Source organism: Melanostigma gelatinosum, assembly GCF_949748355.1.
Source record: "Melanostigma gelatinosum genome assembly, chromosome: 9".
NCBI classification, from domain to species: Eukaryota; Metazoa; Chordata; class Actinopteri; order Perciformes; family Zoarcidae; genus Melanostigma; species Melanostigma gelatinosum.
Window position 1 is genome coordinate 6,407,540 of NC_136642.1, and position 70,526 is coordinate 6,478,065.

Below are 70,526 nucleotides of genomic sequence, written 5' to 3' on the forward strand. Positions count from 1 at the left end.
TTACATACCACACTGTCATCTGTCTAATAAAGGGTGAATAAAGCCACAAAAAAATCTTTAAAAAAATGTCCGTCCTTCAGAGCTCTCGAGAGCCATCTGATCTGATGCAGCTTAGGATGTGGTGTAATGTGGCCCCCCAGCAGCACCTCTGGGAGCCAATCGGCCCGATCCAGACGGGCACTCACTAGTAAACCTAAAGCAGAATATACACTACATTGATCAATATGTTGAGCATAAGGATTTTTTTGTGCATGTGAGAATTATTTTCCAATTGTATAGTGAGGGACCAAGTGGAACAGCATAGTCACAGATGTGATATATAACTTGTAAAGTTACAGTAAAGACAGAAACTGTTAAGCTCATTTGTTTTTATTTGGCTTAAAAATAAAAATACTTTACAGGCATGGCTTGTATTTATTATGAATAAATAAAGTTACAAAATGACAGAAATTTAAGGTGCAGATTATGAAGGAAAGTGATACAAATATCCATCTCTACTCAAACAAATTTATGACACAATCCTTATTTCGGTTCAAATAATACAAATACAGAAAACTCTCATATATTGACATAAAACTTAAAAATATAGCATGCTATACAAAGTTAATATATATATACACATCACAGCAAATGTTTGGAGTTCAGACAGTTGTAGCAGTTCTGACAGGCGGAGGAGGGACAAAAGCTGGAAGAGCCACTGATCTTTCAGAGGGAGTCTGAAAAAGAAAAGAAGCCAAATAAGATATTATAAATCCGCAAAAGAAACAATGTTCCACTTAGACGTGTTTTAGTAGAAAGAGGACCTGCAGTAATCCGTTGTAATCAGGTGGTGACTTCAGCCCTCCTGTCAGCAGGTTATGAGGAGTCATTTCTGTTGGGGTTGTTACTGCCTGTGAGCGACAAGAAAGAAGCTGAAACAACCAGCGAAACGCAGAGTTCATCGTGCAACATGTTCATGAATGAAAACACACTGTATCTGATGCATGACATGCACAGTATGGGATATATTGTATACTCTTCTAGCTCCTCCTAAACTGTAACTATCAAATGATGTGTTGTTGTGCGACGTGATTCTAACCTTCTCAACTGCTCTGGATTTTGGATATCTTGCCTGCCGACTTTTGTTCTTGTTAAAGTAGACACAGAAGTAGATGAAGCCACCCAGCAGGACTAGGAAGAGAAGGCCGCAGGGGATTCCAGCTGCAAGGCCGGCGATGGCTGATCCACTCAGCCCTTCACCTAGTGTGACCAGGACAAACAGCGATTTGACTTCCGTAGCACCACGCGTGACAATGTGATAAGAAATGCAACGCTTTAGACACACAATCTAACATCTTGCCATACCTGGACCGATTTTCTGGACCTCAGACGGCTGTCCTTCAGTCATGCGGGCTTTGGGGATGACCCGGAAACTGTACCTCAACTTGGGATCGAGGTTAAAGATGTCGGCACTCCTGGCGGCGCCAGGTTTCTGCTGAATGGTGTGAAATCTGTTTGAGCTGCCTCTGGTTTGGGTACCGTTACGATTCCTGCTCAGGCTTTGCGGTCCTTTCATTTGGATGTCAAACCCTTTGCAAAAGCACATGCAGTTGTTTTGTATGATACTAAAGCATCAACGTTGATCAATCGCAAAAGCATATAGTGTTACCACATGGCAGGATTTCACTTGCACGTCTTACAAGCCTGTTTGATTAGGAACATCTTATATTATGGACATAGAGAATAAGACATAACGCACTACTTTTCTCCTCAACATACAGTATATTTTTTTCCAAAACACAGCGCTGCTCAGCTGGAGGATTAGCACAATATTTACACCCCTATCCTCGATGTGGAGTTTCTGTTTTCAACACTGGTGAGTTCTGCTGAGATGTACAGATTCAAAACAAGCCGGTTAGGTTTGTGTGTGATGTTTAAAGATCTGCCCTCTTCGAGTTAATTACTGCTTTACCTGTAACGATGGAGGTGGGCGGGACCTCCCAGGTCAATGTGACGATGGTTCCATTGTGATTGGCGAACAAACTGGAATCTGAGATCGACGGCCCTGGAAAGAGGGATTGTGAGCTGGAGGGAGCTCAAGAGAGGGGGAGAGAGGGAGACCAAGACTGGAGAGCTTTGTTTAAAAAGGGAAAGAGCAATCTCAGGTTTTACTTAGCTCTCTATATAAAAGGCCCGTTGTTTCCTTTTACTCTGGTAATGCTAGAAGTCAAAATTAAAAGCTGAAGGCAACAGAAACCTTAAAGTATTTAAAAATGACACATATAAATCACTGTAATAGTCTGTAACCATCAATACCATCAAAATAGGCTAATTAGACATGACAAGTATTATAGAATATCCAAAGTAAGTGGAGTAAAGTGGGGTTGCAGCAAACAGATATTTCCATTCTCTATTAATCAGCTGATCTTTCTGATTCAAAGTTTGGTCTTCAAAATGTCAACAAGTAGTGAAGAATGCCCATCTCAGCTATCTAAATTATCAGGTGACATTTTCAAATGGCATCTTATGCTCGACAGTTCAGAGCCCAAACATGTATAAAATACCATCATATGCTACACAGAGAGAGGGATGCCTTACAAATGAGAAATTTAAACAAGGGAATTTTTTGGTTATTTTCAATTAAAAAATTTTTTTTTTTATTATCAGAATAGTTGATTAATTTTCTGTCACTCTACTAACAGATTTACTTTTTTATTTCAGCCCTTTTTTGTAGAATAGCTCTTCAGATTGTCAAATTACTGATTCATTCATTTATAAGCAGCTGGTTCATGTGCGGCTAAATGTATGTCGTTTAGCCTAGTATTTAAATGTCTCACTGTAGGTCATCTTATACACATGAAATGTAGTAGATGCATACAAGTAAAAGTACAAAACTGTATTCAACAACAATTAATACTTGGTACTTGAGTATCTGGTTATTTTCCACCCCTAATAATGTTACAACCAACAACAGCAATACTGTACCTCTCAACTGAATTTCCCTTCTCTGGCTGCCAAGTGAGTTGCGACAGATACAAGTGTAGTTCTGGAGGAGAAAGTTGCTGACGTTGTAGTCGCGTATCTCGAGCTGTGTGGTGTCCCTGCTGATCTGGTACGGTGTCGTGCTGGCGACAGCCTCGCTGCCGTTGTACCATGACACCACGGCCTGAGGCGAGGCCTCACTGACGCAGCGGATGGTCACCACTATTTTGCCATCAGAGTCAACTGTGGTTCTCACAGCTGGCAGGAACATCCTTGGACTACCTGAGGAAGATAAGGTTCTTGTTTGGGGCCGGCTACTAAAGTCACTGATGCGTACAACAGATTGTTGGCTTGATAATCCGTGAGAAATCTCCAACTTACCTGCAGTAATACTGCAGTTATTGAGTTCGACAGGATGGTCCGCCATGCAGGTGACAGTTTTCCCGTCGAGGTTATGTGAGGCGGTGACGGTCAGGCTGAGGTTCCCTGCTCCACTGCTGGTGTTGCTCAGAGCTGGGAAAGAAAGCTGGGCATGTGGGGATCCCAAAGACCACCGACAGAGGTACTGCAGGTCAACGCTATTCACCGACTGCACAGAGCACGTCGGGTCGCCCGACGGCCTCTCTGTCCAAAGAGAAAATGAAATCAGACATTATTAAACTGAACCATGCATTCATTCATGTTTTGGTCTGTGGTTCCTAATTGTAGTATGTTAATACAAAAAAAAAGTCTTTAAACAGTAGGTGTAGAAGGCTGTAATCCCATAGCTCTACTGAATATAAAACATTACCGCAAACTACATGGAACAATGTGTAAATACAAAACGGAATTTTGTCGTTCCTGGAGAAACCAAATCATAATATTCCTTGAAACCTGCAGGAACAATTAAGACAAATTACTAGCAAAACACCAAATCCTATCACACGCACACCAAAGAGGTAAAACTCACCATAAACATTTATAACGATGCTCTTTTGACTATTTTCACTCGTCTCCGCATTGAGCAGCTTGCAGGTATAAACGCCTCCTTGACTGGTCTGTACATTTGTTAGATTTAAGACTCCTTCGGGGAAATTAGAAAGGGTCCGACTGCCAAAGACCCACTCGACAGTCGGCGGTGGGAACCCGTCAGCCTGCCAGGAGACGCTCAGAGAGTCCCCTTTTACATAGAAAGGCCGAGCTGGACGGGCCTCAAGTATGGGCTCGTCTGGTCCGTCTACAAAACACACCACAAAGGATGGATGGAGAGGCGAGTTAGAAGAAGAGGGGTCACAAACAGACAGAGGTGTAAAGAGACATTTACTAATTAATCTTACACAGCACGGTGACGTTTGTGTCAGCTGTCACACTGCTGAAGGGGTTCGTCAGTAACACCGTGTACCGGCCTGTGTCGCTTCGGTTTAGACTGAGGATCACAAGGCCCCTTTCCTCCACCAGGTAGTGCGAGTTGGATTTTATCTCCGTGCCACCGAAGGACCACGTCTGACGCTCGACCACTCCTTGCGGCATGCTGTACTGCAGGGCGAACCGGTCACTTCCCTCCAGGGCAGAACCAGACTGTGCCTTCAGGATCACATCCCGGATCATATCTGTGGATGAAATGGTGAAGGAACAGGTGGATCTTGCATGATTTTTTTTTCAGGGTAGTCCACCTTCAACTGGAAACAGGAGATCTACTGAAGATCCAAATGTTGCCAAATCCAGCAACTTTTCTATTTCTGTAATATACAGCAAGACAAACTGTAGGACAAACTGATACAAAATATGTCGGCCTATCAAATGTTTTAAAAACCCCATTACAAAATCAGAGTACTCACCAAATACTTTCAGAGTGAAAGTGGTGGAGGATGTTCCCAGTCCAGACTTGGTCATTTCAATGGTGTAGTTACTGGTATATTCAAGAGTCACGTTTACAAAGCTAAGGGATCCATCCGTCTCGATCCTCAGCACCTTCTCTCTGCTGGCGGCTATGTCAGGGGCAGCGCCGGAGTTAATGGCCCACGTGACTACAGGTAAACCTGCCATGGACCAGGTAACCGCCGGGTCAGTGGCACCGCTGAAGGACACAGCCAGAGTCACATTGCGGCCAGCTAAAGCGTTCACCAGCGTAGGACCAGCAGGGGAAACCACCAGTTCACAGTATGCACCTGTCAGAGAGATAAGCCATCCGTTTACAGAGGAATATTCATCTCCCAGTTCTCTAAATCCTTGTTACAGTTCAATAAATGATGGAGGGAAGTGGACATGCAAGGCATGTGCTGTGTGCCCGTTATACAAGCACAAATACATATTAGTGGTTCAACGTGAACTAGAAAAGAAAAATGAACAATATTAGCAACAGGAACATAATTTAAAGCCTTTTCTTACTTTGTTCCAGGCTTTTCTCTGTAAATTGTCAAGGAACAAACCAAGCAGAGCAAGTATTTAATTCACATCTTACCTTGAAAAGTGAAGCGGAGTAAAATGGCCAGAAAAACTGTGCTTAATCTCCCAAATGCATCCGGCCAGGTCATTTTTGTTAAAACAGGACCGGCAGCAGAGTTGCTCACCAATTCACCCGAGATAACTTATTGTTTAGCTGATTATGAAGTTAAAATCCCAGCACAAAAAACCCCAAACGAAGAAATGTCCTTGGTGTCTTGGACAGAAGTGACTGGATCCGCCTGTGTGTCCTCCTGTCAGCAGGGCGCGCGAGTGGCTCACCTGTGCTGAGTCAAAGCCTTGATTGTGCATGTCAGGCCACGCCCCTTATCAAATTTCACATAACAGTGCCGACTTTATATTTGTTTCAACTCCAATATTATTTCATTTGAATGCGTGTCCGTTAGCTTACATAAGGCACATGTTGATTTAAATGATATATTCAATCTATTAATCAATCTGCTCCCTAAATACAGGGATGGGTCAAATGCAGAGACAAATTTCCCCCTTAACGGGATCAATATAGTATAATTAAATTAAATTTAAAAAAAATTAAAATGATTATATATATTATATATTGTTATATTATATATTATACAAAACTGAACATTCTAATCTTCATGAAATTAGGAGTTACTGCAGGATTTTTGTATTGGAGTCGATTAGGTTCAGCTAGGTGTACCCAATAAAGCAGATATTTATAAGTTTTGCTGCTTTATTCAACATAACATAGCGCATAAATATGTTACTGGCCAATGGTGATACAGCGTGTTAACTGGTGTTAAGGCCACAACTTCTGGTCACAGGGAGAAATCTTCAGAAAGAAACTTAAAAGAAAGAAAAAAAAAAAGGAGAAAACTTAAAACCCTCACACTGGTAAGAACACGGCTTCAGACATAATACTATAAAACCACCAGTGTGAAACACTTGATCCGATAAATCCCCCGGTCTCACCACCACTCTTGACGAATATCCACCACAATAAGAGTAGTTAACAATGTCAAGTTCAAACCAAAGGAACATTCTGAGGCGTTTTGAGATATGAAAAAGACTGGCTGCTTTATTGTCATGGTAATGTTCTGTACAATCAACAGAGAATTGAGGCGCTTACGGTAAAGGTTTGATCATCTTCCCTCGCTCATACTGAGAGACACCGTCTGAAACCCGGTTACAATTACACAAACTATACAATCACCAGCGGACATGACACTCATCATCTCAACATGTTCGGGTCTTTATCTACATAATTTACAAAAACTGCGCCACATAACATGTACAGCAGAGTCATGTAACGGTTGGTGAAATGCATCGTCCTGGTATTGTACAGTGTAAAACAAACAGCAGCATGAATGATAGTGATAGAAGTCTGGGTTTCAATTGTTGCATAAAGACTGCTTGTCTGAAGTCAGATTAATAGCCTATGACACAGATGAATGCAAGTTAAAATGCACATAAAAGACAAGATGATCCTTTTGGGCTCGTCTGCTGCAGGACAGTGTTTCTCAGCACCTCCCTGCATATCCTCAGGAGTCGCAGTCTCAAAAACAGAGGGATTAGACCGAAACATAAGCTAGTCCTCCGGGTGCGCTTGCGCAACACAGTCCAGTTATTCATTAGAGAGGCCTGCAAGGAGAGACGAGAATGCAGATATGTAATCCAAGACAAGAGTTACAATTACATTCTTTAATTAGCTTTGTTTCCGTCACCACGAGATACTCAGAGATGGTGACTCGAAAGGATGTAACATTAATATTCCAAACAGATAAATCCTCACAAGTGGTAACCTCGCTGCACGTATACGCAAGATGAAAATTGAAAAAGATTTATCAATAATGCATTTCTTTGGTACGCAATGTTTTTCTTACCAGTTGTTCAGCAATGATTTACTTTACTGCCCACTTTCCTAGAAAAGTAATATAAAGTAAAACTTGGCCTTTTGCCCACCCACAAACATATACTTTGAAGGAGCAATATATCCGACATTCTGAGCATTAATATAGCAGCAAACAACTACTGGCTGGCTGATGGCCGTCGCTCTGCACTGCGCACTAACCGGGCTGGGCATTCACAGGAGAGCGGTGATCGTACGGCAGTTACCGCTTATATCGCCGCGGAAGCCCGGTCGCTCCGGTTGAGTGTGACCCAACCTTCGTTACCACAGTTAGCTCCTTCAGCACTGTTGACATTGTTAGCAATGTTCCTACTGTTAGCTGCCATTTTGACTCAGCCACCTGTTTTCTTGTGACGTCAGCGGCGCAGGCAATCCTGGCCCAGACTTTGAATTTCAACATTGAATTTAGGAAAGAAGCAATACCTTTATACGTTAGCAAACGTTTAAAAAATGCCGATGAGGGAAAATAATTCGATAGACCAGAATAGGATAATTAAGATGTAAACACTCACCCTTCTGCCAAGTCCTGTGCTCCCCTGCTCATGAAGCCTCTATAGCACCCCTTGCTCCCTCAGTTTGGCCACCAGGTCCTCAACCGTCTCCACCTTCACTCCCGCCAGTCTCTGTGGGGGCTCATCCACTCTCACCACCTCCAACCGAGATGTCATGTCCAGCCCCAAGTCTGCAGGATTCACTTTAGTGATCTTCTTCTTCTTGGCTTTCTGAAGGTAAGAAAACACCAGAGAAGGCTAAAGCACAGATTCTGTTCTACTTGTTCTAAAACACGATCCGTCAATCCAACATATATTAAAAGGGATTGCTGTATGGAATGCACATTTTGTATAGATTTACATAACTGGGCTTTCTGAATACAGCATTTCATTTTCCCCTGCTACCTACCATGATATTAGGCAGGGTGGCATATCTCGGGGTGTTGAGTCGAAGGTCTGCGGTGAGCACTGCTGGTGTGTTGATCCTAATAGTTTCCAGGCCACCATCAATTTCTCTCACCACTTTCACCTTGTCTCCTTCCAATGACACCTCTGATGCGAAGGTACCCTGCGATATTAACATACGGTACAAAGTCATGAGATGTAATCCACAAACAAAACATTGCTAACTTTGCACTGGCAGCCAAAAATGATGCGAGGTTACTTGAGTTCATGACACAATGAATGTGCTGCTTCTGATTGGTTCGACAGTAACTACACTTTGATTGAATGGTTACAGATGTAAACAACACATTTTAAAACATTGGAACTTTGAAGTTAGCTGCAAGGTGTCGGGATTTACATTGTAGTCAGTGCCCCACACTGTCTCTATACACAGTGAGATTACATGTCAACAAAAGTGCTCCACCTACTGGTCAGCTAGTGGAACTTCACCTCAACCATCTGATAAACCAGCACAGAGGCTCAGCCTGATATCAGCACTGTTATGTCAACCTCACATATCTGACACTTGTTAAGACAAAGTGGAAAAATAGAAACTGGGTAATCCAATTTACAGTAATCACGTAGGAGTTGGACCATTTTCAGATCATAACGTAATTTGAGACAGGTCGGCAAACTCCTTTTAAGAATAAATAGTCTCACCTGAGGCCAGTCCAGTAAGGCTGCGGTCATCTGGCCGGTCTGATTGCAGTCATCATCGATGGCCTACGGAAGCAACACAAGTCATCGGTTACAAGTTGAAGTTTAAGGTTCTTTATGATCATATGCTCAACAATTACAGTAAAGCAACTGTAGGCAATGCAAACATTGGATATCAGGTTTCCTCCAACAATGCTCATTACATGTTTTTTTACATCATGCAAATAAATTTCAAATTTAGAATCTAAGACATAAATACTGCAAGTTTAAATATAGGGACAATATATAAACATGAATGTAGTGAACGTATGTGCATATGAAAAGTAATACATATTAGTCGATTCGTCATCTATTCGTCGTTTTAAGCTAAGTCGACAGATTTATTTCCAAGACACTTTTTAGAACATCTCTGGTAAACAAAGTGGTGCTTGTGAGGGATGTTTTGTGTTTTACAGATCTGTCGATGAAATCAAGTAATCAATTAGTTGACAAAAATTGTGTCGGTTGACTAAGAATTTGTTGTTGTTGAGGAGAACCCAAAAGTGACATTAATTAAGGAAGTGCGATCTGATTTAAAAGTGAAATGAATCCCGATTTCAACCTGTTTGCCGAGGATGATGAGTTGAGCATCCTCCTTCTTGGCCAAAGCAGCCATGATCTTGGAGACCTGCAGTGGTCCCATCGTGTCGTAGTCTTTCCCGGTCACTTCCACGTGAATGCCACGATCCGCTCCCATGGCAAGGGCGGTACGGATGGTCTCCTAAGGGAGGAGAAATACGGGTCAAAGGAACTTTCTTTTGAGAGAAGAAGAAGAACTGGGAGCTGCTGCTCCCCAACTTAAATTGTATTCCCATAATATGGTAGTGACTCAAATGTATATGATATTTATCTCCATATTACCAAATATAAGAACTACATTTTAATACAGAGCTGATAAAACTTCTCTCATGTTGGCTTGCTTCTGAAGTTTGCCCTGCTTAATTACAGTCTGAATAATTCAACATGCTGGACCTGAAAAGCTATTTAAATGCCACAGGGTGTTGCAACTATTCTCCGTTTATATGCATTACAGTGTACATTCCAACACTTTATTTAAATAAAACAAATTGTAATATAAGTAAATATAGACTAAGCCTGCACTCTGGTTTGGTGATATGTACAAACAAATGACAATTATTATGAACTTATTTTTAAGTCATCTGCAACACAGCAAAATGACAAATTTCATAAGCAAAGTGCTTTCTATCCAATTGCACTGGAATAGATTTTCAAGAAGATATATATATAATTTCTATGTATTCATTTATTCTCACGAACAACACACATTGATCAACATCACTGTGAACATGCCAGTGTTATCCACACGGCTAATTTTCAACTGTTCTCCCGAGGCCAGATGTTTGAGGTGGCCATTAAAAACTACAAATAAAACGCACAACATATAAAATAAGAACAAAAGACAGCAAAACATGAAAAGCTGAACAGAATAAACAGCGAGTAGAGGAGTAAGGCAGCGTCATGCAAAGTAGGACATGTGAAAGAAGAAGGCAATTCATAAATAACAATGACAAGCAGACAATCGGCACTTTATTACAGCATGATTCTGCTAAAAGGCCATTTTAGGTACAGAGTCTGGCCCAACCTCACCCACCTGCGCTTGCTGTGGGCCGCAGCTGACAGCCACAACCTCCTTAATAAACTTCTTCTCCTTCAGCTTGACCGCCTCCTCCACAGCGATCTCACAGAAGGGGTTCATCGAATGCTTAACGCCATCCGTCACCACACCGGTGTTGTCTGGCTTCACACGAATCTGAGAAGGAGGAAGACCAGAGGACAGAGTCACTAAGGGGGCGGCAGATGACAAACAGTCCAGGTAGCCTGGATTCTAGGGCCAATTACCAAATACAGAGTGAGAGAGAGAGTGAGCCAGCACAATGTCTTGAGGTAAGAAGACAAGACACCTTGTAGTAGTGATGCAGGTTTAAACTGGAGCAATGGATGAATAAAGTATCCATCTATCTATCTATCTATCCATCCTTTTGGATATACTCTCATCTCTTGTCGTTATTGTTTTGCATTGCTTCACGATTGGAAAATGATAATGAAGAACTTCTGAGCATATTAACTTAAACATGTAATATTATAAGCGATAAGGTTTAGCTCACAGCTCACATACCAATTCATGCCAAAGGCATCTGATGTGTTTGAGGTCAGGGCTCTGAGCCGGGCCGAATAAGTTCTACCAAACCAAAGCGACAAAACAAAATCAATTTTAGGACCTGGTGTTTGAGCAGGAATGCGCTGTCATGTTGGAACAGAAGAAGATGTTTTTCCCCAAACTGATGCCACAAAGTTGGAACGCATACGGTTTGTATATTGTTCGTCTATTGGCAATGCATGCTGGAGCTTTAAGATCTCCCTGAAACAAAAGTGAAGGGCCGAGCCAAAACCCCCCGAAGAAACAGCCACAGAGGGAGGAACACAGGGGTGGCCATACTTCTTTGGCCATATACCGTACCTGTATCATGTATATAAACATGATGATGAATATCATCATAAATAATTATATGTTTTAGAGGACTCGATCTGACATAGGCCTTACAGCATACATGACAAGGGCAAATTTAGATTCTCCCAAAACACACAAAATCTAAACAAAAGGCACTTTTGCTGACTCATATTATGATCTTCTGCCTGATGCAGAATAAAGTGTGTCCTGCTGAGAGCAGCTGTTACATGAAACAGCTGCAAATATTGATTGTGGGTGTACATAGGAGACTGTAACCTCGCTAAAGAATATTGAAATCACATTAATTGTTTGACTGCACCGTGCACAGTTGTCGTACAGACTCATTTAAGACGGAGGAAAAGCTGAAAAATGTACATGTCCTCCATATAATCAGACAGACAGAAGCTAAATTACATAACTTAAAAACATCAGCCTTACACAACTGTCATGGAAGCTAGCAAGTCTCGCATTGCAGCATTGCTAATAATAATCTAAATTATTCACCATACTGCATCCGATTAGGTGACCATATCAGTTTAACTGGTTTATCTATCAAATAAGTTACGTGAACAGGTAGTTGTGCTCCTTAGCTGTTGAATCACAGCCAGCTGGTGCGAGCAGGCTAACGTTAGTTAGCTGAACCTAGAAAGTCAAGTGAGTGAGTACAGGACAAATGTACTTGAGAAGGTGAATACGCCCGTTGGAACGGTGAAAGGATAATTACCTTAACTGCGTAGTCAATGACACGCTTAACTCCAACGAGGACACGGCCAGACATTGTGGCTGAAACGTTTAACTACGCGGTACAGTAGACTAACCAGACAGAAGTGTCACCCAAGGAGGAGAGGTCGGACTTATTTTAGGGTGACTCCAGCTGAGGAAGCTGAGGAGACCGCCTCCCGTTCCAGCCAATGAGAGCAGACCGCAGTGAACGCTCTCTATACTGATTGGCCAAGAAGCACTTTGAAGCCGTTGATAAATTCAATAAAATTTTTTTTTTTAAAGTCAGTCGGTGTCGTGGTTTTAGTGAGTTAATGACAACTAATACTTATTTAAGAGTTTCTGGAAAATGTGTTAAATCCATTTAATGCACACTGTCAATTGTCTAAATCGCTCAAACTATATGAACAACGACAAATCACCTGTATGTGGTGCTCCTCATATCTGTGTCGTAAACAAGAGCCGAGGAACAAACGTTCCGCTTTATGTGTGACAAAGTTCACGGCAAACGATAGAGTGAGTTAACATGATACATTGTAAGTTATACATATGCGTGACTTAATAACATATTTCTGATTTTAGGATTTTTAGAAAAGTGTCTTCTAATACCAAATTTCTGATTTTAGGATTTTCCGACATATGTCTTCTAATACCAAAGTTGAGAAGAAAAAAAAATGCCATAGTATACATTTCATTACTGGGCTATGTGGCAAATTATAAATTGCCCACATAGTAATTAAATATGAATTACCTCATTAATTACATACAATTTGACTTTGCCTAATGTATATGCTATCTTGCCTTTGTATGGTTTCAAAGAAAGCCATTCCACTTTTCTTCCACAATAATAGAATTTCAAATGAGGGAAAGGAGCAACATTAATCTCAAATTACAGCAATGTCATGTGATGTCCTCACTGACACACATAGGTCAGACCAAATATTATAAAGACGTCCATGACCAAGCGCTGCGACCACTTGGTTAGATTTAGGAAAAGATCGTTGCGATCGTATTAAAATAAGTACTGAACTACAAAAGTTGCATGAGAAATATATCAACTTTGACATCTGGTTTCACACAGGGAACTAACAGTTTGTATTGGACAGTATTAGTTTTAACTAGCTGTACTAATACACGTGTGTGGGTGAAGTGAATGTTTGTTGTTAACCTTGGTAAAGTAAAGTCAAAATCCCTTAGAAAACCAAGTAAATGTAAAGTTCAAAGTGATTGAAACATTTAGGGTTTCTGCCATTGTAATCCAAAAAAAGATCCTGCATTGTAATGAGAAACTTTCTCAAAATAATAACTTAGGCCTAGTATTTCAAAATAATGAGAAACCTTCTCAAAATATTAACTTATTATCTAAAAATAATGAGAAACATTCTCAATAGTTTAACTCAGGTCTACCAGGCCACTAATAATTTATTTTGAGTTTACAAGTTATTTCTAGATAAATAAGTCATTATCTATTAGATTGTATTATTTCAAAAATATTTACTCATTATTTTGAGATAATAATTCATTATTAAATAAGGTTCCTTATTATTTGTCTCATTCTTTTGGCAGAGGTTACCAAATTGTGTCCATAAAGACTGGTACAATTAAACTGAAATGAGAATCAAAGTTACTCAAACAAATATTAAAATGAGCTGAATGTAAGAAAATTGCAAGGACAGCCTTCATTCTCTGGGGATCAATAATAATGTGTGTGTGTCATAGCCTATAAACGTTTCATATGAATTTTGAATTCGGGATCAGAGTAGTATGGAAGCCCATTTCCGCAGCAATAAAAAAAATGCACCAACACTTTTGCTGCATCTACCTGTAACCATGACTCTGACCAGATGTTTCCAGTTGCTGTTCAATGAAGGTTGCCACCTCAGTTGTATTCTTTCTACACCAGAGCTACTTCTTGCTTGAAATCCTTTCAAGGGTGCGTTTGCTGAGTACAATCCCATGTGAAACAGCAAGCAATTGAAGTATGTCATCTGTTGTAAAGCCACATTTAAAGTAGTCTTCAATGTACTCACAATCCATTTCTATGTCAAATAGGGTAACTGCCAAAGAGCTGCTTCTATGACTGTTGTGTTTAAGTATCTCATAATGACTTTTTATCTTTTTTTTTGTTTGTTGGCACAAATGGGCTTCCATATGTTTGTAAGATACTTTTGTGACATTTGTGTTAACATTACTCTCAGGATTGCTGATTAAGTTGTACTTTTTTCTATTTTATTCGACTGTTTTAGTCTTTCCCACCTTCTCTCATGTTTACCAACAGATAACAATTCCCCTGGTAACGTTTCAGTATATTATTATAGGTTGTAAACCGTTGTTTTGAACGTGTTAACCGTGTGGGAGGGAAAATCTTCTGGAGTCAGCGCGGGTCACCGAACAGCAGCAGCAGCAGCGGCGGCCTCCATTTTGACTCCGACGCCGAGCTATACCTCACGTGTCCTGGGCTGTCTCTCTCTCTCACATGACCCGAGTGTTTGTTCCCGTGATCAGCACTTCCATCTCCGTCTGTGACACCGAATATCACTTTTTACTCCAACCCTGATGGATATGCTTGAACAGAGTCTGGACAGCGCAAGGTAACCGAGAGTCGGATAAAAAAAATGGCTAACTGGGACAAGCTAGCTACAACATGCTATTTCGGATAGCTAGTTTAGGACGCTAGCTAAGGCCTAACCTAAAGAAGTGTTGTCAAAACGAATTCAATCTAAAGACAGCAGTTGAATTAGAAAGAGAAGTGGAAGACTTTGCTAGCTGGATAGCTGACTAGTTGTGTCCCATAATACCCATGTACAGTTGTGGAAAACATGATCATGATTAGCTTAAGCTGGGTATTTTAACACAAACAACTGTGTTATAAGCCGAGTACAGCAACTTTAGCTGTGTTGTGTTTTACAATTGCGACTGTGCTTTTGGTTGACTGGCGCCTTTCACACATTTGTTGGCAGCTAAAGCAACGTTGAGGATCAGTAATCATATTTATCTTCATCCAGAATAATCACGGATACGTTACTGGTTGCGTTAAACTTAATTGTTGTCTTGGTTTGCAGCCAAGAAAAGCAAGAAGAAGAGGTTGTCCAGACATCTGAAGGTAAGAATTTATCCACCAAGCTGTCAGTTACAACATCTGGAAACCTGTACAGCAGTGATGTATATGTTGTACAATAGCCCAAAGAAGATAACGTTAACGGATGATAAACTGCTCTATCTGCTACATACGGTGTGTGTGTCACAAAGTATAGCATGTATTGCCTATTCTGTTGATCATGCAGCTGTAACGTTACGTATTATATTCTGCAACTCGGGGCTTGTTAGTCTTCTTTATTAGTTTTCCATCTCTTCTCACATCAGACTTTTTCTGTCCTCCTTTCTCTCCTCAGACGGAACGGGAGAAGAGCAGACGGCTGTCACCATAGCCAGTGTTCAGCAGGCTGCAGCATTTGGTGACCACAACATACAATACCAGTTCCGAACTGAGGGTGGTCAGGTGAGTGACTAATGGATGGAGTTATGGGACTGCTTGTTGTTTCTTATTGCCAATGTCAGAAAGACATCAAGTGCCCCAGTGCAGTTTAGGAAGAACTATTCAGACATTTTTACCTGAGTAAAAGTAGCAATGCCACAGTGAAAAAATACTTGTATATAGAATTGTATATGCTATATTGTTGTTTTGTGTGTTTTCTTCTGTGTCTACAAGTCCAGGGACAACAGATGCAAATCAGCTTTTAGCTAACTCTGGTGCAGTTAGTTTTAATTGTGTGCTGTCCCTGCTAAAATAAACAATAAAATGAAATCTATTATACTGCTGTTCCATAATTAGTGACGCATTAATGTGTAAGCATCACTGATGTTGCAGCAGATAAAGATGGAGCTAATGTTGACCACTTTTTATACTACTGGGTAGCTTATATTGTACATATTTATTAGTTTATTTATATTTTGTATGAATAATCTAAATCTGCAAAGTAACTACTAACTAAAACTGTCAAATATATGTAGTGGAGTAAAAACTACAATGTTTGCCTCCAAATTGCAGTTTTGATGGCAGGTCGTTGTCCAAGTTGAAGTGAAAAATAACAGATTAATAAAAAAAATCAATTCATCGCCCGCATCAATATTCAAGTGAGGTACCTCAAGTCGAGAGTTTAGGATTCAGCACTCGCAACAGAAAACAGACTTCAGAATCACTTTAGATGTGAGGAGGAATAAACATCAGCAGCGACATACTTACCACCTGACAGCGCTTCACATTACGTGTTGATGAATGGGGTTGAATGGATTTGGTTGCATGAATAGCTCGACGTGTCAGAGGTAGATAATATGACTGTCTGTAAACACAACTTTACTCCACATGTACTGCATGCACACTTTGTAATTCATGGTCTTGTCATGCCGAGCGTTGATGTGAGCGCCGCCACCTCACGGGGAGATGAACATGGGTTCCTCTCACGAACGGTGTTATGTTGTCATGTGTTTTCTTCCGGATGTTGTGGCTCCGTCCTCTATTCCAAACACAAGTCAGGAGGATAGCAGGCTCTAAATTGCCCGACGGTATGAGTGTGTGGGTTTTACTTTTCTCGTCTCATGATTGGCTGGTGACCAAGAGCGTCTCCTTGTCATCCACTAATGGGGTATTCACTCCAGGGGTGGACAGTGATTGACAATGGGACAGTGGTGCAAAAACAAAAAAATTGATTGGAAAAAGTAAATGCAGGATTTCCTCGTTGGTTTATCCTCATTGGGATGATTATTGGGAACAAGATGATTACTGTGAACAAGATGATCATGACTGGAGGGAATTAAATCAGGCATCCATGTGGCTCATTTGGTGTAAATCAGGCTGGCGTGAGCGATCATGTGATTGCAGCCTGGTGTGGGATTGGCATGGGAACGCTGTCACATGTCAGTCAGGAGGAGAGTCACATGATGGAGGGTTACAAATACGGATTCTTGGAACAAACGAGCTAATTTCTGTGAAAATTGAATCAGCCACATTCTGAAGCATAAGCAAATCGAGAGAGATACAATATGCCCATGCTTCAGATTGTGCCTGAAGAGAGATCAATGCACTACTGGAATAAGCACTATAGTTTTAAATACTGAACTGAAGCAATAGACATGCTAAGCAAATCTACAAGTCAGGTAAGGTTTTGATTTGGACACAGTACGCCTGTCATAGGGACTGTAGTTAACCACATGAATAATCAACCGGTTCCTCTGGTTTGTTCTCCTCTCATTGTCTATTGTTCCTCTCTCCACCTTGCAGGTGACGTACCGTGTTGTTCAGGTGACTGACCAGCAGCTTGAAGGGCGAGATGATGGGGGAGGAGCTGTGAGTGTCGTCTCTACGGCCGCCTTCGCTGGGGCTCCTCAGGCTGTGGCTCAGGTACCAAAGTCTCCCCCCCTCTTGTTATTGATCAAAGAGAACCCACCCGGGGATACGGACCGCTTTTGAAGACTCACTGCAGGCTTTTAGTCTTCAAGTAATGCGACGGCCTTTACGCATAAGGCTGACAAAATCTCAGCTTTTGTCATTTCAACAGTCTTCCTGATTAAATATTGAAACCAACAATGAATTTATCCTGCCAGCAAGCATCGTCTCTGTAGACACGCCATAAAACTCAGTGTTGTCCAAACACCATTAAAAACACATGAATGAGACGTAGCATTGTACAAAGCAGTATAAATAGTGAAGCACGCGTCTGAGCATGACGTGTGCCCGACACAGAGCTACTCGTGGAGATTAAAAATGGTGTTGCAGGGCACCATGGCAATGTTCAGAACATGTTTTTGGTTAAAAACATACAAGTATCCTTGCAAGAGCAGATCAAACTTGTTTTCATTTGCAATACTACGATGGCTTCACTGACCTTGCTGTTATCTCTGCGAACAAGATCCCTGCTCGGTCTTTTTTTTTTTTCTCTTCTTCCCAGCTGTCAAACCGCACTGTGTCTTGCTCGGGGGGGGGGGTTCTAGACGGGGATGCCACTATTGACTCTGACAGAGACCGAGGTGTGCGTTTTACCTGCTGTGACCGCTCCATTGCGACTTGCTGAAGCCTCTCCCTCTTATCTGTCACAGGCTGTGATCCAAAACCCTTTCAGTAATGGAGGAAGCCCAGTGGGAGAGACGGTGGGAGGGGAGACGCGCTTCGCTTACTTCCCCGCAACCGCGGGGAGCGACGGGACGGTGTCTGTGCAGGCCGCCGCGGACCCCACACTCACACAGGCGGGGGGTGAGTCGGTTCTCACACTTAATTTGGGTTGAAGCTCACCACGGTGTCACTGAAAATAACGGCTAAATTAGCCCCGAAGCAAACAGCAGTGCATCGAGTTCCAAAATGAGAGAACAAGTAGTTCTGGATGAACCAATATCCCCACAAAAAGTAGGACCACAATAGGACGTTATCAGAGGCCCAGATGAAGTTAGTTGTGCTGATCATATTTACTGTGTGCCCCGTGTCACAGGTCCACCCTCTCTGCTTCTCTTCCTCTTCACTGCCATATGTCGTCTGGCTGTTTTAAGCGTCCTTGCGGTTTCATGGTGGCGATCCAGCAGAGGCTGGTGGACTGTCAATGAGGGTGGTCAGGGCTTAGTCGACCTGGAGAGCAGCATGTTGTACACAACCAGCATCTGCTTGTTCTGGCACACCGTCGCCGACACAGTGTTTATGAGAGGGCCGTGTAATTAATAACTGTGTTTCTGCTGGTGTCTGTGCGTTCTACCGCACTGTTGGCCCAGACTACTCCTCTGCACCAGCATACAAACCGAGACCCAAACAAGACCTGTGCCTGCTTCTAGAGAACCAGGTGTAATCCAGTCTGATTTGATGTTGTATTTGAGTTATTCCTACAAGTCAAGGGCTGTAACTTACAATTATTTTCATGATCGATTAATTTGCAGATTATTTTCTTGATTTAATCGTTTGGTTCATCATACGTTGTACTTACTTAAGGCCATTTAGCAGTTAACGCACCTCAATTATAACTTTTATGCACTCATTAGTGCCTGCAGCATAAAACCACAAAACCAGCTCTGCCTGATGATGCCACAGAAAGGGAAGAAGACCATGAGGTTCCCTTGCTGTGGGTAATGACTGGAGCCAGGGCCTTGTCGGAGGAAGTGGGCAGCTGTCTCTGTCTGCGAGCCTGTACTGTTAAATCGACCCTCACCCTCTTTATTTGTCGCGAGATGATCTATTAGAGCAACAGCAGTCGGCCTATTGTGCCGCGTTGCCCTTTTGTTTCTCTCCGCATTTGCTAACCGATGACTGCTCTGCCTTCCGCAGGTCAGTTTTATGTGATGATGACCCCCCCTGATGTCATTCAGACGGGCGCACAACGAACCATCGCTCCTCGCACACAGCCTTACCCTGCGTGAGTATCGACTCTGTCTGTCGCTGTCTGGGAGAAGGAGACAGCATTGATATTGCAGTGTGAGACGCAGCTCTGTCTGAAAACAAACGAACCGCTGGTCAGTTCTTGTAAAACACTGTTGTTGCCTTCAATGGAAATGCCACTCGAAATGGGCCATTTGGTGGTTGTAGCTGACATGTTGTGAATTGCTCGAAGGGAACATTGGTTGTAGTTTTTAAAAAAAAAATGGGAGAAATTGCTTTTTAATGTCTCGCGTTCAGAGCCATTACATTGGATATGATTTCCGATGTGACATTTTTGTTCTGGTTTTAACCATTTACTGCAAGAACGGCACGCATTTTGAGTTTGTGATGCTTCAGCACAAATCCCCACGAGCTTGACAGAGACTTCTTTCAGTGCAGGGAAGCCCGTCTGGCAAAGCCTCAGATATACAACCCTTAAATCAACATCAACGTACATATTGAGTGAACACGCACGCTACATTCCCAGGAATCTAAATGCTAATGCAGGAGAAGGCTGGGGAAGTGGAAGGATTTGGTCTTTAGCAGAGAGAATGAGCACTAAATCCTGTTTATATGGACCGCCGAGCTGTCAATCAGTTTGCTCAATTATTGTATGATGCATGTACATACTATAAATCAACTTCCACGCCTATTTAAACTACCGAGAGGCGACACAAAATGATACTGTAGTTTATTGCTTTTCTCCCTTTTCCCAATATCTTCTTCTGATGTTTATCGCTGCAATTCACAACATGCATCATTATAATCATGCATCAAAAGACTGTTATTAAGATAATCAGCAGGCTCTCGTGAGCAAAGACAAAGTGAGCGGTTCATTTGCATGATACCAGCCCTGTTCTGGTCGACCACGGATACTAGTTCCAACCAGCTTTATTTCAGGTTTTGCTTGACAAGAGTCACAGTGTTGAGGAATGCACGTTTCTTTAAGGTCCTGGAACTATGTGTGTTTTTTTTTCCTGATTTGGGAAAAGCCAAAGCTCATATGGTCACCCAAAATGAACACATGACCCTCAGCCAAATAGAGTTAGCACTGACCTAAGTGAATATTCCTCCACCTCCTTCTAGTTAACCGTTAACACGTGGACCTGCGTTATAGTCGTTGTGCTAGGTCATCGAACACATTGACTCTGGTTGTTCAATGAAGCAGATAAGCTCCTGTTTGGCTCCTCTTTCTGATTGTTTTATTTAACAGAAGACAGACACTTTTAACCGTCTCTGCCTTTCGTTCATTATTAGTCCGTTTTGGGGGATAGAGCAGTGTGTGGTTCGACAGCGAGGACGTCGACTGCTTCTGTGATTTTCAAGGAACTTAAGATTTCTCAAAAGATTCCGGCTCCTTCTGTTGTGGGCCGCATTACGGGGAGTTGGAAGATCCGCCTTAAATTTGGCAGCCGCTCTCTGTCGCTTGATATTCACAGCGCACAACCGACCGCTCTCTCCAGTCGAGAGTAACGAACGAGCTTCGCCGCGGTGCGCGTCTGCGTCGCCATGTGTTGAAATACAAAGTGAAAATGTTTTTTCATCTCTCGCAAATGCCTATCTGCAATATGTTTGTTTCCATTTCTGTCCTCATTCATGAATAATGTATGACTTGTGACACAGGCCTCAGAGTTATATTTGGGTGTAAACTAATGAACAGTGACATTATCGATGACGTGTGAGTAAAATGAACATTTCCCACCCTATCTGCCGTTCGCAGAGATGAAAACGAGCTGCTGCAGCATGAAGGTTTAAACTGGTGAGGACAGTTTCCACATTTCTCTTGCTCTTCTCTTTCTTTTCTTTTCACTGCAAATGAACCAATCGCATTAGAGGAGAGAAGCGGCACACAGACCTCTGCCCTCCCATAAGTCCCCGGTGGTTCTCGCTGCTCTTCATGTGTGAGACCCAGATGTTTCGTCAGTGCTGACCCCGATCCACTGTTGTTAGTCGTGCTCGTGGCGAACTTGTTTCTCCATTAGGACTTAAAATCAGGTCATTGTTCTCCATCTGGAAACAAATGGCTTGTTTTATTTTGGTATCGTTTTCAAAGTGTCCCCTGTTGTAGTTGTTTGAGTTATTCAGCCTAGTTTTGAATTGAGTGCTGCAGGGACGACGTCTTTTCGGACCCAAATCCGGAAGTGAGCTTCACACTGGTTCCCTCGGCAAAATGCCAAAGGGTTTTTTTCCCATTCCTTTTTTTGGATTATTGCAGAAAATGCACTGTATGATGTTTACACGTTTTGTTCAACAAGATAGCCCTCAGCAATCCACAGCACTTTTAGGATTTTTGAGTGTGAATGCAAGCGTTGTAAGTGACGAGCTAACGTTAGACTATCATCGAGCTACACCGCGGTCACATGAGCTAGAGTACACGCAACGAGGCTGTGAAGGAGGACTCGTCGGCGTGATGACGTATTATAGTCTCATTCAGCCTTTAGACACGTAAAAGCTTCAAAATGCACAAGAGGGATATCTACAGACATTTTATCTTGAAGCTGGTGTTGACCAAAGACTTTATTTCAGCCATCTAACCAAAAACCAATCGACTTTGAGACAAAAGGAACCAGAAGTATAAAAAAGCTCATTTCTGGGTCTGAAGACGCATTCCTTCAGCACCCTATCAGGAAGTTACAGTAGTAGTGACAGCTCCAGCAGCACGGGGACAAATGATGTGTTTTGTCAGTTTCACCATATCTCGTCTACATAATTGTTTGGTCACTAAGGCTCACCTTTAATCACATACACACATGAAGAGAATATGAAGCCCAAGCTGCAGTCACTTGTATCTCAATGTACATTTAACACTGCAGCGTAGGGAGATGGGAGGGCAGAAGGAGTAACCGTTTAATTTCCCTTTCAAGGATCAATTCAAGACGACACAAATGTAGTCCTCGTCCGCATCCTGCTTTAAATGATGTGGGTAAAGCACTCCGGCAGCCGGATTGTGCACTCCTCATTTTTCTGGATTTCTCCGGCAACAATAATTCTCAGGAGCACTCGGATGAGGTGTGCCTCTATGACGTGTGAAAGAGTGGGGGGGGGGGGGGGGGGGGGAAGACGTTCCTCTAGGCTCGTACATTTAGTTATTCATATATCCACAGTTTTAGATTTATTTTTTATTTTTTTTTGAACACTCTGCCTCAGAGTACTGTTGGACTGAATTCATTATACAGCTGAAATCCCATTAAGATGCATTGAGATACAAGAGACACTGCAGTTTGGCTTGGCTGACTATCTCAAACAGAGATATCGGCAGTCGAGTTGTGTTGATGGGTCACAAACTCGCTGCTGTAGAATAAAGAAGAGTAGAATAAGGAAGTGTGACCGTACGGGACATTAGAACTTTAGAGGAAGCAGAAATGCAGCCAATAAACAATAGTTTCCCAACAGAGACATCATTTTCTGTTCTTTTGTGCATGCTTGTTGATTCATTATAAATAGATTGAGTGAAGTATTAATTGACATATGATTACATGCGTGTGTGTTATTGGCCTGTTCCTGCTGTGGTGGGTGGATGGATAAGTCCACCCCCCGTCACGTCTCAGGGACTTAATTAACAGAATACCTGAGGGAGGACACGGACAAGAGACGTTTGTGTCATCAGCCATAAGCCCAGACTCCAATAGACGGCATCTGTAGGGGATTTTTTTCAGTGTAATTTTACAGCGTAATAAAGCAGAGAGCTCCCTTCAGGTCACACCTGGGAAGAGGGCAGCATTAAGAATAGGATGGTTCAGGACATCGGGGCTGCATATGTGGTCTCGCAGTATTTCTACTGCACGACTTCAGAGGCATCTTTTTTTTTAAACGGCACACTGGTAGTGGCAGGAGCTGTGATTACAATAGGCTTGAATTTAAAGATAAGAGTGAAGAATAGTTTTCAATAGGCACAGGATTAGGCGAATTTGGGGGATTGGACTTGTGCCTGATTGTGGGGCAGCCAGAGATGGGAGATACCGTAGCGTGTGAAAAGTGTTTTATTTCCTCTCTGTCTGCAGGAAAATGGACGGACCGCGAACACCGAGAGATGAAAGGAGAAGAGCGCAGCACAATGAAGGTGGGTAATTAGCTGTGATTGTGGCTTTTGATTTCATCAGTGTAACACAATGCAGGGTGGTGCCTAAATGGAGCATTTTTTGTTTTGTTGAAAGAAAATCACCGAGCCCTGTCTAAATATTCTATTAGGAATAGAAAATGTATGTTTGTGAACTGGCCACTAGAGGGTGGTGTTAAGCTGTCAAAGTCAGGCAGCATCTCATACCTGTAGGGCGTCAGCTGAAATGACCAAATATAACAAATTAAAACCCAAACCTCTGATCTCAATCCAACAAAAATAAATGGGAGAATTGCTGGTTGTATTTTTTGTATATTTCATATTTTAATCAGTTTTCTATTTAACATTCCATCAGTTGAAAGGCGAAGAAGAGACAAGATCAACAACTGGATTGTCACGCTGTCCAAGATCATCCCGGACTGCAATATTGACAGCACCAAGACCGGAGCAGTAGGCCTGAGTCTCCCTTCTCTTCTGCACCGCTGCCGACCTTTCTCTGCCGTTTCTGTTTTTAATGTGGTCACCCTTCGTCTCTGTCCTCCGTAGAGCAAAGGGGGCATCCTGTCGAAAGCCTGTGACTACATTCGCGACTTGAGGCAAAGCAACCAGCGACTGCAGGAGAGTGTGAAGGAAGTGGACAGGATACAAGTGGACAATGAGTTGTGCAGGCAGCAGGTAGGAGTATCAGTTAAATACAAATATTGGCACCACGTGAAGTTTCCAGGAATTCAATAATGGGTGAAGAAGGTCTATGAATGATAATGTGAAAATCTTCCTTTTGAGGTGGTCGGGTGTTGCGGATAAATAAGAGTCGCAAGTAATAAGGCGGCCACAGCGGGCTGCATGTGTGTCTGTGAAGATTGGCCCTGCATTGAACAGATGAGTTTGCTTGGGAGTGCATTGCAACATCCTCTCACTCGAGCCGCAGAGGCATGAAATCCACCTAGCTTCCCGTATACATCTTCATTTCTTCAAGACAAACCCCCCCCTGAGACTCCAGCCTGTGTAGCTGATCATCACAGCCTGACAAAAAGGGATCAAAAGAGTTTGCACTTATATAATCGTACCTGAAATCAGCGCTTTGAGAGACTGTGGGAATAATATACACAGGGGTTGTGTGAGAACTAACTGCATGCTAATGCGCTCAAAAGTATTGTGAAATCTTGCAGCTCCGAGGCTGCCACGTCTCCTGCGAGGCTCTTTGCAATATAATCTTATTCTGACGCTCAAAGCGCTCTCCTCAGTGCCCCAGTGGGGGGGGCGCAGAGAATCCGGGAGTCACCCAAGGGAAATGTAGCAGAGGTGACATACCTCAAGATTTGAGAATCCAGTTGGTTGTGGACAGGGGTGTCTTTGAAAAGGTCCGCACACATGGTCCAGAATCCCAGGGATTGAATAGTGTGTGTGTGTGTGTGTGTGTGTGTGTGTGTGTGTGTGTGTGTGTGTGTGTGTGTGTGTGTGTGTGTGTGTGTGTGTGTGTGTGTGTGTGTGTGTGTGTGTGTGTGTGTGTGTGTGTGTGTGTGCGCGTGTGCGCGGTGTGTGTGTGTGCGTGCGCATTTCACACAGCCAGCACTCTCTGTATTCAAACAGGGAAACAAAAGTTTGGTCTGTAAACGTGGAGCTATATTTGGCTGTCACGGAGATGAAGACGGTGATAATGAGATTTTTTTTCTTTCTTCTTCTTCTTCTTTGTTCTTAAGATTGAGGAGCTGAAGAATGAGAACGCTTTGCTGCGAGCGCAACTCCAGCAGCACGGCATCGAGATGGTCGGAGAGACGCCGCCGCAGTAGTGAAGCAGAGACACACAAAAGAGAACAGGGAGGGGCGCCACCACTCAGACATGCAACCGACACGCTGGCAAAGAAGATGATGATGGAGGGAAATTTAAAAAAAGAAAAGGACTTGAGAAGAATCCCTCTCTTTGAATGCAGCCTTCCCTGGGTTTCCAGGTTGAGAAACCCTTCACGGCCAATTGCGGCTGTACTTGACTTTTCCCGTCCTATTGAGATAACCACCTGTTACGACTCAGTAGAGAAGACGCCCACTCACCGCCATCAGTGCTCCACCAGCTCTGAAAGAGAACCTCTGCTCCTCCCTGGTTTTGTATTTATGCAGCCTCACTCATGGACTATGATGTTTGTCGTTTCATTTTTGTTCCCCTCGTCAGTGTATCCCCTCCCCAATTAGGGATTTTGATTTAGTTCATGCTGTTTATTCTGTTTGTGTTTTTCAGTTCTGTTTTAATGTTTTTTTTAGCTGCTTTAATTTATTAGTCCGCTTGCTGGCAGAAGCCTTGATGGAGACCGGTTACATAGCAGCTCGTGCACCCCAGAGTAGCAGATTGAATTTTTTAAGTGAGAAAACATCAAAGTATGAAAAACATTGTGATACTACAGACAGAAATAATGCGGCTCACCTCGACCCAAAGACAAACAAGGAGCCGCGCTGGCCTGGTCTATTTAAATAAGACTTCTTGTGTTTTAATACTGATCTTACACAATGTTAGAGCAGATTATCTCTGGGAGTAAACAATCAATAACTCATTAAGTTCATGCTGGCCCTTTGTCATAGTAATTACCATGAAGTGTGTGTGCAAGCTTGGGGAAAAAAACAAAAGAAAGTGGTAGACTTGAATTGTTGGGCCTTTGCTGAACCAGAAAAATCATTTTTAAAAGATCCCAGCGTTGAAATGCTATTTTAATTACAAATTGAAATGTACAGGGAACATGTAGACGATTAACAAACTGGGGGGGGTGCGGTGCAAATTCCAACTTTTGTCAAACTATCTCTAGATACTGTGGGTTTTTCCTTTTCATCTTCTGTTCGTGTGTGATTTCACCGGAGTCTCGATACGCATAAGAATAATCCTCACATGTTTGATTTCAAGCTGTTTGCTATATTTTAGAATTGCAACACTTCAAATGCAGCTCAATGCACACAGTGTGTGCGGGGGGGGGGGGGGGGGGGAGGAGAGAGAGGAGGCACCCTGGAGAGCGGCACTCTGCTCACTATAGAAAATACTGCGTTGCGCTTCTTAGTTGAGCACAATTCAGTCTCTGTGAAATGAAGGAATACTTTGAAAGTGGTGAAACCTGGAAATGAGCGCACATATTTCTCCACCCACTCAGGCGAACAATAAGTAAACTGGTTGTACAAAAACCCCAAGATTAACACGGTTGATGATTTATTTTTTGCGAATGAATATACATGTGTTTTTGTTCCGCTTTGGGCGATTGTAAGCAGAAGAGAGAGACATCGAGCTTGGGAGCCACTCATTGGAGCACGGTTGCTTCTCTTCCTCCTTGTGTCAACAGCCGAGGATCCAGCAGAGCAAAAATCAGGCCGACGATCACATTTGAATATCTCGAGACTCTGCAAGTTAACAGCTCGTGCTTTGGGAGTGCTGTCCAGCTGCTACTGCTAGATTCAAACCTGATATGGATAGTGCGAGTGTCTGATCCATCAAACGAGGCTCCTCGCCAAAGTTGACTGACAGATGTTATGCGGCAGATGTTTTTTTTTCGTTTTTGTTCCAACACCTCATTGAGAGCAATGCAGAGAATGTGAATGTGAAGACGTGACTGATGCTTCGGAAGGCGGATGTTCACAAATGAAAAGGTCACTCGTGGCTGATTTTTATTTTATTTTTCTCTCATTTCTTTTTGAGGAATGGCAAAGGAATGAAGAAAACCACCTTTCTGTAGCAGCCTCACTTTTCTCAGGTTAGATTTTAAGACACCTTTTCTAAGTAAAATGGTGAAGAATAAAACTCACGAGCTAATAACCTTCATGGACTTTGGTTGTGGCTCATTTCCCTTCTGCAGGTCTTGAACATATACAAACGTCAACCTTTAAATGATGTTGGTTTTCAGTGGTGTTTGTCCGTCTGTTTGCAGGATAACAGAACTTCACTGAACATTTTGGCTCACAACTCAAACTAGTTTCAGATGAACTCTTCAGTCGTCCTCAGCCGTTTACAAATGAGCAAATATGCCATCTGGACTGTTCTCATCTCTGCTGTGCATTTTATTTGATCTTGACTAAATTCGGTACATAGAATATTGAAGGCCATGAAAACTTGGTTTAACATCTTAGGCATTTCTCTGAAACCTTAAATAGTTGTGACTACATTTGCAACAATCAAAGTTTTGAGTATAGGGGGAGAAGACCCCTATTTATTGTAATTAATATGAAAAATGTAGCTGAACTGCTTCAGCACAACTGTGTGGGTGTTTATTGACCAGATTTGATGAGCAGTGCTGGCAGCAAAACAACCCACCAACTGTCATTAGAGTTTGATTCAAATAATGCCAAATCCTGATTGGTGTACAGAAGTGCGAGGAATCATCATTTCCCAATGGAGATGTGAACACACACCAAAACGCAAACACACAAGTCCGTCAAAGCAACCAAAACTGTTCTAACTGGCATAAAAACAACATGCGTGTTCATGTCGGACTCCATCCCTCATTGTTAGAAACTGACTGAGAAAATAGAGCCTTTTAGATGAGACAAGAAATGTCCTATTGATGTGGGCTACTTGACATTACTTGCCACACTTGTACTCCACCAAATTTAGATTCATTTACTCTGAGGGATCAAATGTAGCAGATGGGGGGGTTTCATCTCCAGAAATATGATGCATTGAGATGTCAGAGCGACTGAAAATTACCATCGTACGAAGCTCTAATATCACTACGCATTGTATGCAGGTATTCTCTAAAAGCTGCTCAGCCAATCAGCTTGATTCACTCCAGATCGATGTCCTCTCTTAAAAAAATAACACATTTGGAGGAGTACGCTTCCTTGGAGAAAGCGTGCACTCGCTCTTCAGTTCACCCCAATCGATTGATCGGCACACTGGTAAAATTGAAACCAGTTAGTTCGAGGTCACAGAGGACACCGTGGGGCGAGAGAGATCAATGGTGGATAAAAGGCGCATCAGTGAGATTGACTTTGGGGCGTTGGAGCATCATTCTGCCGCTCTTAAAGAGGGAGCGGCCGTGATTTGGGCAATCTTTTAAGTGCAGACTTGAGTGCCCAAACCTGTAAGACTATTTATAACTCGGACAAATTACCTATCAGGATTCATTAGGCTGCCGGAGTGTGTGTTGCATTTGACCTCTGTTTTGCCCCCCCCCCCCCCCCCCCCCCTCCAGAGTCTCCAGGCTCGTCAGCTGCCATTCAAACGCACTCAGCTAGCCAGGCAGGCGCCTGTGTGTTCCTGTCTCTGTTTGAAGTGGCTGATCTCTGATAGCACGTACTTCTCTGATTGGGACATACTGCTCTGTCTGTCTGTCGGCCTCTTTCACCCCAATCCTGTAAAAGCTCACTGAAGAAGGACCGCGCGCCGCTGAAATTAAGTCGGTTTGGAAAAGAGCTCCGGAAACGACACTCGGCTGATTTATTCTCCGACAAATGCAACGTGCCAGGGAATGTCGCCTTTACCTCTCAGTGAGGATAATTCACTTTCCAATTAATTCATGTATTAATTGTAAGAGGAAAGTGGCTCCGCTTTGAGTTAATTGGTATTGCTGTTATATGCAATGGGTTTGAAACAGCGGCCCACGTCTGGTCAGCATCGAGCAAGTGTCTGTCGCCACGTTGTTCTGGAGGGTGGGACGAAGCCAACTGCTGTAAAATCCTTGATGCGAAGGCACGTCTACCACACAGCACGCGGTCGAGTGGTTTTCATTGAGCCCGTGCTGGCCAACGCGTTCTGCTGGCACAGTTTCCTGTCCTGCAGGCTCGTCTTACCTTTGTGCCTTTCGAGCTCCAGAGCTCTCAGTCTGGAGCACGTATTGTCTACTGCCCGTTTCAGATTCCCCCTCTCGGAGGTAGTTTTTTGATGGAAAAAAATAAATATATATATATATATATATAATAGTCTTATTTCATCAAAGATACAATGCTCCTCATGCCTTGTGTGCCACACTGACTCATCTTCCTACATTAATAGCTACACAGCATCTCTCGCGCTCATAGTAGCATCAGCACGTCGCTGCCGTAATGACGTGGGGCACAAGGACCAGCTGAGATTTGGTTTTGAGCAACCATGCTGTTGGATTCTACAGTATGTTTGAGCCAACTGACAAATGTAAAATTCAGTTTGCATAATGTTGAAAGACATGTTTGTGAACAGTGAGTGATGCAGCACTTCCTAAAACCTGGAAATGAGTCCGTATTTTCGCACTTCCGGTTCCCTCGTCACCAAGTCAATGGACCTTTTGAATGGGGTTTTTGGTTAGATGGCTAAAACAAGGTCTGTGGTTCACACAAGTTTAAGACATTTTCAACATTTTGTTTTACGACATAGAGCAAAGACATAAGCAAATACCCCAAAGAGTGAATTTTTTAAGCTTTTACGTGTCTTGAAAAGGGCAGTTGCTTAACAAGTGGCTGGATGAGACAACAACACATCATTACTAGGGATGGGTGTCATTTGGGTTTTAAACGATACCGGTGCCTGAACGGATACTTTTTTCTTCAAATTGAACAATATATTAACTGTTTAAAGTATACTATAAATATAAATGAATACAAAACACTTGGCTTCAAACTACAGCTTCAAACTTTTTAACCATGAACAATATGTTAACTGTTAACAGTTTACAGTATACTTAAATAAATATAGAACACACACTACAGCTTCAAACTTCAGCAATTATTTTGCAGAAATATGAGCATATTTTCCTTCTCTGGCAAAATACGACACGTCTCATGACTTATTTTATTTTACCAGTTGGTGGCGGTAATGCGCCAATTCGTCGTTTGCCAACCGCCACCACACCTCAAAGGAGGAGAAGAAGAAGCTTTCGCGTGCCTGTGTTGTTGTGCTTACCCCGTTGTAATAATACTATGAGTGAGCAGCGGAGGACCGAGTCCTGCTGCCAGGACGGAGTCATCAGAGTAGTGTCAAAAAAGTATTTCAATCGGCTCAGGCACCGAAAGGAAGCACCGAAATCTGCATTTCGGTCCGGTAGATACCGGACGTATAGGAACCGGTGCCATATTGGCACCGAGTTTCGGTACCCAACCCCAATCATTACCCCGACTAGTCTGCCTTCACAGCCTCGTCGTGTGTACTCACACTCACGCAATGTAGTTTTGTACATAGCTTCATGTTAGCGTTGTGCTTCAAAAAAATCATAAAAGTGGTGAAGATTTGTGAAGATTATCTTGCTGAACAAAACGTGTCAGCATCATCATCAACTTGGCCTACATAAACATGTCATCCCTGCAGCACTCTATATGATATGTAGAGGATGAACGCTCTGTCGTGTGATGTGATCGTTAAGTGTTATATAAGTCTTCCTGAGCCATAAATAGGAACATCGGATGAGTCAGAATCAGATCATAGATGTTATGCTCTCTGTCGTTGTTATTTATGTCAGTGAGGCCTGTTCAGTACAATGAATGGTTGATTTCCTGTATAACAACCAGATTAACACGAAACAATGATCCAAAAGAGGGGCGTGCAAATATACAACTGAACACCTTCTCAGTCGGTAAAAAACCTTATTTATGTAAAGCAGCTGAAATCAACACTGGACGGGAGGATCCGTGGCCTTGGATTCTGCTGTGTCACGGGCTCTGATCAAGCCGACCCACCAATCAGAAGGGTTGAGTGGTCGGCTAGAGCCTGGAAAACGTTTCATGTAATCAAGAAGACACACATGCAGGGAAGACACACCCATAATGTCGAAGATGTCACTGTTTCTGATCCTTATATAGTTGCAAAAGACTCGTATCTCAGCTTTAAATCCCACATCAAGATGCCATGGTGTGGCGGCAAGTTGCCGAACGGCTATAATTCATGCTTTATGCCATCTTGAAAACTGAAACATTATTACAATCCTCACAAACATACAAGTGCATGAATGAAATTTGACCTTTGTGTTGAACCTGTCCTAAGCGGTAGGAGCAGTGAACTGCTGCGCAGGATCGAACCGCCAACCTTTGTGGCTAAGAGGACGACTGAGCCGCAGCTGCCCAAGTAAGTTACTGTTTTCATTCACTTTCTACTCGTCAAGCGTTACATTCGTGCTGTTACACCGCTCACTAAAGCTTAAAGAAAGAGCGCGTAGTACCACTCTGGTTTCAACCAACAGCACCAGCTCCCTGTAACTGTTTCTAAAAAAAATCTTGTGATTGTATAAAAATCTTTGAATGGATTTTCTCTGGTCTTTGTCAATTTTTCACACTATTTCCATCTTTATTTTGCTGTGGAAAGCAACTATTATTTTGCCATGAGATGTTTTCTTTGTCCTCTCTGTTCAGTATGTTTTGGGGAATTGTTTTGCCTTCAGAGATTCTGACAGTATATAGAGAGAGAGAGAGAGAGAGAGAGAGAGAGAGAGAGAGAGAGAGAGAGAGAGAGAGAGAGAGAGAGAGAGAGAGAGAGACGGGGACTGAAGGGTCACCTCTCAGACTTTGAACCAGGAACATGGACGGGGCCTTGACCCTTGACATCCTTTTTATGAAAAATAACCACATACATATGGTTTAATCCTCTTATTATTAATACTATTTGTAAGGGAATTTCGGCTTATTCTCGAATGCCATTAAGATTGACACTGTTGGAAATCCCAGTAATATATTGCAACATGCTTCTAATTCCACACAAAATGAGGAATTCCCGACAGTCACCATTCTCAGAATGCAGACGCTCCATCCTGCCCCCCGAGTCTGAAAAGTGACACTGCATTTGTGTAACGCTGCGACAGTCAGGAGGCCATAACTATTGAAACTTCCCATGTTTATTTACAAATTGACACGTTTATGTCATACCAACGCTGGTTCTTTCCTGTCCTAGTTTTGAGGAAAGATGTAAACACTCGGGGCGACACCCTGGCTGTGTTTTTGGGGCGAAGAGAGTTGTGGGTAGCAGATAAGCGGAGAGAAGATGAGCTGGGTTTGTGGAGTATCTCGCAGCTCCATACAAAGCAGGTAGGGACAAAGAGGAGGGGGGGGGGGGAGAAATGGACAGAGAGCGATGATGTAACAGGGACAGACGGGAGCAATGCCCTCGACCGGGAGGGAAAGGTAGAGTGGCGCCTGCTGAGGTGAATCTGCCCGCCATGCTGGTGCCTGACTTTGTTTGGCCAGAAGATCCCGACCGATAGCCTCAGTGACTGATCAGTGACACGCTCAGGAAAACACCGGCCAAACTACAGTGCTTGGAAAACCCAGAACTAAAAATCAATTTTTTTCCCCTTTAACTTTTGTTTTTTGAAGTGAACTTGTTTCTTGTTTCCATCTACTCACATAAGCTCACGCTCACAGTGAACCTGAATATGATTTTGTTTGTTCCTGCATGGTACAGTCAACCAGTGTCATATTCTGATTCCTCATGAGCTGAGTCATGCCCAGCGATGCATGGCAAACAAAATGACCAAGTGTTCATCTTGATTCGACACACGGTGTGCTAGTTCAACAAGTGGACCAGATTCCAACAGATGTGGAGCCATTCGTGGTTGTATTTGTTGACACTGATGTTGTGGTCACCCAAAGCAAGCACGCGGGCCAGCGGGGTTATCAGTGAACGAGACAGACTGACGCATGGGGTCCCGCCACATGTTGTTTCACTAATTGAGTCAGCACGGGGAATTTGGAGACACTTTGAAGGTATAATGAGAATTCAAATGGCCCCTGATTTTATCAGCTCACACAGCCTCCCGTTTATCACTTTGTACCTTTTATTTTGCCTGTTTTTTGTTATTTCATTTCCACATTTATTGATTTTCGTACCATTCACAGCCTGATGCCGTTGTGGAATAGTTCTCTCTGTGACAGGCTAATTAATCTTAAGGTTTTTATCGCTGCTTCAGTGATAAGAGGGTAAAATGATTCATGCCATTCTTAGGGTTGTGGTTTTTCCTCGCCTTTGTTAACAATCGGGGTTATTATTATTATGACATTGTCATTAAATCCACGCAGTTTGAAATATCTATCAACCCCGTTAGCATGCTGTGTGTCGGGAAATTACTAATTGTGTTTTAAAGGAATTAAAGCAGCTGTCCTTTGTTATTTATTTTTAAGATTGTGTCACGTAGTCATGATAAACAGCAGATTTGTTAAGTTGTGGGGTAAAATGCCTGGAGCAATGCAACTTAACGCCTTCCATAGATAATAAACCTCATCAGATCACATTATATTCATCTTTAACAAATGCATATTGAAACACCTTGACTCTCAAATGGAGGATTTTAATCCTGGCTCCTATTCCCGACCACTCTCAAAGGGATTTAATTTGGTTCAACTGCAGGTTCCTGTGTATTATGCAAAAACCCAATGTGTTGAAAATGAGGGGCTAATTATTCCATTTGAGAGGTTGTAATTACATCCTTTGGACTGCGCAATGGATATTCCAAAGTGGCTCCCTCTCCTTAGTGAAGGATTTCCTGGGTCGGAAAAAAAAAAAATGAGCGGCTCAGTCAGCCGTGCAATACATTGACCCGTGCAGTCTTGACCTTTGCTGTGGGAATCTCCAGCGCTCTTTCCAGCTTGTTCACATTTTTAGATGAAGCTCTGCGACACTACAGAGTGCATGTTGCTCCCGTATATTGTAAAAAATGATGGTCTCCAGCAGCAGCAGCAGCAGCTTGTTCATGTGTGGAATTACAGTACGTGTTCTCTCAGCGGAAAGTAATTTAATTCAAAAGTTCATTTTTGATTTGATATTGCTGAATGGACAGTGGGGCCCACACTCAAAAATAGATCAGATTCCCCCCCCCCCCCCCAGTGTTGCAGCATAACGGAGGCGAGAGAGGAGGAGGTCAAAACTTCCCCAGTGGAGTGAGGTAACTGCTGCCAGGAATGGGCTGGGCCTCCTGGAGGGATGTGGCAACACTGAGCCCAAGTGTGTATAAATACCAGAATACACACTCACCCATCAGACAGCGGAAGGACTCTAAAGAGCTGACAAGGGTCACCAAATATCTGAAGAAATCCACCTGCCCAGACAATCAGCATCCGTCACTGAAGCTAAAGAGAACACATTGAAGATATTGTGGTGCTCTTCAGTGGCCCCACACCCATGAGACAGAAGAGATATCGACTCTAATCTTCAAAGGATTTAATAACTAAATCGTTTTAACCCCCTCCACCCCTAAAATGAAGGCATTCAGCATTGCAGTTGCAGTGACACTCGTGCTCGCCTTTATTTGCATGCCGGAGAGCTCTGCCGTCCCATTCACCGGGGTAAGAATTTGACTTAAACTCACTCCATGCGCTTATTAATGATAAATGTTTTCTCAGGATGCGAAAATGTGGCTTCCTAAATGTGCATAATTCATTAACAGGTGCAAGAGCTGGAGGAGGCAGGGAGCAATGACACTCCAGTTGCGGCATATCAAGAAATGTCAATGGAATCGAAGATGGTATGTTCAATTGACTGAATGAATTAAGCCAATTACCTTCAGCAAATTAAAACTTAAGTGGATGTGTATTCTCCACGGAGTGCCCGCGGTGCTCCCGCCACACGAGGAGGGGATGAAACGCCGGAGATGAACGCTCTTGCTCATGTCTCTTGTCTTTCGCACAGATGCCGGATCACATCAGGCAGAAGCGCCAGAGCCACCTCTCCTTGTGTCGCTGGTGCTGCAACTGCTGCAAGGCCTACAAGGGCTGCGGCTTCTGCTGCAAGTTCTGAGGACTCCCGCAACAACCACGCAATATTCATTCAGGACGCTTTTTTTTTTGTCTTACCCGGAAAAACAAAATCACCTTTTCTTGGCCTCTTTCTCCAATGCATTGCCTGTGCTACACTGCTTTATATCAGGTGGTGTATGATTCATGGGGAAAAAATGAAGTGCTATACTTTGTATTTATTTGATATGTTTAAATACTTTTACCCTGTGAGTCTTTTTGTAAGGTCAATGATATGTACATTCTGTTTCCAAAATATGATCCAGATGTGAATGTTTCTTCATTGAAATTGAGTCCAACAAGTTTAAAGCTGGTGTTGAATAAATGATGAACATTTTTAAGCAACTGTTGAGATGTTTCTTGTGTCGTTAATAAGGAAATATTTAACAACAGTAGGTCTTTACTGAATCAGATATCGTGATCATCAGGGCATATGTTAAATATAATACATGTTGTCCAGTATGTTTTATTCGTCAGATAAAGATGTTAAAGTTGCAATGGGGAACTTTTAACGGGTTAGGAAACAGTCTCAATTTAACACTGATGCCTCTATATGACCTGCATAATTAAACGACACCATCAGCGAGAACATTGCTTATTCCTAATGCTTGTCATCAGTGCAATCCAATCCGATTTTGGCGAAATCAGACAAAGCCATGCAGTTCAGAAGTTGAGTGAGTTGACCTCGAGCAAATGAAACGGAAGCATTTTACACAGTAAGCCGAAGCCGTGCCGAGACTGTATGTGAATAGTAGAAAACAAAAAGGTGAAAGTGGTAACAAAAGGCAGGAAGAGGGCATTTGCATTCAGACCGGAAGGAATGACACACAGTTGGCATTTGATCAAGTTAAGAGCTCAACACAGTAGGGGGCCTGAAGTAGCACCCAGGCGTCATTTGGTCAGTAAGTCGATACACTAGAGACTCCTTCAGCTTCAGACTCCAGCAGGGCCTCTGCCAGTGACAAGCCCAGACCCCGATTCTGCTTTGCTGCTGCCTTCGACCTGCAGTAATATTGCAGGCGGGAGGAAGAGAGCGCTGGTCCAACAAGACACTCCGCTGCTGGGGAACATGGCCACACTGTACTTCTGGGCCCGCTGGAGGAAGATGGGGAACGGGAGAACCAGAACCAGGACTGCGTGGGGCAGAAGAAAAATGAGCGGTTTTCTGTGCTTCACTTCAAACACTACATATCAAGTGTTGCACAACTTTCATATACTATATAAAAAAAAATGTTTTTACTCCAAATAGTTTATAAAGACAATGACAATGATGACAAGGACTCTCTTAATGACATTTTTCATTGCAATGATTTTTTCCCTGTTTGCATAACAACAAATAAATTCCCGTTCTTTAAATCTTAGCATTGTATAATGAGTGTGTTCTTCTCAAAACACTTCCTCTTGTTCAAGTTTCCTGCTATTTATTTGGGGTGCAGTAAACAGAAGAATTGTCAGCAGAAAGGCAGGTGGGGTCACCATCTCAACGGGTGATTTATTGCAGGTCCCCATCATGACTTAACATATTATCTACATGAAAAGCAGCTAAACTTGATTCACACGCTATCAACGCAGTTACAGTACTGACACTGTTCGAAAGCGCTTCCATATATCCTGTTCTGATCCGTGAGAGCAGACACGCTCCTTCAGCATCTGTGTCAAACACATTACATGTCGTGGAAAATTCATAAAAGCAGTCGTCAGATTACCATTATCGACAGTATGCCCTCTGCTTGCTCAGCGAATTATTGCAGCTGCTACTGGTGAGACGATAATCAGTTAACTCAAAAAAGGTGTAGCTCTCGCTATTCCACCTCAGAGAGTGTGACATCTACTGCTGAACCGTTGCAAATCAAATGAATCAATCAATAAGAGCCAGAGAAAATAAATACAACCGTGTTGTAAAAAAATCTGATGTTTTCACCAAAAGAAAGAAAAAAAAGAAATTGAATTTACTCAATCAAAATTGACATCATGCATGAACCATCAGGTTCAACAGTAAGAGGGTGGGTTAAATGAATGACTGGCATGTAACTTGCCTTTTAAAAAGATGTGGATCAGTGTTTTTCCCCCAAAGATAATTCCGGGTTATGTGTCGTATCGTGCGAGTTATGTTCCTGCTTTTGCTTTTCATTAACCAACTGATGCAGGCAAAACTATTTTAAGATGTCACGCTGGTGTGTCAGGCTACATAAAGTACTGTTGGTGTTGGGAATTCGAGATCTCAAACAGATACTCTTGGTTGTCATTATGTCACTCCTCGTATGTTAGACAGAGAAGATCTGTGTGCCATAGCTGAAATTTAAAAAAAAAAAGAGGAAAGAGCACCACATGCAGAAACTCTGACTTCTCACACTTGAAATAGCATGCAGGCTGTCAAAATTGAGAGAAATGTGAAAGGCTGAGTTCTCACAGGCTGAGTGACACTTGAAAGGAGGTAAACATGAAGTGTTTTTAGAAAATATTTTATACCAGTCTGCAATTGACTCCATTCTGATTCTTCTTTGTTTATCCATGCCTCGCAGCAGCAGACAATATTTTGCAACAGCCAAAAAGATGTTCGTGTGGTGAGTGAGTGTGTGTGTGTGTGTGTGTGTGTGTGTGTGTGTGTGTGCGTGCGTGCGTGCGTGCCAGGGTTTAAAAACCAAAATCCAGACACAGTGAGTGCAAAGAAGACTGAGCAGTGACGTATGAGTACAACCACTTTGTGCTTCGAACACTCCCATCAAACCTTTATTTATTCCACAGAGGCATAACAAAAATGGGGGTCAAATTGAAAGAAAAAACAACAACACAGTGTCTCAGTAAGGTGCTCCACCGTAGATTGAATCATGTGATGTGCAGAGGTGGAGCAAGACGTCCCCCCCCCCCATTTACGACAGCTACATGCACTATTTTCCAAGCCATTTGATACTAGAAAGTCTAAAAATCTGCACATCATTTAGGTGTAAACACAATACGCTGAGGGAAATTATCCTGTCGAGCCTACATCCTATTTTCTATGTAATGGTAAGGCCTGCAAAACAACATCACTAATCTTGAAACCTACTTTTGTTATAGTATGCTGGAGTACACAATGTTAGAGCGGACATATATGGCAGTAAAATAACTTTCGGTCCATTGATTTGCTGACCTCGTCAGAGACGCTGAGTGGAAATGACACAAAGTTGAAGGTATTTTAAAAACACTGAAAGCCCCTCCCCGCTCCGCCCCTCATCATGCGTTTTCTGTTTTGGTGCGATCGCCATCCTTCAACTTAACGGATGTGCAGGTTGGGCCAATGGAGCCGCTGATGCAATGTGTTTGGAAACGGGGTAGTTTTTAGTAATTTGTCGACTGAGTGCCATCACCCTGTTAAATGCAACATCACACTCGCAGACGATTTACATCCTTCTCACACACCGTTTACATCCTTTTTTATTCATCCATAATGGAGTGAACGTCGCTTCAGGCTGTCTGAGAGGAAGCTTGTGTCGTTATGTACTAGCAGACAGGGGGCCGCTGTTATTCTGAACAGATAAAGTGTGGACCTTTTTTATATTATATGCATCAACAGAGAAACTGCATTCCTGTTGCAGTAGATTGGAGTAGATTCAAGTCACCCTGCTTTGGGACTTTATTTGGACTGAAATGTTTGAAGCTCGAGGGAAAAGTCTGATGTTAGATGTATTTTGAGCGATTCATTTTAAATGAAAAGAGATGATCTTACTGCAGACTCATCCGGATTGTTTTCACTTCCTCTTTTCTTCTAGATTTTATAAGTTTATTTATTCCCCCGCCTTCTTAGTTGCCCTTTTATTTTGACACAATGTGAGGCCTGAAACTAGTTGGGACATCCACTAAAGTTGAGACGAGTCATTGTCTTTTACAAAAGCACAATAAAAAGTCACGTTTTAGAATACTGATTCTTTTTTAATGTAGCCCGTTAAATGGCCCCACTGTAGTCTGACGGCCTGCCGGGGGCTGAAGGCCATGCACCCGATGGAGGCAAAGGCAGTGCTGAATCTGAACTTTAACACTCACATATTTCCCGGTCCGCTTTTGGCCACAATTAATGTGAATTCACCAGAGAGTTCCAGCATGAGTTAATGCAACAGTGGACCTCCAAAATGTCCCCTGTTGGCTCGCAAACTGAGCGCGCGCTTACCTACGAACACATACGGGGAGAATTTGCTGCCATCAGTCAGTTGTGACCATTCATCATATCATGATAATCAATGCCGAATGATGGGTGTTCATTTTGTAAATTGCCATGTCTTCTGTGTGCCATGCACACTCCAGAGTGAGATTGCAAGTGACATCCTTCAACCTTTATCATCATCCCAACAACAGCCATTGGTGTTTTCACATGATGGATTCATGCGGAGACTGCGTTTCTTTCTTTTTACTTTGGCCTGATTATTTGTATGAGCATCCATATAAATAGGAACAGTAAATATTCCCCCTTTTTGTATTAGGCTTCTTATATATAGCTTATATAGGCTTCTTATATATCTTGTATTAGGTCGTCACTATGGTGTAAATACAAACTGCAATCATGAATTTTCTCAGAAAAGCTCTACCTGTTGAATATATATTGAAACGCTTCCATGAATCACGATTACAGTTTATCAACTTGCACTTCAGTAGCAAAATGGGTTGTTCTCATAAAAAACGAATTGCAGATTTTTACATCAAATGAGGAGCGAACTCGGAAGAAATAACCCTGTTATATAGCCAGACACGTCTCCAGTTTCCATTGGAAATACATCAAGTAAAAAATAAAAAAGCTTTTAAAATGCCCTTTCATTTAAGTGTCTGGTGAAATGAAAATAAAAAAGACTCAAAAGGGGAAAATGTTGTATTTCAGAGTTACACAAACCTGGCAGAAGTGTGCCCTCAAGAGTTATTTCAACCGAGACCTCGAGTTGTTCTCGAAATCAAGTGTCTGCCAGTGGTAGCCAGCTGCACATCATGGGGTACTTCTCAGTACTCAACAACAGGGGAAGAGAAGCGAGAGCTCAGTCCAAGCCCCGGTTCCTCCAATAAACTTAATAAAGCCAGGACCCGGCCTTTAAAATGCCCAACACAGTCAAATGCCAGAGAGGAGAAAGACAGGAGGAAAAGTCACCACAAAAACATTGCTAATACAACTTCAATAAGAATTTTTAATGACAAGAATGAATGCCATGGGCAGAACTAGCACAGTGTCTTGATCATCCTTGATAGCTCAGCGTTCCCACTCCAGGCAAATTAGTTTATTGGATTTCATTCAAATTAAAGTTACCTGATCAAGTGTGATAATGAATGAATGAATGAATGAATTTTATTTATATAGCGCTTTTCACAGACAGTACTATCACAAAGTGCTTAACAGAGCAGACATTTAAAAGCATAAAAAACACAATGTGACCCTACGGTCAATAAATTACATACACAGAGTGAATAAAAAATGTTAAAGAATAAAATAAAAATAAAATAAAAATGTAAAACAAATGTTAAGAGCAGGTCTAGGACATGGGTTTACTTTTACACAAACGCCAGCCTAAACAGGTGGGTTTTTAGCTGGCTTTTAAAAGTATCCACAGTATCGGCGAGGCGTAGAGTTGCAGGCAGAGCATTCCAGAGCCTCGGGGCCACTGCCTCAAAGGCTCGGTCACCACATAATGCATGTGTATGGAATTGAATGTGTAGGAGGAAGAAGAGGGAAAGACTCCACTTCTGCGACCAGATAGCAGACAAAAGGTTACAGAACATTTTGAGTAACATCAGGCTCACAGGCAGGAACTAGAAGCAAACAAACAACCAGGCACACGTCTCAACCGACGCACGCAAATTATGTGTGTGTGTGTGTGTGGGGGGGGGGGGGGGGGGGGACTCTTCCTCCCTACTGGGGAGTTGATGAGCAAATGAGAAACAGCTGCACAGGCAGGTGGCCAATCAGGTGTCTGGTGAAACTCCCTGAAGGTGTCTGGTGGACAGGTAGACAGGCACATTAAACAACAACAACAACAACAACAAGTACAACCAGACTGAATGTGGAAAGCTGTGTGAAGACACCACTTCCATTCATTTGCAATGAGAACACGCGAGTCCCTCGTGTAAAGCACAACGCTCGACTGAGGGAGAATTGCTGGGCCCCAGTTCAGTCAAAATGGGTCAAAACTTCTTCTTTTGTCTCTCTGTTGTAGAGCATCTATAGAGACACATTTCCCCCCGACCAGATTCTGCTGTCCATTTTGAACAAGTCTTTTTTCACAGCAGACATTTTGACTTGTCACATAGGAAAAGCACAGGTGTTACTGCTGACATTAACGATGGCTCTGTTTTATTCCGGGGTCCCCAGTGAGAGGGACAATGAACCGGCATGCACGACCCTGAAATAAAAGCAGGAATTCAGCCATCAGTCTTTTTATTATTGACGCCTGTGTATTTCCTACTGTGACGAGTCAAAATGTGCTTCGTGAAAACGGTCTATCGGTTCAGTCTGGGAGAAGATCCATTTTAATTACGCAGATAGCAACCGCCCGAGTAATGAGTGTGTTGCACCTCTGCTCTCTGATGTGTTGCTGACAAACCCCAACAATATGCCTTGTGGCAGAAAAGAAATGCACAGGTGTATTTATTAATCGTGATGGCTGCATTCCACACAGGGGAGGTCCTGGTAATGCTGGCAGGAGAAAATGAAATAACACATGAAATGAAAGACTAAAATGAGAGGAAATGAAATCAAAAAGTAGAAATAAAGAGAAAAGTAATGCTGGCTCACTGTCACGCTGTCATGGTTTAATGGGACACTGCATGGAACTGAGGCATTGTTAAAGACTTTTCATTCACCCCGAGCTTGTCATGCCATGACAAGTCAAACTGTCTGCTGAGAGAAACGGCGAGAGGAATGAAGCCTTCATTCATGTTATTTACATCTGTGCTTTCTTCTAATGTGACGAGGTCAAATGTCTTCTGAGCAATCAACTCTCCGTTTCCCGTCAAACAAACTGTAGCTGCCTTTCGCTCCTCCCAGGACACTGATTGGTCTGGACACAAACGTCATTACTTGAGACCTGACAACATGGATTTTCATGTGATTTTGTGATACTTGTCCAGCTGCCATGCAAGATCATCTCCCCTCTGGCTCGCTTCAGGTTTGTCCCACGCAACCGTCTCATTTCCAAAGGAGGAACCATATCCTGCCCCTCAAATGGGATGCAGCTACAAAGTCAAGGCTGATGAAGGGACATCGGGAGATGGTGCAGTTATGACGATGACCGGGACAATATTTGATGTTCAGGTGAGTGATATTTAGCCAATCACAACACTCAATTTTAAAAATGACTTACTTACCAATGATTCAGGTTTTATTTGTGATGTAAATGTGAATAATTCCCAAGTAAATAAAACATTTTGGTTGCCTCAAAATGTATTTTTTAGCATCCGGTTGTGCTTAGCTCCAGCCTATCGTGCCACTTGTGCTTGATGACAACAACCAACAACTGATGGCCAAAAGGACGAGCTTGAGGCTTCAAAACAGCAGTCCACGTCCTCTTCTTATATACAGTCCGTGCTTTACACTGATCACTGGCCACTGTGTCTGCAGTCTTTGTCACAAGAGAAAAGTTTGTTGAAAAAGTTCGATACTTTGATGGCAGAATCTCCAGGAGGCAAACAAATCTTTCTCTCTCGATCACACTGACACCATTTTAATAAGATCATTGTACAATTAATGTGTACATAAGCCATATTTTAAATCTTTTAATCAAGTCATTTTTTAAAGTTGGGCTGGATGTGATAATTACTGTCAGTGGGGATTCAGTGTGAACTTAAAAAGGTCATCGTATGCTTCAAACTCCCTTTTAGTCAAATCCATTTTCCAGAATTAAATTCAGTTGTATTTTACTCTCTTGATATTGGCGGTAGTATCATGGAGGTAACCATTTGTCATAATTATGGATCTGTGCAGTTCTGCCTGAGGCTAGAGCCACACTCCACAGTGTGTGTGTGTGTGTGTCAGAGGAGTGCCGGGATGAGCTCAGGGCTCTGGAGACATGGTGTGATTTAAAAAGACAGGGATGGGAATAGACACAGTTGCTCTCTCACTCTTCCCGCCTTGCATTGATCTTGCGTGAAGGCTGAGGAGAGAACATGTTAATCGACTTCATAGTTGCTGGGAAACAGCTTCCCCCATTCCCAAAGCTTTTGGAGAACATTTAGAAGCCTGAGACAATTGACCAGCGGCCGTCATTGAGATTCCACCACCTCCACTGAAAGAAAGGGTCTTCTTCCTGCCGCCCATATCGGTTCTCCTCACGCCCTGTGTAATGCATCACTCCGCACCATTTGCATTTAGATCACCCCTTTTTTCTTGCACTGCACATTGTGTGTCGGGATCCGAGTCGATACTGTGGTGGGATCCTAAGGAGAATGGATGGTGGTGGTAATGAAGGCGAACCACCAACACAAACACGCCGCCCGGCCGTTCGTCTGCCCGGCGCCATGCAGCACCTGCAGCCGTTAGTTTTAATTAGCGGAGGGGAGTGATAGGAGGTCCTCTACCCACCCACCCACCCTCCCTCCCACCCACCCATCCCCTCCAGTGGAGAGCAACTGAATACTGATGCCCCAGTGCGGCACGTGTATCCTTTACTTTTATTATTGGGGTTTAATTGACAAACCAGAATGGCTCATTTTACCACAGTACTCTATTAACTCAAATCAGATTGGTTGTAGAATGGATGGAGAAATAAATAATCAGGTCAACATGTTGATGAGCTCGGTTGAATTGGTTAATTAAAGCAGGTTTTTTTCTATTCTTGTGCCAATAGCTCTGATATAATAGTAGTTCTTCGAATGTACAGCACTTTGTATTCTGAGGCCTTTGTAGGAAATCTGTGTTCTCTGCAAGGAAGAAAAAAGTGAGTTGAGAGAGCATGACATTATGGTTTATCAGGTGGGCAGCTCTCCCCAGATATTTCACGGGATTAACCTCCTGACAGTTGCGGAAAGTAGAGCGGTAGATTCCAGCGTCCGTAGACACTGCCTCCCCTCTCTAACCCGTGCTCTCGACACTGATAAGACCTGTAGTCACCGACACTGCCCTGACACTCCACCCACACACTGCACAGACGCCAGGTTCGCTGAAGTAGAGGAAAAGCAAGTGCACTGTCCTCTAAATTCAGGCAAAAGCATGAGATTAGCCGGTAGGAACTGATAATGTCTTGCGATGTTTCAGAAAACAGAATTGCAACTCTCCCGTTTGTCTAATATTACAGTCCCTGTGATGGCTCCTCCAAGCTTTATCTATTTCATTCTTATTCAAAGCTGCATTTGGAGGATTTGGTTCCTGACAGAATCGCTCCGCTCCACACCCCATGTGGACATGTGGAACTTTTTTTTCATTTTCCAAGGCATTTTGAGTCCCAACCAAACTATGGAAGTGTATACAAGTGCATTGCAAAACTACGTATCCTCCCACTTTCAGCCTGCAGTGGCATATGGGGCCACTTGTGTGGTTAAAAGATATCATCTGGGGGACAGCATCGCCGTTTGACCGGCTTCTGACATAGTTTGCGGCAGCAAAACAGAAAATACCAACGTCTTCTCTCAGATTTTGACCACATACACACACTGTATACATACATATACACACACCAGCATGTGCATACTGTACACTCTTACATCACACAACGTCCTTTAAATATCTCAGTGCTTTCCAAAGGCTGTAGAAACAACATTGCACACAGCCATGTCTGGAAATCTGCATAAATCATGTCAGTGTTACTCAGACTTAAATTACCCTTGGGAGGGCTGTGTGTTTGAGCGCTGCGCAATACCCCCATGGTCCACGTTGATTATATCAAACAATATATGCGGCACGATTGGAATACATAAGGAGAGTGGGAGCCTCTCCCCCCATGGCTGAACGGCGCAAGAAGCTGCTTTATCTCAGGGCTCAGTTTAATACGCCAGACTTTCGGAGGGAGCCACCCTGGGGTGGATAGATAGGGCTCGTCATTGTTTTACCGGCTCACACTTCACTATGGAGCTCTATAGGCTCCCCTGTGTGCCTCTTGTCAATGTAACCGTGCAGCAAAAATCATATGGCATGGATTTGTCATTCCAGCTTTCACACACGTTCCATCACTTACCGGTCAATGAGCACTGAGACGCCAAAGTGGATGTCGTTTAGTGTCGCTGCATAAATGTAACTGTATCAGATTAGTGTGAAAGATAAAACAATATGTAAGATAACGAGGTTCTCCGCCTGACCCCAAAGAGAAGCTTTGTGAATTGGTGCATGCTGATCCTCTCTTGTAACGACTTAAAGAGTCATACGTGTGGCGGAGAATCATATTGTCAAACTGTGAGAGCGTGTGCAGAGTTGAGTAGTCAACATTAGCCCTGGATTTATGTCCCAAACTGATACATGGGATATGTACATTGCTTTGAGATCATGCATCAGTGCACTTCATGTATAATATAATGCCCTAGATGACTTACCTAATCTGTTCTCACTCTCGTAAGGTCTTTCTCTCCCTCAGCCTTCATTCACATCCATCACCATGAAAGGCCGGTGGCCTGAAACAAGCCTGCCCTCATATAATGAATAGTTCCGATTAGCCGCCTCTGTGTACATGCTCGACAGAGGCATGGCGAGCTGAGCGCTGTGAGGCTGGTGATTTGTAAGGTCACGTGTGGCGGTACTGTGGGGACGGATATTAGCAGGCCCTCCGGAGTCCCACGAGAGCTATGTATCCTGCTGACACCATCACATCTGTAGGCAAATGTGCGCGTGTCTACTGCTCCCCCGTCTCCAATGCCGTGGCTCATGCACAAATAACTTCCTCCCGGAGTTGGAAATGAGCTTTGGGTTGCGCCATCCATCGATCCGACGTTCCTCCTCCCTCTCCCCTCCCCCGTTGCTGGCAAGGTCCTCTCTCAAGGGCCTCCTTATTCTCCAGCTGGCTTCCCTGTTACATACACTGCCCTATACTATTTTCTTTTTGGTGAAAAATGCAATTTAATTTCAGCTCAATACAGATAGTACCAAGAAAGTCCGGGTGAGAACTCAAAGAAGAAAAACAAAACACGATGGGGAGTTTCTCTCAAAAGCAGTTATAGTGTTGTTTTATCTGAAAATACGTCAAACGAGAAGGCGATGCATGAATACGTTTGAGTAAATAGTGCACGTGCTGATTTGTGGCCAGCTGAATATCTGCGTGACTCATCTCTTGTGGTGCAGACTCTCCGAGGATGCTCCAGACCAACGCATTAAGGGAGAGGAGTAAAGTGCATTTGAAGCGAACTGCTGGGGGGAAATCAGCCCGAATTAAGTAAACTCTCGTCTGGATTCTTTGCAGCGTTGGGCTGTCATATACATACGCCTCCCAAATTCCTTACACCCTCTGATGTAATTCTGAAGTTATTCCGTAAGAGAAGGCCTTAGAGTACCTCGTGAAAGCAACACGCCAATGACAACACGGAATTATTTGTTTTTCATGTCACCTTGGAGGGATTTCAAAAAAGGCGTTTGTGTTTGTTCTCTGAGCAGCTACTGTAGCTTAATCCAAGCTTTGCTATGCATTATGTGTGTGTGGGTGTGAGAGATGACTCAGCGCTTTCATGACAATTACAATTATCAATAAACTTGTTAGAACAGCTGTCTTGTCATCCCCTGTCCTGAGGGGAAGCTTCTCATCAAAAATCGATCACGCAAACTCCACACGGGGGGCAAAGGCCTCCACCAGGTTCCTCCTCTCCAGTCTGGGTAGAAAGAGGATTTATTTATACACACATGCCGCATCTCCCCATCCTGCTGATTCAGCTCTCCAGCTGCGCTCCAGAGCATAAATCAGCAAACCCAGACATCGTTTCCGAAACATCCATCCATCCATCCATCCATCCATCCATCCCTGCTCTTGGTCCTCTGTTGCAACCAAATGCCCCACTCATGCGCAGGATTGTACAAGGCAATTGCATTTCCGGAGCCAAACGCCCACTGAGCAGCACAGCTGGGGGGTGGGGTCCCCCGGGCCCTTTTAATGTGACTTTCCCTCGAAAAACATCCCATCTGTGCTTGCCACTGTGTGACGTGCTAAATGGCGAGGAATAGAGTTTTGGGAAGGGGAGCACGGATGCATCCAGCTGTTTCTCCCAGTCGGGGGAATTGTGCCACTCCTGGCTCGAGTTAGTCTTCCTTGTTAATCCACTGCCATCACACCTATCATCCAAGTGCCCATCCAACCATAGCTCATTTCACTTCAGCCAATCACAGGCAGAGGCGGGACCAGTGGCCCCACGCTGGAACCCCCGCCCACCTTTGTTTGGAAAGGCAATCAATTGACCACAGAGTCCATGTTCCCATCAAGCAGTACAGTTCAGTTCGATTCGGTACACATTCAAATTAGTTTTTTTGCGTTTCCATTCGCAAAAGTTGCGGATGGTACCGATAGAACCACTGCATTCTTGGTACCACCTCGGTCAGGATTCGAAGCGAGCTGAGCCGATAATGGAAGGTGGAGTTAAAACACTGAAGACCACTTATTGGTCAGAGGGAATCATCGATAGCGCAACACGGAGAGTCATGCACAAACCGGCCGTTTACCGTAAATAGCAACTGCAATTTTTATTTTACTCCACCCAGTTTTTTTAAAAAATTGCAGCTGGCAAATATGACGTACTACGTGCACTATGCCATTCGATTGAGAAAGAGCAGATGTTGCACAGTTTGGCTGCCAATTGAATGATTCAACAAGTTTCCTGTTGAAGATGATGTCATGGTAGTCAATTAGAGCCGTAGAGACACAAAACCAAAGAGACACAAAATGACCACAAAGAATTACCACAGAGGGACACAAAACCACAGCATGTTGTGTGTCTCTTTCAGTGGTAATGCTTTGCACTGTGTAGATGGGCCTTCTACAGGTCTTTGTCCAGGGACCTATTGTCTATGGCTGTGGGCTGTTTGACGTTTAAAATAGCAGCTATTTATTGATATGTCATATGGTATAATTCATTATACTGAATAAGCAATCAAGCAGTTAATCACGTGCAATGTATTATTGCCAAGAAGCAGGTTTTTAAATGTGTGTATTTATTGGTACCGGGCTGTAATGAAGTAACTCTATCAAGAGAAACCGCCACACTCGGTGAGCCTTTTCATTTTCTCATCTTCTCCAGAAACAGTTAGTGGTAAGATAAGGTCCCTGGGGGGAACTTGTATAAAAACCCACCTCCTGCTTCTGCAGTTTTATGTTCTCCATTATTCTACCAGGACTGATAAAGTATCGACTTCTTAGCTTGTAAACCACTATGACCTTTAGCTGTTTTCTGTGGACGATCGTGGCGAGACACAACAAAGCCACTGAAAATTTACTGGTGACTATTTACTCCTGGTTGATGCTACAGCAGAACAATAAAATCTGTATTCATGATTTCATTCATAAAAATGTTCAATTACAATGCTGAGAACACCACCAGTTATTGTTCAAATGACGTACTAAGAAGTTTTTGGCATTTTTAAAAACTGAGAAACGTCAGCCGGAGTGGGACAGGAAGTACATGGAATGCTAAGCATCCAACTGGTTCTTTTAGAAACATATTTCATCAATGAATCATAAAGAACAGCATTATGACTCTGTGCCTCTTTATTCTGTTGAATTGTGGGTGCTTTTATAGAGCACTACATTTCTAAAATGTAATATCTCTTTCTTCGCCGCCTTTAAAACATAAATCCACTCCAGACTAGCGTGCTCCGCAGTCCGCAACGATTCTGCCGTCTTGCAGATGAAGGCAGAGTGATCCAAACAACTTGGCAACACTCTCCCTGACACCGCGCTGATTTGCAAAACAGATTACAAGGTAAAAAAAAACAACCACACAGCAGTGGATCTGAAGAGGTGTCAGGTTTTTTAGTTTTTTCAAAAAAAAGAAGCAAACACCGCAGAAAGTGGAAGAAGCCAGCAGAGGAGGGGGGAGGAAAAAGAGAGGGAGGATGGTGAGGATGGAAAAATAAGGCTACAATAGCGCTGATTGTGATGGTGCATTCCACAAGGACGGGGAGAAAATGGGGAGTGACACAAGACGACGCGGTGAGCTGCTTTTAGACAAGCTACATTTGTTTTGTTTTTTAAGTGTGAGGGAAGCGAGAACGAGAGAGCCTCAACTGCCCCATCGCTCCAAAAAACTACAAAACTAAGATGTTATGAGATTTTCAAATGTGTAGTGCGAAGAAGGAAGCCTCCATAAACAAGAAGTGCTGCGATGAGACAAGGCCAGCGGCATAAAGGCATCAACGAGGAGCAACACTGCCAAAAAAATAAGACTGTGATCCCAAGTTGCTGAGGGAGAGTTATATATCTGTGTGTGTTTATGTGCTCGGCCATAAGCCTGCAGCCGGCCTCTCGATATGTGGCCGGACCTCAGTCCACAGAGCTCAGGTAATTTGACGGATCGTGCCACTCAGGCCGGTGACGCTTGCAGCTCTCTCTTGCTAGGGATTGTTTCCCCAAAGCTTGTTTGGCCAGGCTGGCACGCCGCCATAAGATGAATTGCGGCTCCTTCTGTGTGTGTGTGTGTGTGTGTGTGTGTGTGTGTGTGTGTGTGAGAGAGAGAGAGAGCGAGAAAGAGGGGGAAGACAGATATCAGGGAGTCTTCAAGCAAGGTACATGACTTGGGTCTGAGCAGGTCTTCGTCTGCCCTCTGTGTGTCCTGTGTGTTTTCAGTGTGTGTGTGTGTTTTATGCATCAAACGTCACCGGCATGCCGACGACACGGAGCCCGCCGCCATGCAGCTTCGCATGGCTGACCTGCCGTTAAGTGCGCTGGTCTGGCTTTGGTTTCCAAAGACTCGCGGAATGAAACCAGGGCCAACTTCTACGTTTACCCAACTCTGCTGTTAGAAAAGACGTGAATATCGACATTGATGGAGAACTCAAAGGGAGAGATCTACAGTGTGTTCTATCGTCTGATTCTATCGTTGTGAGAACAGATTTGGTTTTCAAACAACTTGACAACCTTTTTTTTCAAATGCCAAAGCAGAGCATTGATATTGGACGCCTCCGCATAATCCACGATTACGCTCAGTGCACCTGTCTCCAATAAATGATGTTTATACCTACTTATTTGTTTTGCCAAATACATTTTGAGGAAAAACATAAATGCTGCTGCCAAGATCGTCTTCACATGGCAACATTTTACTGAGTAAAGCAAGTCCAACATTTCTCCATCACTTGTCATAAGGCAGTAGTTAGTGGATGCTGGCTGCAATTACAGATTTACCATGTATCTAAAATAACAACAAACTGAGGGCTGGTCCACGGAGGAGCACATTGAATTTTATTTCCCTTTAAAAAACGCTGGAATATTCCACCAATATTTACAAACTTTTGTGCAACCACACCCCTTTGTTATACGCCACAAGCCCATTTCTCTGGTAACATGCTCTACTATTGTTTCTGGTGTTTCCCCCAAAAGTTATTAAAACAGCTACTTTCATTGGAGTTGGTAACATTGGAGGGCTGGGTTTTTCAGTTGGATACTATTAAGTCTATTGTTGCTGTATTTTAGTACTTTAACTATCTTGAAAATCACGCCAAATCTATTCTTATTATTACTGCAACAACAGTGTAATTAGGTTAAGGTTAAGAAAATATTATAGTTATAGATTTAAAAGAAGAAAAAACAACTTGGCCTCTGATGTGACACTTAATGTTTATCCATCAGACTGACCTCCTTGACGTTCTTTTAGTTTATCTTAACTATGTGAGTGTTCAGCCTTTTTAAGAAGGAAATGTGGGTTAGTAGGTGAAGATTATGACTTAGATCTGGGGATAAAGGAAAAACCGTTAAAACATACTGCTCATGTGACATCTCTTGGACAACTGACTAGCTAACGCTGCCATTGTTACTCTCTCTTCTGCATCATCGGGGGCTGAATCTGCCCCCTTCAGATCATTCTCTAAAACCATGACTGGACTTTTTTCCACCTTATTCCTTGTCTGGGGGAGGAGGTCCAGATGTGACCAGCCACATGAGAGACTTGGAAGACTCGCCTGGCTTACAAGGTTTTTGTTTTTCGGAATCAAAGAGCACGGGCTTCCTTCAAGGTATGCAAGCGGAAGATATACAGCATTTTCCCCACCAACAGCAGCTTTAATAAACCAGAAGACAATGCAGCATTTTAGTGTGGAGGCCATTTTTGATGCGTGGCGGCGTCTTTGTTTTCCTCTGATACCTGACATAGTATCTGTCGAGATTGTGATAAACATGCTTCCGGCTATATCACTGCTATCTCTCCGCACCCACATGTTTAGGTGTGTGTTTTCAGTGCCTGTGTGTATTTGAGTGTCAGTGTGCGTATGTGGGCCTCATGAGTGTACTGTATAAATGTCACTAGATCATCTCTTAATGGAGTAAGCTGAGTAAGTATAGCTCAGAAAAATCAATTGTGTGCCCCATAAGGGTAACAAAAAACCACATAACGGTTTGTTTTTTCTAAATGTGTTGGCTAAGCTTTCGACTTAGAGCTTGGCCTGCAAATCATGTGGCTCTTTTTTCTTTTCTTTTTGCTGCTCATGCAGTTCAAATAAAAATTGCAAAAGGACAGCATCATTTCTTTTTTAGCAAGCAACTGCTTACAGGATCCACTTTAACCAAAATGTGATTTTCTCTGTCATGACACTTGATTTGTGTTGGAAGGAAGTTCGTACAGCGGGGGGGGATTTTTTTGTCTCTTGTAGGGGGAGCAGTGTGAAACATCTTTTGTGGGAAATGCAGCCTCTATTAACATGAACATTGCGGCGACAATGAGATTTTGATGTTTTTCCCCAAATGTGCAGCCCGACGTGAAGCCTGTACATTCCTCATCTCATCAGCCTTCACTTCACCCCCGTGCCGTTCACTCTTCCTCTTAACTAACTTATTCTGCCTCGCCTCTCCGCCCTGCCGCCCTCCCCGCACCCCCCTTTGTTCAATCTCTGCGCTGTCAGTTTGTGACTCTCGCTTCTCCCTCAGTCATTGATCACGGTGGCAATAGTGCAGTGTTTGCCGGTCTGGAAATGTGTGTCTCGGCGGGGAGGGAAAGGAGATCAAACACTTTAATTACCGCAGACTCGCAGGTGGTGCCAGCTACAGGCAGCAGTCATGTAACAAGGACAGGTCGAAGAGAAAACGCCCGGGCGAACACGGATGCATCAGAGCAGAAACCTCCTGCTTTCACACATATCATAAAGACCTTGCCTTACTCACGCTCATACATGGATGGGCACCGAATGTGTATGCCGGGTAGAAAAAAATGGAACTTGGGTGCCATAGTGTTAAAAAACACCATAAATGCAGTACTATACTATACAAGCCACGCATATGCATGCAAACACATCTGCGTAAATCCTATTTCCATCAAACGAACCAGCATTATCTATCGATCTTTCTCTTAAAACGCAATGTCCTGTAAACCTATTGTCATTCATGTTTTATCGCTCCACTGACTCATCTGTAGGACCTGCACTGATCCTGCAGAGAAGTACAGGGACAGGAGGAAAAAGGCTGACACAGACTAGCACCGTGATTGATGCCCATGTCTCGCTCATCCCTGTGCTGATTCAGAGCTCCGGGCGCGATGGGAACCAACTCTCTACGCTCTACCAGGTAGTGCGTCTTCCTGTCACTCAGTCAGGACCCGGTCGTGACTGCACACGGTGTGAACCAGCTGATCAGACATGCGAGAGACGCCTGGACAGAGTCAGAGTTACAGTGTTTATAAGGAGGAACACATGGAGGAATTTAGAACGGTTGTCAAAACTTGTGAATGTAGTAATTGAGAGTGAGAAAAAAGAAACATTGTCAAAGTATAACAGATCAAAGAACAGGTAAAGCAGAAAGAAGTGGATTGCTTTAACACAAAGAGAGCCAGATAAAGTATAAGCATTCTAATTACACCCGCCACACAAAGCCTATAGCTAGTGGACTCTGTTCTAATTGTTCAGGTCGCTTTGTTTGCGGGTTTCTGGCTTAATGAGCAAATTATCTTGATACTGAATGTCAGTGTAGTCTGAGCGATGAAGTGAGTGGGCAAATGTAATTAAGGACACCAATTCAGTTTTATTGTTTGCCAGCAGAAATTATACTTCCATCGAGATCCTCTGCAAGGGATGCCGTCCCTCAAAGGCCACGAGGAAATAGAAGAGATAATTAGAGAGATATGTGAAATAATACAGGCAAAAAGATGATTGCATTCTCCCAGTTCTTACCTACACAGTATTATTCTTATCTGCTTAAATGTGCTGTCTCTGTCCCACGGAGACTGACAAAAACACATCAGTTGTATGGTTGTTTGGTCTGGCTTGCACCACAGAAATGGATTAATTTTTTTTCCATTAAAAGGGGTAAGGTCTTTGATATGGCGGATCCATTTTCTTCAGAAGTGTTTTTCTTTGATAAACAAGGGCCTTTTCCTCCCTGCGTGAGCACAGGCACAGGCTTGGACCTCACCCAGCACATGTTGGAATGAGAGCAGTCAAAAGAAATATGGAAAAAATAAAGAGAGAGAGAGAGAGAGGAGGAGTCCTGGAGAGGAACAAATGAAGATGGAGGGAGCAGCAATGAAGTGCAGAGAATAAATATTTATGTCCTGTAATGTTTCTGCATGACAGATTCTATATTGTATTCGCATGTGGTGCTACACCTCAACCATGAGAAATGTGTTGGCAATGAGCTGCACACCGTACCAATGAAGCACATTGGGGGGATTTGGAGAGGAAGGGTAAACAGAGGGCGGATAGCGCAGGGAAGCAGGGAGGAGGCAATGAAATATGAGAGAGGGAGGAACAGAAGAAAGAAGAAAGAAAGAAAAGACAAACTGCCATGAAAGGAGGAGTAGTGGGAGGAGATACAAACACAGCACAGGCAGACAGAAATTGACATCACAGGTACGGCAAATGGGACAGCGTACGTCAAGCAGATCGAGATAGTGTACACAGGGAGAAATGGCAAAAGAATGAAAGAGAGAGATTTGTGGCCCGAGGAGTGAAGGGCATGAAATGAATAGAGCCAGGGGGCCCAGTGGAGTGTGTCGTGGGGATATGTGCGACTGGGTCAGGGAGAGGGGTGGGCTGTGGGAACTGGAACGGATGCAGCCAGGGTCTATAGAAACAGCTGAAGGAAAGGAGAAGAGACGGACAAGGCCCATTAACCCAGCAATAGTAGCTAACCACCAGCACAGGGAGGGGCTGCAGTTTGGATCTGCACTGATGGGCGAGAGAACGTTTTAAGTGGTAATCTGCTAAATCCTCCTAGCTGTGCTGTTTTGCACTGCATTTAGAGCGACATTGTCTCTCACAAAATTACCTTTTCACACAACTAAGTTGCACTCTCAATGACGTTTCGAGGAAAAAGTGATTCTTCCGGTGTACGGCTGCATTTTTATGGAAGCCGATCTCTCCACCACTGCCATCAAAAAAAAACAGATCCTGTAAGTCATTATAATGAGAACCTTTCTCACAATGATGAGTACCTTGCCATGACTTACCATCTCATACATATGACTTAGTATCTCACAATGATGAGATAGTAAGTCATGATTTTGAGAAAGTTTCTTTTTATATGACTCACACGATCTTTATATTTTCATCACAGTTGCGGAAATGGGCTTCCATACATTTTTGGAAGAGTTTGAAACAGATGTTTCAGAAATTGAAACAAAACAGCACAAAACATGCTACAAAACTGCTTGGTTAGGTTTCGTGAAAACATCATGGCGTGGCTTGAAATGATTACGAAACTGAAAGAAAACAAAAATGCAACAAAACTCTGACTTTTTCAACAAACGTACATGGTTCACACGGGACACGAACAGCAGTTTGGGTAAAAGCCTGTGTTTCTTGACCCAAACACCACCCCCAACCTTCTCCCTATACGCAGACTTCGGCAAACACATTTGAACCGTATTTGTAATCCATCAAAAGCAAACACAGCCGTCACAAAATATGTTTCCCTCGAAACGTTACTCATCGTGCTTTTTTGGCGTCTGGGAACGTCATTTTTAGTACACAGGGCTGCAAATTTAAAGACCCGATCTGTTTCTTTTTACCATCTAATTAAAACCACCTTTTCACTGATCTGGAAACAACAGTGAAGCCATTGACAGTCAACACAGGTCAGTGGAAATCAAGTGTACCTGGACTGCAGCCTGTGGAACGCAGCTATTTAATGGAGCGCTGCCAGGATAAAAAAAATGAACTTGACATAAACATTCGGGTTTAGCCGACTGTAGGGGAGTCTGGGGGATCATACCCCAGGTCATTTTATGATTTAAAAAAAACTGATAATTCATCACAACCAGAAAGATACATGTGATAATAATCACAATAATATACCTTTAACTGCATCAGAAAACATTGCACACAGTTGTTGTTTTTTCAGTAAAGATTTGTGATTAAAAGCACAATCCAATCTTGTGTTTTTAATTGTGCTTAAGATCATGCATTGCTCCTTTAAATCAGTGTGGATAGTGCTGATGTCTTAACTTTTAGTTAAGTCTGAGTTTCTGCATGAGCTCCTCGCTTATTTGTTTGTTCTGCTATTAATTCTAAATAGCTGCATCAGACCAGGAAAAGACCTCACCCAGCACCAGCTGCTACGACAAAGAACAAAAAAAAAGCCTCGTGTGAGCTGCTTACAAGTTGAATCACGGCGGTGTAAAATAAACTGTTGAAATCTATTAAGATGCAACAGATTATTGCTGTAAGACCTGGATTGATTGATTCCTAGAATTTACTGTTTCGAACACAGACAAAAAAGGAACAGGAAGTCACGCAGAACCAAGAGCAGCACATGTTCCAAACTGAGACATGATTGTGATGAAGAAGGCCGAATGACAAACACTGAAATATATAACAAAGACAGATCGAAAGAGGGGAAAAGTCCACACACGTGGGACTAATTTCACTCGGGCATATCAAGTGATTTGTAATAATTGCTGTGCTCGATGGCGGTTTTAACCCACAGGGAATCGGACGCGTCTGTTGTAATCTTCCCCGTCTGGAGGCAGCTAATAGTGGCATCAATTGAAGGAGCTAAAAAGCTTTTCAGCAGAAACTTCACATTTTGCTCTGCTGGCAAATGAAAAGTATTCCGAGCACGAGGTGTTAAAGTCAAAAGACTCCCTGTAACTCTGATCCCACAGGTCGCCATCTACATCTGCACCATAGGGCAGCTTCAGCCGCTTTCAGCTCACTGTTTTGGTTCGCTGGTCCACATTGTTGAGTCACTCCGGCTCTCAACCGACACGCTTGTGCGTAGAACTGTGGGCAGCCGCGCTCAGCTCTCATCCACACACAAACGGATTCGGCATCCTGCCCAGCGTGAAATGGTGGAGAGCCAAAGTAACTGAGTGGCTGGTGAACACAGTCGAACATCCAGGAAGCCAGAGAGGGCCAGATGTTTTTTCTCAGGAGTTGGCACACGAAATTGGGGAGAGAGCGCCAGTGAATATTGGACTTTCTTCTGGATGTGTGAGTAATGTTTGGCAATTGTTTGCTAACGCATTAGCCCTGTGATGAATTAGGTTCGAACTGAAATAGGCTACGAAGGCTTGTTCCTGCGAGTTTGTTTCGGAGTCTACTTTCTGCCCACCAGTGACGGAAAAATGTTCTGTGCAGCTTTAATTTCACAATGTTAAAATATTTAACAAATCGCAGAGACTGGAGAGAAATAGATGCATAACAGTCCATCTCTCCTTCCTCCTCCAGCATGTTCCTTTGTCTATAATGCAGAGAGAATCTCACTTTGGTCCAAGCCTGGGACTATATGCGCTTGTGTGTGCCCGTGCACCTTTAATGCCATACAGAGCAGAGAGGAGGCACCGATGTGTGACAGAATAGCCTGACGGCTGGCGATGCGCTAGCAGGCTGTATCAATGGAAGTGTCTTCCTGGCTTCCCCTAAATGCGCTCAGACAGAGACAAAGACGGAGGCTGCAGAGTGAATCCCTGAAATGGACAGCGCTGGGACGCCGAGTGAAAGTCAAACAGTTTAGTTCAAAGTACTTAGGGGCTGGATCTCTGTCTGCCTGGGCCATTAATGGGGAGTCGAGCAGGTGATTGCTGCACTGGTGCAGAGGCTGGCAGATGCCAAGCTAGAGGGGTGAGACTGGCAGAGACCCCCTGCCTTCAGTGTCATCTGTCACCATGTGTATGCTGCTGGTGTATGTGCTCAGCAGGGTAAGGAGAGAGAGAGAGGAGGATGGGAGGATGAAGAGGGCAGAGTAGAGGGCAGGAGAACCTGGCAGAGACTGAACAGAGAGACACAGCGCAGTATTGGCTTACAGTAGGTCGACTGGAATAATTGACAATCCAGAGCTGACGCTCAGCATCGAAACAGGAGAGTGGAATGGAAAAAAAAGGGTTGTGTTTCAAGTGAAACTGTTCAGCTGTAAATATGTATTCAATTATTGAATCATGTCTGAAACAATAAACAGAAAAACAAATGTAGAAAAGAGTCATTGTTATTGCCATTCAGGGTTTGAAATGTCCTCTGTTCTGCCGACTGTGACCCGACCAAATGTGTGTCTATAATATAACGAGTAACAAGTGAAGCGACAAAAGAGCCACAAATTTCCCTCAGGAGTTGGTGGGGACCAAAAACAGAGCTAAAAAGAGAGTGAATGAGACTTATATTCACCAAAGATGACCTCAAAGGCTGTTAGCTAACAAACTATTTATATAAACATCAACTTCAAATGTTGGTGTTTTGTTCACGTCTCGTATCCATTCATTCTTTTTTAAATTGGGTCAGGTTTGGTTGTAGTTCAACAATGTATGTAGAGATGCATTCATCGGGAAGTGAGACTGATACACATACATCCTAATTATCAACATTTGTATTTGGATGAAGAAAGTTTGATGTCATTCGTCAATATCGTGCGATCTTTCACACAATCGGTGCATTCAATTTATTTATGAGATTGGTCATGATAAATAGTCTTTGTTATGTCTTACTCTTCGTGAGTTATCAGTCTTAAGAGACGTTCAGAAGCATGTGATCCCATAGGCCACAGAGAGAGACCTCAATGCAGTCAGAATATGTTTCAGTACTTCTTCCACCCATTCGGCAGCAACATCTTTCTCTTGAGAGGTTCAATAGGTTCTAAGTCTTACAAAAGTCATTGTCACTATGTGTGCACTATTTTGTCATCAGTGAAAGCTTCCCCGTCCTCTTGAGTTCCAATTTCTGATCCAGCAGCAGAGTGAATATTATGGGACTTGCAACCTACAATACTCCCTTTAAAAAGGGACACGGCTCAGCAATAAGGTAGAGAAACGTATCCCAGCTCAACGTGAGTCCGACATGCATAGAAAGATGCATTTATTGTGCCATCGGTATTGTGGATGTATCCATGCATTTGCTTTTATTGGTGGACCCAAGAACGGAAAGGTTTTGCATCTCCATTAGAACTTAATATACGGACACCATTTTCACACAATTCCGAATTAACCTCGGATGCATCAAAACAGGAAGTAACCATAATTAAAGTCACTTTTTAACCACAGTGGGTGACTCCTCGGGGAGATTGGTCCATCGAATATGCTACTCGATACATCTCCCAGGTCTTTACGAAACTAAAGACCTCTCTTTCACCTCCACCACTGCGCCCTGAGACATTTTGTTTCCGACTACAGAGGCTGCAGCCTCCCGTCTCTGTCTGCCCATTTTTCTTTTTTCATTTAACTTCTTTGTCTCTCTTCTTGCCTCAGGGCATAGGATGTCATGGAGCAGAGTAGGTAATGCTGACAGGGTGTGACATTTAGGTGAGAATGTACAATGGCTTTGCAGGTCACTTTTATTAAGATGAGATCATGGCAAAATATTCCGCACAGGTTTTAATATGAGTCACCTGCTTTGTCACTTTTTGAGCTTTAGTGGGATCTCCCAAGTTTAAAGATTTATCAGTCTGCCAATCGCCAAATGAGCGGATCGCTTATTCCAAAATGACTGGCTTTGCTTCGCACCTTCCCCAGAGGTCTCTCTTTGAATTTTGCTGTTTTCAGATATATAACAATATAGCAATGTTAAACTCCGACGGCTTGATTTTTTGTAATACAATTACATAACAAATATTGTTAAGAAATTAGTATATTCTATACTTATATTTGAAAGAATTTACGTTTAATACATTGTTGTACCGTGACAGAACAAAACCTCTTAATTGGAAACTGTTTTATCAAATCTGGACTTCTTTGCTGACGGTGACATGAGATATTACTGCTGAAATGCTTTTTCTTCGTCCTTTTTGGCCGCTCCGAGCACCGGTAGTCTACTGTAACAGCAACAATACGCGTGTGCATCAAAATTGAAGCGGTGGCGAGCGAGACTGGGTTTTCTCAAACAACGGCTCACCTGACGGCAGTGTTTTGTGACTCTGTGCTGCTCTGCCTTGTCTGTCCATGCACTTATTAGATATACATTTCTTTCACCTGAGTGAGAATATTGACTTGTGGCGTGTCAAAAGTGCAACTGTGGGAGAATTGCCAGCCCTGCTATCGAGTGAGTCAGTTGCTCAACTGCTGTCATGGGAAGCTCACACTTACTGAGGCCTGAAGAAGAGAAAATGGTCTCAAACAACGGTCTGACCCTCTTGCTGCAAAATGGAAAATTCTGCAAAACACCTGATATGAAATGTAAATTAAATGAAGTTTGGATTTAGCTAGTTTGCGCAGTGATTGCCGTCCATATTTACAAATGTTCAAAGTTACATTGGGTTTGGTTCTATTTGGTTTTCAGAAATAACCCATTTTGTATTGTATGTTAAAACTGATTTAACACACAATTCAGCGCCAAAAAAAAAAAAAAAAAATACTTTTGAAAACACTTGCTGACTCCCCACCAGCCATATCTCATCGTATCAAGGATGAATGAAAAGAATACAGCATTACCGGTGAACTTTGCATAGCAGAGAAATGCATCCCACTTGGATGGAAGACCAGCAGTGCATCTTAAAGCTAAGCTTTCGGAAGCAGCCACCCAGAAGTGGTGCCTGAAGCTGGAATTATACTGCTCCACACTCAGAGTCTATTTTAACTGTGGGGAATGGGCACTTGTGGTCTCCTTAAGCAGGCTCGGCATCCGACACCTGCTGCAGTCTTGGGTTACGGGTGCATGTCGTCCCTTCAGGGCATTAGTTAGCAGCTCTGACCATCTTCCTGAGGCCTGGGAGAGACAGGAATGAAGCAAAGGGATGTCAAGAGTTATCTGATGAACTGTGAGTAGTGGAGGATAGATACCATGAGATTAGTAGTTGTTAGGAATTGCATTTGTCATACAGCACTAAGTCCTTAGGAGCTGAGAAATACAAGATGTTTTAACAAAGATAGGTTAAAAAAATAGTTTTTTTCCAACACACACTGAAGATGTATTATCATCATGCGACACAGGGTTGCACAACAAAGTGCAGTTGTAGCCCATTGCTACACAGGAAAAAACAACAAATCTTTTTAATCTCGCGTCAGGAGGAATGCAAACAGCAGCAACAAAACAATTCTCTGGGCAATATGGCCGACATCTTAACCGAAAACACTGTCCATCAACTTGGACGATGTTTGACCACCAAGCATCATTGATGTAAACAGGGTTCGCCTCCTCTCGCCACACCGGAGTTCTGCACCCTCTCCTGCGATCCACCGGTCAAGTGCAGCTTGATCAGGGATGCCACGATGGAGCCACGTCTCAGTAAAGATGTTTGCACATCATCACCGACCTCCCGATACTGGGTTAGCTTGAGTTTTCCTGCAACCGGGCATTTGCCAGAAGCAGATTGGGTGGTGGAACAGCCTTAGGTTCTAGCTCAGTTCGCTCAGCTTCCATCTCGGCTCTCGCCGTCAGTTCACTTCAGCATATCCTGGAGGTCGGCGACTGTAAACCTTTCAGTTTTGGAATTTATATCACACTGCAATCAGCAGAGCATTGTAATAAACTCGACACCTTCAAAAGAACGTATGTAGATGCAGAGAAACCGTGGCAGTTTTTTTTCCTTGTCTGCTTTCAATGAGAGGGGCTTTTCACAGTCGGCGTGACTAAACATGAGGGCCATCGTTCACTGGCACCTTCTGCCAAAGCCACTTTTCACCATCCTCTTTTGGTTACAGAGTCAAATTCTAAGCAGTGTTTTACGAGTGTCAAAGCCCCGTGTCCTGTTGCGTCAAAGACAAAGGCCCAGAGAAGTCAGATTCGCCGCTATTATTCAGTCACTTGAAAGATAGTGCTGGAGAGCGTTTCTGCTGTGGCAGGGGTTTTCTGAAAGCACAGCGTGTTTAAAAAAAATGAAAAAAGAGGACACAGAATAAGATCAGTGAACACTCTCAGAGAGGAGTTTCCCAAAGGTCACAGTGCCCATTCACACACCAGTTTACATGAATCAGCACTCTGCACAGTTGCTTATGCACCAGGAGTTTTGCCCAGAAACCCTGCCATAAATCAACCACGGACTGAATCCAACATCAAGAAAAAGCTTGAAGTCCTTTTTCATACGAATGCAGCAGCAACAATAAGCTGCAGCAGTAGTACTTTTTTTCCTTTTTTTTGACAGCGGTTGGTTTTCCCGCCCTGAGTTTAGTTTGCATTTGATGTAGATCAAAGCACAGCACATTTCACAAAGAATCAGGCTGTGAATCCCAGCGGTCACTTGAAAGCACTGACAAAATATATAAAGAAGGATAAATTCTACTTGACATGTATTCAGTCAGCCACCGGCTCAACGGTGTGGAGCTATTTGTCGAATTAACATATCAATGTGTTCTAGTTTAGTTGGGGTAAAGTGAATAATTACTGGAATGACTCGGTCAGGTTTCACCTTCTGTTTTGATTGGGGAGGCCCTTTTCCCTCTGTGCACCTTCAGTTGTTTTCCTAGGACACTGGATATTTGACTTTCATGTGCACCACAGTCAGCTGAATACATAAAACACACAAACCCATGAATATGAAAATTGTGCAAAACAGGTGGGGAAGGAGTAACAACAAAGTTAGATGTTCATTGTAGGCTATATGCAAAAACAAACGGTACCACATAGTGTGTCAAAGGATAGGTATGGCAATACTCTTCTTATTATCATATTCTTCTGAATATTATTATACTTTTCTTATTGTCAACAAATCCCATAAAATAATAAAAACTAACCTAGCACTGCCTGTGTAGCCAAAGCCTAATACAACTATTTACCCTGCAGCAGAGAGCTCCATAAAAACCCAAAGAGCCGTACTGTTGTACAGGGAGTGATGTTACTTCATTAAAATAACCATGCACTTTCATCTTCTTAACACAGTGCATATACATACTGGTGAAATGAATGTCTGTTTATTTGCAGCTGAAGATGAAGTCCCTAACACGTACAGTTCGTCCAACGAAGAAGTTGGATTATATAGAAGTCGATGAGATAATAATGACCGTACTTCTCACTTGATTTATTACCTCAGTAAACGTTGCTAACATGAGTTTCAATCGCCAGTTTCAAGTCTTCTTCAATTCGGCATGATGTTCATTTAGTAATTCATAAAGCGGAGTATATGCTTTATGGCAGGTTTACTGTGATCGACTACCAGAGCCGTAAACTGCTTCTCTACGTCACTGCTTTGCAGTCCAGATATGGTAACTTACGTTCACGGGTTGTAAAAAGTCAAGCGGTGATGATGGCCATGATCTAAGATGTTGATGGCAAAAACAACAAAGTGCCTAGCTTTTTTAGAAAATTACTTCATGACAAAATACAACCAATGAAACTATATATTTGTAAATCATTTTTAGAAATGAACAAGCTTGTGAATGAGTGCAGAGCGGGGTCAGTCCTACGTTAACCCATCGACCCATGTCGAAATCTGTCTGTAACCTTTTTGAGATATCGTGCTGACAATATCAGATAAAGCAGACAGTTTGGCGAGTACTTGTCGCTGTTATTGGTTGCGGTGGTTTTGGTACGAGGAGAGAAATTGGTTGGCGTTAGGGTAAGAATATCAGGGGCAAGGGAACATAGGGTTGAGAAGACAAGGAAGTGAGAAAGTGGAAATGAAGGACATACTAATGTTTTTGGTCTTCCATGGTATTTGGAGACAATAAAGAAAAACCTCCATTATCCTTATACTAATTGATTTTGTCAATGAAACCCATTGTTTGTGGAAAAGGCGTCCTTTTCTACGCTGACATGGTCCTGATGCCAAAATAGATAATGCTAAAGGTGACGCACACTTGCAAATGTATGATAATGAGGTTCACACTGAGTTGCAAATCAGTTTGCTTCAGAAATGTCAGAGAACTACGTTAGAGCAACAGCTGCTGACCTGTTATGACAACTCTATCAAACAAGACAAAGCACCCAGTCCCAGCATGCATTTCAGCTCCAAACTGTCTCACAACGACATTACAGTTTCAACCTAAAACTTTCTGGTTAAATATGATCAATGTGTATCCAGCAGAGAGCTTCTGATGGAGGTCAAAAGAGATGGAGGAAAAGGCTGGAGGGACCGAGAGAGAGAGAGAGAGAGAGAGAGAGAGCGAGCGAGCGAGAGAGAGAGAGAGAGAGAGAGATGATATCAGCTGAGTGATTGAGATGCAGAGCAACAGGGACGGACAAGTTGTGAAGCTGGGTGATGCGCCATTGATTGGCACTCTATAGAGCCAGGACAGATTCCACATCAGCACTGAGGAGTTTCGATTCAAAGTGCCGGTATATTGACACGTGTCCCCTCGTGCTTGGGAAAGGAAGGATATGTTGAATTAACGTGCAAAACAAGGGGCATGTGTGAAGAGGGTTGAGCAAGGGCAGCGCAGAGGGAACGAGCGGAATTGTGACACAAACTGTAGAGGAGGTTGGCAGTGTCTACAATCAATAGATGCATTGCGGTAGCGCGTCATATTCACACAGCGATGTTGATGACAGTCCTTTGATTAATGATTTTACCGGGAATCATTCCAAGTGCAACGCAAATGCGCCAGAGCCGTGACATTAACAGCGTAACACATCCGGTATGCGACTGTTTAAATGAGTATTGATGGACCGTGGCAAACGGGTTAAGGGCGAGCCGGCGAAATGAATGGCAGCACCATAAACAATCAAACAGTTAATTGTACATTCTATTCCACTTAGCAACTTGGTTGGCTGAAAAGAATCAATTTTAAAAGCCATTAAGTTAAATCTCAGGAGCGCAGAATCTGTTTTGGGATAAATTTAATGCTCTACATCACCATCACGTTGAAACCCTTAATACTTCAACTGTGCACAAAAATGATTGAATTTCTGAAACTCCCTCTCTGCATCGTCCTTCACTTCTCAATCCCATCTCTTTATTTTCTTCACTTCTTTTCTCTTCTAGCATTACAAACACAGCAGAATTCGTCTGCGGAAAATATAGTGTGGCACAGATTGATTATGGGTCTCTACTAATGCATTGGAGACCACGGATGTTGCTGAGTGTTGAGGGGAAATGGATAAATCCACCAGTATATGCTTGTCTGATTGCACTGCACAAACAGCTGACTGCAGCTTTTTTTCCCCTGTTGCACATTTGTGAAAATCTGAAATAAATAATGAAACCTATATATTTTTTAAATCTTCAAACTGAGAAGTTTATAGGGGATAATAAATGTATATGTTTTTGTCCAGGCTTTTTGTATCTCTGGCTGTCAATCCAAAAGCTGCTTATCAATTAGGCATTTGATTTTTTCATCAGACATCACACACTGCTCTCTGCCTCTCCAGGAGAAACATATTTCCCAGCAACTGCTTCAACAGCCAAAGAGAAGAGAATGAAATCACAACTCATACGTGTGCAAGGCCATTTAGTTTCCTCTCGAAGGGTTAAGTTGAGCAATCAATATCTGCATTCTCCCTTACTTGTATGGTTGTTTGTAATACAATGACGCAGCACTGAAGTTAATGGTACAAAACAAGTGAGTGCATGTTTGGCGTGTCTTTGTAGTGTTGAAAGCCTTATTCATCATTCAGTGGATGTTTACAGATTGTAGTTTCAGGACTACAAGCATTTTCCAGAGGCACACTTCATCTCTTTGGTTGGATTAAACGGAGCCAAGAGACATTTTTACCAGCCTCGACAGCTTGTGTTGTTTTCACCTTGTGAGCCTGTGTTTCTGTCATTGTGGTCCTGGAGACACCTACTGGAGCAGGAACTAGCACCTGGGGCTATATTTCTGTCTGTATGTTGATCTTTTTTTTTATTACAAGCGTGCAACATACAGTCACTAAACCTTACAGTCGTTCAGATGTCAAAATGAAGGTTGAGTTCGATGATGGGTGTGGTCCGAGTAAAGGGGGCAAAGGGCAACATGTTACACCCCTGGCCCGATATGGAGTCACGAAACCTGACAGGTGTGTAGTTGAGATCAATGTAAAGGCAGAGTTTAAAGATGGATGTGGTCAAAACAAGAATGCCTGCAACAGGGGGATAGGAAGTGGGGAAGGGGCCATACAGTTACCTTTTTGAGGCCCATTATTGCTTACAATTGTTCAGTCTCACCAGATAACACACTGTATATCTTATCTTAACATATTTATCTAAATTCCATGCAGGAACAGAGCACAGACTCTCGTTGCCGCACAAAACACAAAAGCAAACTGGACACCGCTTACAGCCGTAACAGCGCATACAAGACCAATGTTGCATGTTTCAGCCGACTCGATGATGTTTTATTATTTTTGCCACAAATGTAAGCTCAATTTTATCGAGACTGATATATTTCCAATGTGGAGTTTACACAGAAGAACACAAAACAATGATCAATCATCTCCTATTCATGAATTTATATGTTAAATAAATGAATAAATGTAAATGTCAGGATAATACAGTGCCAGAAAATTATAATTTGTAGATGCGGGCCTTCTGAACACGTGTTAATGAAGCAGTGAGAGTTCCTGCCTTCCTTCTACAGACATATGTGGTTTAGAGATGCAGCAGCACTAGGAATGGTAAAATACAAGGTATTCAAGTGTTTGAGACAGATGTGTTGACAAGAAATAAGTTGGAGATAAAAATAAATGCAGTGCATCAGTATACTTTAACACAACCATCCTGATTGATTGGTTATCTATCTTCCCAGTCCTGTGTATCAGTAGTGGTGATAACACACTGCTGGCTGCCAACATAATATCTTATGCATGGCACCAAGTCTGCAGCACAGAATGGTTAGCAATGCCAGACACCGTGTTCCACAACCCTGCAGAGGTTACAAAGCAAGAGTGCAGAGCAAACGAGCCCCATTCGTAATGAGCCAGAGTGGGATGCAGAACGAGATAGAGGAGGAAAAAGAGCAAAAGATGGAGCTGGATAGGACCGGATGAGGCTGTGAGAGCAGATTGCGTCAACGATAAGAGGTGGCGAAATCAATTCTGGACGAAAAGAGAAAGATTGATTTGGGAGTAAAACAAAGAAAATAGTGACAGGGGCAGGTATGGGAGGAAGGAAAGAAAGAGTGAGATATCACTTATAGGTGACTGGAAGCCAGAAGTGGACGTGACTGCTTACATTCAATGTGTCAATCAAGGAAGCTTTATTGTGTGCCAATGTTTTTATTTTCCATTTAAGTTTAGTTTTGAAGTCTAATTTGTATTCTGAGATCTGAAGCAAGGCCATCATTTGTTCATTCCCCTCTCAATCTTTTTTTTTTCATTCATCTGTTCTTCCTTACCAACTCGCAGTATGAAAATCTGTTAGTGGTTGTTGGATGAATGAGAAGGAGCATCATTCACTCGCCTCTTCTTGGCAGAGCTGCTGAACCGCGTGGGCAGCTTCATGTATTTCCCTGCGTGTCCTTGTTTGATTTTTAATTTTCTTATCCGCAGGAACCTTGGCGATGCAATTAACGGAATCATTCTCAGGATCCCTCGTAGTTAAGTAGTTTATCATACTGAAATTATAAATAGTTTTTTAATAATAGAGGACTGTTGATTATAATTAATGCTGGTTTATTAATCGTCATGAATTTTTAAAAAGGTTTCTATAAAAGAAGTTATTGATTTAAACATATATTCCTTATTTTGGACACAAACCCACCAACCTACCGCTTGTCCCTCGGCTGGCAGTCACACTCAGACACTTGCTTGTGTGTATCAGCTAAATTCATAATTGCAAACGTTAGTACCGTTTGTCTGTCTGTCTCCCTGGCCCTTGCTCTCTCTCTCTCTCTTCCATTTACTCTCTTTTTACACCTCAGGCAAAAAGCGAGGTTGCTGTCCTCATTAACCTCCCTGCCTCTCTCCAGCTCACCTCAGGCCAGCCCCACCTTAAGCTGCACTCATTACTGCTGAATCAAGCTGGGGAGACGGCAAGTGAAAGCTGGGAAGCAGAGAAAGTAAGACGGGGGATAGACAAGCAGAGATGGAAATAATACACCAAAGAAAGAAAAAAAGAGGAGATAGACAACAACTGGGGAAAAAAAAAATCAAAGATAAGCAGAGATAAGGAGTGATTCGCTTTTAGTGTGGTTCAATGAAAAAAATGGACAAAGGAGACAGAAATAGATGGACGACAGGGGCAGGGAATCCATTAGTGAACTCGGGAGTGGCTAAGATGATGTGTGAGCCAGTCATAAGCAGACATGCTCAGAGCTTAAAACTATGGCACTTGGCATGGTTAGCCATGATAGATATCTACCTTCAGATACCAGTTATTCATCAATGCCACATTTCTGTTGGCTGCAAGACTACCAATTGAGAGTCAGAGCAAAGTCTTGCATGGCCTCTCCTGCAAGGATTCTGACCAGACTGATCCCAACCAAAGGGCTTTTTTTGGACCCTTCTGCTGCTGCCTTTTGGCTGAGTCAGAGCTCAAATGCATCATTGATTAATGAGTCGCAGCTTAAGTGCAACAGTTATGGATACAAATTAATGTAAAAGTACTCTTGATGACAATGAAACGCACGTTTTTCTTCTGCCACCAACCAGTGAAAAGTTTGTTCCATTTGCTTCAAGATCCATGAGACATTAGGATGATAAATGGCACGAGGAATGCTCTTGAAGTACTGTCATTAAGACGTTTTTTAATTAGTAGGGGATGGTTTATATAGTGAGACGCAGCAGTTATTACCAACTGATGGAAAACGACAGAGCTCAGCAGCAAAGGCCTCCTCGTGACCAGAAGGAAACAAGCGGACGCTAACTGAGGCACTGATGTGACATGAAACACGGCCGGCGGATCCAACATCAGTCTGACTCTAATAAACTTATGACACTGATGGTTTCCCCCCCCCCCGTATCATTGTATTTCAATAACCCATGTCAGTGACTTGGATCTAGAAAGTCTGAGTGCAGTGAAGGAAACAGTTTGATGGAGTGGCGAATTAAAAGGGATGGAAAGTGGCAGTTGCATTTTGAAAGCCATAAAATAAAAGAGAGAGAGAGAATGAGAGAGAAAGAGAGAGTTGGGCAGCAGACATGATTAAATCCCATCATCTATTATAGCTCGGCTCGTGGCTTTGATCTGGCTTCAAGGCCGCACTCTCTGACGCACTCAGGCTCCATTCGCTTCTTAAAAAGGTGACTCTCCCCGAGCTGCGTTTCATCGTTCATTTACTATCCATCATTGTCCGCCTTTGGGGAAACGCATCCACGTGCATATATGTCTGCGTGTGGTCCAATATATGCTGCACACACTCACTCGTCGTTTGGTTCAGGTAATTAGCAGCCTTGGCCAAGACGGAGCACAACACTTACATGTTGACCCTCAAAGGGAGAAACATTCACCTTTCCTATTTTTCGACTTTTTCTTCTCTCCGCTTCTTCCAACTGTTGGCAAGGCTCTCTTTGTCGTCTCCTCCCCAGATTCAGATGCAGCTCCTCAATTTCAAGGTACTTTACAAGCGTGGCGTGTTGCGGCGGCAGCAATCATCGGCGAAAAACAATTGTGTGCTTAAAGTGGATGTAACAACAACTTGTGAGGCGCTAACCGCAAGGGTTGGATCAGCAGTGGAAATGAGCCAAATGAATAGGTCATGGGTAATAAATATATTTTCTTGAATTAGAAATGTGAGGCTTGTTCCCTTTTCAGTCAGTTTGGAACGTTTACAGAGGATGGGAACTAATTTAAGTACAACAGGTGGAGCTTTAATGTCAATCGACCCCTGTCATCTTCCTCTAACCCACCACTCCCCTCTTTTTCCTTCTCATCATCTTCATGCCACTCAAACATTCTGAACCCCATTCCCCTACCCCTTTGCCCACAGATCCAGCGATCAATCTCCATCCGTAATCCCCTACATGAATCTCCCATCCAATTCTCCTCTACTCCCATCTGTAGTCCTCCATTTCTCCGGGAGCAGGGGAGCTTATATCACAATTTCCTCTTCAGTTTCTCCCTTTCTTTTCCCTCCTTATATTCCACTCCCCTACTCCCAGTCTTCCTTGCATTAATTTCCTTGCATTAATGTGTGGGACTTAAAGATGGAGCAAGGGGAAAGAGGGAAAAAGTGGCCATGCTCGTATCTCCATACATTAGCATACTAAACAGGCTGATGGGGGCGTCGCAGCCCAACTGGTGGCTCTACAGCAGACACTTCAGGGGCATGTTCCCCCAAGCAGACACAATCCAAGTCAGACGTGTTTGCATAAACTGCACCATCAAACTCGGCGAAGTGTCCTTCTGTGTTTGTCCTTACCGTCAAGGTGCCAACGTCTGACATCATAGCACGAGTCTGCTTTATTCTATATTAATTGGGTGTGAAGTGACGGGTCATTTCAGCTCAGGCTCTCAAGGTGTCTCAGTGACTCTGACTGTGGGTGGTAGGTGAATAGGCTCAGGCTCAGACTTTGGGAAAGGCGAGTTTACTTAAATAGCACATTTCAGCAACAAAGCGATACAAAGTGCGTTAATGTAAAACGAGACAAAGTAGCAAAAGAAACACCACAAAAGGATAAAATATTAAATACAAGATAAAACAAGGTACAATAGAAGAAGAGATGTTTACAATAATAAAAGTCACAGTAGTGTAAGAAATTATTTCTGCACAGAAAGTCTTGATTTAAAAGAAGTGAGAGTTGCAGCTGACGTGCAGTTTTCTAGGAGTTTGCTCCAGATATAAAAACTGAACGCTGCTTCTCCTTATTTAGTTTTGACTCTGGGGACAGAGAGCAGCCCCGTCTTAGACGACCTGGATGGTTCATAATGGAGCAGAAGAGCAGAAATGAACCACTCGGCGCTTTAGAAACCAACAGTGACATTTGAAAATGAATTCTTCCACAGACAGGAAGCTACAGTGTGAAGACCTCAGAGTCCTGAGTATAAGCTGATGAAGACAAACATATGCACACATTATGCTACAATGTATCTTGCAGAATTATAAATAGCTTGCGGCAAAGTGTGGCTAAGTTACAGTCCCTC

The 70,526-nt window shown here is 43.0% G+C and overlaps 4 protein-coding genes across 4 annotated transcripts; 2 read left to right on the forward strand and 2 right to left on the reverse strand.

Annotated features, from left to right (window-relative positions):
* Positions 1–592: 592 nt before the first annotated feature.
* Positions 593–5,474, reverse strand: vsig10l (V-set and immunoglobulin domain containing 10 like; the record flags this gene model as incomplete). Its single annotated transcript, XM_079276133.1, has 11 exons — positions 593–716; positions 804–890; positions 1,079–1,239; positions 1,345–1,569; positions 1,952–2,044; positions 2,965–3,243; positions 3,343–3,585; positions 3,911–4,177; positions 4,278–4,550; positions 4,779–5,108; positions 5,402–5,474. 11 exons carry the CDS (start codon positions 5,472–5,474, stop codon positions 642–644), a joined length of 2,106 nt encoding a protein of 701 aa, XP_079132259.1. The 3' UTR covers positions 593–641.
* Positions 5,475–6,422: 948 nt separating this feature from the next.
* Positions 6,423–12,237, reverse strand: etfb (electron transfer flavoprotein subunit beta). The gene is made up of 7 exons (XM_079276318.1): positions 12,099–12,237; positions 10,517–10,675; positions 9,467–9,625; positions 8,869–8,931; positions 8,174–8,332; positions 7,786–7,995; positions 6,423–7,005 (listed from the first exon to the last, which is right to left on the reverse strand). The coding sequence occupies exons 1-6, from the start codon at positions 12,150–12,152 to the stop codon at positions 7,825–7,827; spliced, it is 765 nt and encodes a 254-aa protein (XP_079132444.1). The 5' UTR covers positions 12,153–12,237; the 3' UTR covers positions 6,423–7,005; positions 7,786–7,824.
* A 2,308-nt stretch (positions 12,238–14,545) lies between these two features.
* usf2l (upstream transcription factor 2, c-fos interacting-like) lies at positions 14,546–27,275 on the forward strand. Its single transcript, XM_079275913.1, has 11 exons — positions 14,546–14,685; positions 15,157–15,197; positions 15,487–15,593; positions 17,373–17,492; positions 18,188–18,341; positions 19,395–19,482; positions 21,205–21,243; positions 23,486–23,544; positions 23,897–23,991; positions 24,088–24,216; positions 25,242–27,275. Exons 1-11 carry the CDS (start codon positions 14,651–14,653, stop codon positions 25,329–25,331), a joined length of 957 nt encoding a protein of 318 aa, XP_079132039.1. The 5' UTR covers positions 14,546–14,650; the 3' UTR covers positions 25,332–27,275.
* Positions 27,276–34,460: 7,185 nt separating this feature from the next.
* hamp (hepcidin antimicrobial peptide) lies at positions 34,461–35,404 on the forward strand. The gene is made up of 3 exons (XM_079276030.1): positions 34,461–34,743; positions 34,845–34,922; positions 35,087–35,404. The coding sequence occupies exons 1-3, from the start codon at positions 34,657–34,659 to the stop codon at positions 35,192–35,194; spliced, it is 273 nt and encodes a 90-aa protein (XP_079132156.1). The 5' UTR covers positions 34,461–34,656; the 3' UTR covers positions 35,195–35,404.
* The last annotated feature ends 35,122 nt before the right edge of the window (positions 35,405–70,526 follow it).

Bases quoted from the DNA above. Each gene is read 5' to 3' on its own strand.
- etfb (XM_079276318.1), bottom strand. From the start codon at position 12,152: ATGTCTGGCCGTGTCCTCGTTGGAGTTAAGCGTGTCATTGACTACGCA. The intron at 10,676-12,098 runs GTAATTATCCTT...CCTCCTTCTCAG, and splicing joins TCATTGACTACGCAGTTAAG to ATTCGTGTGAAGCCAGACAA. The intron at 8,932-9,466 runs GTTGAAATCGGG...TTGCTTCCGTAG, and splicing joins TCATCATCCTCGGCAAACAG to GCCATCGATGATGACTGCAA.
- usf2l (XM_079275913.1), top strand. From the start codon at position 14,651: ATGGATATGCTTGAACAGAGTCTGGACAGCGCAAG. The intron at 14,686-15,156 runs GTAACCGAGAGT...CTTGGTTTGCAG, and splicing joins CAGAGTCTGGACAGCGCAAG to CCAAGAAAAGCAAGAAGAAG. The intron at 17,493-18,187 runs GTACCAAAGTCT...TATCTGTCACAG, and splicing joins CTCCTCAGGCTGTGGCTCAG to GCTGTGATCCAAAACCCTTT.
- hamp (XM_079276030.1), top strand. From the start codon at position 34,657: ATGAAGGCATTCAGCATTGCAGTTGCAGTGACACTCGTGCTCGCCTTT. The intron at 34,744-34,844 runs GTAAGAATTTGA...ATTCATTAACAG, and splicing joins CTGCCGTCCCATTCACCGGG to GTGCAAGAGCTGGAGGAGGC. The intron at 34,923-35,086 runs GTATGTTCAATT...TCTTTCGCACAG, and splicing joins TGTCAATGGAATCGAAGATG to ATGCCGGATCACATCAGGCA.